This window comes from Pygocentrus nattereri, chromosome 13 (assembly GCF_015220715.1).
Source record: "Pygocentrus nattereri isolate fPygNat1 chromosome 13, fPygNat1.pri, whole genome shotgun sequence".
Classification (NCBI taxonomy): Eukaryota; Metazoa; Chordata; class Actinopteri; order Characiformes; family Serrasalmidae; genus Pygocentrus; species Pygocentrus nattereri.
The window spans coordinates 11904845-11976933 of NC_051223.1; the positions used below are offsets into that span (position 1 = coordinate 11904845).

Genomic DNA, 72089 nt, shown 5'->3' on the forward strand with positions numbered 1-72089 from the left:
ACAAGTAGCTCCGGAGGTGAACGTTGCAGAGCCCTGATTTAGACAAACCAGTGAGACTGGCTGGATATTGAATACGTATACAGTGGTGTCTTGGGGGGTCTAGGACTCCCTAATTAACCTCTTGAAACACCTTCCTGCACGAAGAGCTCATGGAGGAACGTTCATGTCTCTGCGCTCTTTCAGCCACAGCGCTTATTGAGAAATGACTAACGTTTTGCTCTTCACGTGTTTCACATTTCCCTTTCTGATTGAAGTGAAATGGAGCGTCGCTCCACAGCTCCCCCGAAGTTTAGCAAACTGCGGTCGGAATCCCCGACTATTATCCAAACAAGTGTAAATGGCGACCATTAGCGGTGGAAAAAGAGTTGCAGCCTCTCTGCCCCTCCACCTCCCTCCCCCTCCCTCCTCCTGGAAGAGCTGTCTTGTCTTTCTTTGCAAGGTATTCAAACTGCTTCTCGAACAAAGGAGGCAAGAAAGGAATCATTTTAGGCCCGAAAGGCATGAGTGTACAGCGGCAGACCAAACATTTCCATGACAATCGCTCAAAATACATGACTGGGCTCATTCATTCCCTGACAGGGTCGCTCATTTCCTCCTCGTGGAGATGACCATGCACACAAACAACGGTTACCAGGGCATTAAGTGAGGTGTTGTGTTTGAAAAAGAGGAGGCGATGAAATGTTGATCACCCTGGCAAAAAATTAGGTCCCGGCGTATTGACGAACGCTGTTCTGCCTCTCGTTTGGCTCTCTGCCTGGCCACGTTTAGGAGTGTTTGTTGCTCTTTCCTCAGAGAATAAACCACAGGTCAGTATCGAAGAGCACAGTTTAATCTCTTCAAAGCAACAAGGACTTTACGGCTAGATTTTACACACAGTTTCTCCAGACGTGCCTCAGTTGACCTGTGTTTATATTTATAGGGGAAATTAAGCGTGATAATTACAAGGCTGAGGTGTGGCTATATTCGACAAACGTTCCTCAATTAGCAAACAGTCCTCCTTTTCTCTTCACGTGGTCCTGCTGACCATAATTAAAGACTCCAGGCTCATTCTGACTTGTTTTTTAGCTTTTTGAATCTGTCTCCAAGCACCTCAAAGCCAACACAGGTCAGCAACACCGCATTGCTACAAATAGGTAAAAGAGCGGAAAGTTTTAGAACCGGTGTGGAGGGGTGGAGGATCTTTCTCTTCCCCTTTTTTTTCCACTGCACACTTGGAGACATATGTGAAGGTTCTGGAAAAACGAATAGCCTATTTTGAAAGTCATTTATGGGAATCCCCCTAATTGCTCCTAATAGGTCTGCCTGCAGTGTACCTGTCATTCCCTGGCACACCACCCTGCTTTTTTCTGTGAAATGGTACGAGCCAAGGCCTGTCTGAGCGCAGCATGTGTCTGTAGCAATTGTATCATTACAGCAATATGAGATTGGAGCAACATATAATTTAGTGCACTGTCAAAACGGATGATAGCCTTTGTTGAGACTAGACGGAAGCGCTATAGTACCGTGCACTTCTCTTTTACAGGTATAACGCGATATAATACATGCAATGTCAACGTAAACACCTCCACCTCTGCCTCACAGGTACACTTTATACTACACAGTCATGTTGAAGCTCCATGTTTTGTTATTGCTCTGAATGAAAATAAGTGAACATATCATCTATAGAGAACAGACTTTTGCACATTCAATGAAAATGCGCTGTTTATTTGCTGAATATAACAGCATCACAGGAAGTTTGTACATATTTTTGCTGCCTCAAACTGAACAACTGAGCAGAAAAATACCATAATTTAATATTGTTCCCTGTACACTGTAAAAAAATGGTAGTAACAAGTAAATTAACTAGTTTTATTCAACCTAAATAAATGCTTTTAATGAATGACTATTTCAATGTATTTTTGAGTTGAATAAAATAAAATAAAATCATTTGTACAAAGGTGGAAACTGAGTGAAAAACTAAACAAAATAGCATACTAATATATATATATATATATATATATATATATATATATATATATATATATATATATACCAACTCTGAATATACACAATATACACTAGTACTGCACTTTCCCAATGTACAGTTGTACAGTATTAAGTCATGAAATAAAACTATGAAATGTGATGCTGTTCACCTTCCATACAACTGTGCAGCAGCAGATGATCCTCTCTGCCTTTCCATCTACAAGGCAGACTGACAAGGTATGTCTAATAGAGTGGACAGGTGAGTGGACAGTGTTAAAAACTCCAGCAGCACTGCTGTGTCTGATCCACTCAGACCAGCACAACACACACTAACACACCACCACCACCAGGTCAGTGTTACTGCAGTGCTGAGAATCATCCACCACCCAAATAGTACCTGCTCTGTGAGAGTCCATGGGGGTCCTGACCCCTGAAGAACAGGGTGAAAGGGGAAAACAAAGTATCAGAGAAATAGATGGACTACAGTCTGTAACTGTAGAACTACAAAGTGCACCTATACAGTAAGTGGAGCTGATAAAATGAACAGTAAGCGTAAGAAACAAGGAGGTGGTCAGAATGTTACGCCTGACCGGTGTAGACTTTCAGATATGCTGATATAATCCAGCTTGATGCTCTGTTCTTTTCCTTCCACAGCATAGTTCTCTTTAAGATTTTGGACAATGTAAGGTCTATGTGCACTTTCGATACTTGACTCATGTTAAAAGCTGGTCCATGAATTGTGTATGAGTAACCGAGACTAAAACATGCAAAAAGCCCATAATTTAAATTTTTACATTCAGTGCTTTGCAGCAGGAAAATCAATCCCAAGCTGTGTCCACTGAACTGATATTTATGGATTTGAATTTCAGGGTTTGGCTCCACCGTCACTGATTCTTGGCACATTAATCTGATGTCTTCGAAAAAATCCAAGTTTTTAGTTTCATTATAACTACAGTCAGAGGCGAAGTCCTGTATGTTTCATGGTGCAGTGCTATGGCAGATATGCCTACTGTTCTAGAATAGCACTCAAGCACATAATGCCATGCAGTCACGGAACTTGTCAGAATGTTTTTAGCTCTGCAGTATAAACATCGGGCCTGATCACAAATGTGCTTTCATTTATGTTTTCTCCCCTCTTTATTATGCTGCATTCATGGAAAATATTGTTCAGCCGGACGAGAACATTCAGTAGAAACATCGCTCTGACGTCTGAGGCCGGCAACCAATACAGTGCAAACCTCAGCAATACTTTCATTGGCAAGGACCTCAAGTCTGCTGAATGCCACCACTGGAAATATTGGTTTCTGTGTCAATGTGGATTATTCGTCTTATTATAGTGAAACAAGTTCTTCTTGGTAGCTTTATCATCTCGAACATTACACTGGCTGACTTTGAGTTAGATTGGTGACCCTGGTATCTGCAGCCTGTGATAAATGAGAGCTTTCACAGGCTCTGTTTGTCCTGGCGCTGGTGCCAGTTGTGGCCAAGCAGAAACCGGCTTAATGTAGGACAGCTAATCAGTGCTACCAGGATAAGTAATGTACAGAAAGGTGGAAGAGTTAGGAGGGGTCCACCCATGTAGACCACCTGCATCCAGTGGGGAACCCTCATGTCCTTCTAGGTATTCGGAGAAGAATTAATAATTCACAGGATAATCATGTTCGTGGTATTTAAAATTAACATTTTTTAGGAATTCAAAACTATGGTTCTGCAGATCGATGGAGAATACATTTTATAAGGTTATCTATCACCAAAAAGGGTTCTGCTATTGTTATGAGGTCAAGCTTGGAACAGTAGAAAAACCCTTTTTGGTGCTATTTATAACCACATATAACGCCCACTCAATCAATCTGTAGAGCAATTTCACCAAACAAAGAGCTATTTAATGATGAAATGGTTCTATTTAGAACCCAAAATTCTAAATAGAACTGTTGCTTTTACTAAAGAGCCCTTGATGAACCATCTTTTTAAGTATGTAGCTTTAATACTTGTGTTTCTGGCTGATTCTTCACCAACAAGTTTCATGGAATGGGTGTGGAGTGATGGAGCTCCATTCAATACCTTTGGGATGAGTTGGAGTGACCCAGAACTGACCATCCAACATCTGACCTCACTAATGCTCAATGAAATCCTCACGGCAATATACAACATCTAGTTTAAAGCCTTCCCAGAAGAGTAACGGCTGTTACTGCAGCACATATTCACTACTGACACCTTCATTTCAGAAGAAACTCTGGATCAGCAGATATTGTTTTTTATGTATGGTGTACATTAAATTACAGAGTGTGTGTGTGTGTGTATATATATAAAGAACCCTGTAGAACCACCGTAAGAATCATTACTTTCCTTTACAGCCTAAATTCAGTTTAACAACAACATACTACATGCAAAAGACTCTACACACTTGAAAAAGAGGTTCTTTAAGGGTTGTTTAGTAAAGAAAAAGGTTCTATATAGAATCTTGAACATTCTAAGAACCCTTTTCATGATTAAGTGTTTCTTTGCATCATGAAACGGTTCCTCAGATTGATGGAGAATGTGTGTAGATGGTTCTAAATCAAACCTTTATGAAAAGAGTTCTATACAGCAACAAAAAGGGTTATTCTATACTGTTATGTTAGGCTTGTTAAAATAGAAGAACTCTATTTGGTGCTGTATAGAACCTTCTTCCAAAAGGTCTACAACACACTCTCCATCAATATGAAGAACTCTTTCATGATGGGCATGGGTCTATATAGAACCTTTTTCTTTACTAAAGAACCCTTGAAGAACCATCATTTTACATATTATATCTGGCAAAGTAATTACACAGCACTGTGGAGGTTGTACCCAGTTGATTTCTAGAACCTGTTGGTCACATTAGTGTAATTTATCTTGGAATTTACTCTCATGTTACCCAAAATAATTATCTAGTACTTTGGAGTTTGTACCTCACACTTACCTAGAACTAAGAGGACTGTGAAACATCATGTTGCCAATAATGTGTTCCACTGAGTGCTTCAAGTTAGACAGTTTCTTTGAAATCCCGCTGACCATAATCAGGGCACCTAGAACTTGTATGACAAACCACAGAATGCAGACTGCAGAACGTGTCGGTTCCCTTCCACCGTTCTGTGCCCACAAAATTAAGGCAATTTCCCCAGACGACACTCTTTTCAGGCAAGAGGAGGACCAGGAGGAAATGGATGGTGGTGTCCAGATGGAAGTATGAGGAACTGATTACAGGGAGTTCGCTGATCTGTCTGCTGTTACTGTTTTGGCTGCAGTCAGTTCTCTTTCTCCTTTCAGGCCTAATTTCAGTCCTCTGCCCATATTTGCTCTGGATACTGCTGTTACTAGGAGGAGTTGTGGAGGTGGGCATGCCAGGGAGGGTTGTGACTGCTGACAAATATAAAATAAATGCAGATGTTGTAAAACTCAGAGATCATCTTTCATTTATTATACAGGTTGTTCATTTCCAGGTAGTATATCTGAGGGGATTAGACATAAGATAATCCAGGGGGTGAAAAAGACTGAAAACCCCAGAGAAATTGGGCCTCCTAACAACCACCTGGAAGAGCTGGCCGATGCCAAAACTGCCCCCATCAGATAAACAGCATTGAAAGCTTTGATCTCTGAGAGAGAGGAGAAAATCAAGCTGCTTCAAATCTGAAAACATCCACAGGTGTTTCTGTCCATCCATCCACTGTGAGAAGACCACGCAGCGCTCTGGGTCTGAAAGGATGTGTAGCTGATCAAGAAGAACATCACTGAGAAAAGGAGACAGACACATCAAACAAAGAAGCTGAATCATGGACTGACCACCCCAGAGTCCAGACCTCAACACCACTGAATGGGTTTGATTACTTCAGAAAACCATCAATCAGCTTCTAAGACCAAGCTTTGGAGGCGTGTCTGCAGATTCTTTGAGGAGCTGAAAGTGAGGCTCCTGAGAAGAACGGAAGCTGGAATGAAGGTGAAGAGTGACTCACTGAACACTGACCCACACAGCGGAGAGTAAATTTAGATGTGGAGGCTTCGGTGGGGTTTTCTGTATATTTTTTTTTTTTCTGTTTTCTGTAGATATATTTTCTGCTTTTTTTCCCAGACACTTAAAAAAATAAGCATCTTGTTTGCCTTTTTTATGAGTATGTAAATAAAAATAGATGGTCTCTGACTGACAGTTTGCCAAAAAAGAAATCAATAAGTAAATAAAATTCATGCAATTTTCCCCTTAACTCCAAATGTAGTTGATCAGCAAAGCCCTGTTTGGTATCTGAAGTTTGCTTCTTTACTTTTGCGCTGGAGATGATAATAACTTATACCCCACCAATTTAGTATGGTGGTAACTCCATGCCTAAATCATCTCACAATCACCTCAAACCATGTGGAATCATTCAGTAATCTTTAACACCCTTGAGTATGTGGTTTCTGATACTGTATATCTATAAATAAAGACTAAAATATGGACAAAAATAGGCTCCTGCTGTTTAGCTACTGTTTTTAGCTATGAGATATTGTTACAGGATATGGAGCATCTGCTTATTACAGAAAAATGACGAATAAGAAGCTCAGAATGCTTTTAAAATCATTTTTAAAAATAAAGCCTACAGAATGGAATAGGCCTAAGAGAAGCAACAAAGGTCTGTGTGCTCTGGTTCCTCCTTTTTGTAGCAGCAAGAGAAGTATAGCTTCACCATTCAAGACGGTATTTCAAAGATGACTGTAGGCTGCAAATGACAAAGGATGGGGGGCTGTGAAGGTCAGGTTCACAGGGGCAGGACCCCCCAGCACACTGAGATCAGCCCATGACCTCAACGTCCTGTTCCTTTCCATTTCTTTCACACCGTCCCACATGTTTGACCCTTTGACCATCAAGAACTTTATAATGGTGCACATTTATCTCAACAAAGTGAGGCCATTTCAAATGGACGATTAATAAAAGAAGCCTTTTGTCCATTTTGCTGGACTTAGACCCTTTTCTGCAGTGGCCCATTTTTATATCTGTCGGAAGCTATGTTTGTGAACTGTGGGTGAAATGAAAGCAACTCCATTAGGAATTGAGTGGGATTCACGAAGACAACTTACTGTTCTTTGTTTGATTATTCCAACATTGTTTTTGTACCATTTTCATGGGTCACAGTCCTTTAAGCCTGACCCACAAAACTTTCCAGAACTGTAGAGCATACAAAGGAATAGTATTCTTGTGCTTTCCGATCATATGTATGTTTTTTAACCACCTGGGACACAAAGGCAACACCTTAGCAACCACCTGGGATACCATGACAATGGCTTATCAACACTTTAGCAACTGCCTGGGATTTCATAACAACAGTCTTGCAACATCTTAGCAACAAATTGGATTACCATAGCAATGCCCTGGCAACACCTTAGTGACCATTTCATAGCAACAATTTTGTTATGACAATGTAAAGTTCATTCAAAACCTTCTCTTTCTAGTTTATCATATCACTGATATTCTATCCCGTTTACCTGTGTGAAATCTCACAGTGTAGAATTTGCTCTTTTGCTCCAGGCAAATCTGGATGAATGACCCATCAAACTCCTACAGAACATCACCTGCCTGTTTTACCGGGGGGGGCTGGGGGGGGGGGCACTTTGAGGCCTGAGGTTGCTGAGTAGCCATTGCAATTACACCACAGTGAAATAATTGCTACCAGGACCAAAGCTGCTAAAACCACAAGCCCCTTGCACTCAGACATTGCTGCACAGCTTTTTAATGAAAATAAATTAGAAGTTTGATTCAAGACCCAGCGGGAAGAAGAAAAATGTGCACTTTTTTCCTTGCCAAGCCCATTTGCAGCTAATTAGAAAACATGTCACTGATTTGGGCTGGTGTAAACACCGACCCATCTGACTTTCATTACAATAAAGAAATCAAATAAACTCTGGGCCAGAGGAACAGTAGTAACTCCATGCTTCATTACAATGCGGAGCGGCTGTCCCTACATCATGAAGTACTTAGTACTGTTAATTACCTAGATGGACTCTTTGGGTTTCGCCACCACAAATATACAGATTGAAAAAATATTTCCTCTTGCGCCAACACAGGTCCACGCTATGGCGAAAAACCTGGTCCGCAAACTGTCCAGAGGAGCGCACAGACGCTCTGGATATGTTACAAGCACTCAGCGACCACAGACCATGCATCTATGAACATTTTGGTATGAAACGTCTTTGGCTTACAAACCCCAGAAAAATCAGTGGATACTTTATTTCGCAAGCGATTTGTCTGGTCTGAGAGCATAAAAGCCTCAATTACAATCCAACCATTACCTCATGCTAACAACTACACTTGGCACTCTACACAAGTACCATCAAGGCAGTGCTTATCTGCATAATTATCCACTACAAACTGTTTTTATTTACTGTTTACTTCAATGGAATGACTAACTAACAACCCTTAAGCGATCCTCAGGTGGATCTCAGCCTCAGCTGGCCAGCGCTGCCAGCCAATCAATAACATCTGCTCTAAAGTTCAGCTGTTTGGTGCCAAAAGATGCAGTTGGTTATAATTTTTGCCAACCAATTGCATCAAGGTTGGAACGCTGTGTTTCCAAAAGTACATAGACACCTTTCCTCTAGCGTTTCTTCTGGAATCGAAGGACTTAATGGTGAGATTGTCCACTTTTGCTGCAGGGCCAGCTAGTGCTGGTGCCAGGGCTGCAGCATCTCACAGGTGGGCTAAACTTTGATTTTCCCTTTGATGGTTAATACTATTACTTTGAGGTGTTGGGAAAATAGTTTCACCTATTTTTGTTTTTTTTTATTTCTGCATAAGTCTGTGAAATGGTTCACATGTAAACAGAGAGTTTCAGAGCAGTTTGCTGTGAAATGGTTCAGACGTCTTTACAGTGGTGGTGATAGGAACCAGGCATCTCTATGACTACAGCACAGATATTGGCATGTAAGGGGTATTTCAAGAGGCATTAAACCCTTTGTATGGTTCCTATCAGAAGGCTTAATAGAATAGAAATTATGTCAGTCACTGATTTTGGGAGAAAAAAAAACTCCTCAAATAGGAATATGGTCATATACTGTTACTCTCAAAACAAAACCCGACAAAAAACTATGGTTCACTTCAATGTAAAGTCATTCTGGACCGCCGCTGTTGGTCAATTTATTATGAAATCATACAATATTAAGAACAGCAGTTTTTTAAACAGAGTCATGAGGTTTTGCTATGTTTGCACACATGCTGTAATCTTCATTCACAATGCATATATTGAAAATGCAACCTGTACCAGTTACTCATTCCCACATGCTGCTGGCATATGTTTGTTTATCGGATGGAGCTGTAGCTGTTCTTGGTCTTCCTGATCTTGCATTTATTTCCACTGCGGACTCTTATCTATCACAGCTGTGGAAGCTACGCTGCTCCTGCTTTTCATGAATGGATAGTGGCAGCAGATTGTGTCGGCTCTACCTTCAGCAACCATCACCGAGTCTTTGTTCTCATACTAGTTTGATATTTGATCAGTTCATTGATATGAATGCCCTGGTTCCTGTTTCCTTCCACATAACAATATTTACTCCCATCTTGCATATTTTCTGACTTTGAGTGATTGTCAGAAATGTCTGTAACTTAAAGTAACATTATATATGATCTGGGGATTTGGGGCCCTCTCTGGTGGAAATGTGTAATTGCACACAACATGTGGAATTGTAAAATTAGTTGTTCTTCAGACCTCCACAATCAGAACTCGGAGAGAACTGAGTGTAAACATGGTGAAGGATGAATTATCTACTACTGTCATCACATCTTCATCAGTGTGATGTTGATTTTGAGATCACCTGAGGCGAAACATCAAGCCAGACCTTCTATTAGTGTCTGGGTGTGACGTTAATACGTAAAGACGTATGATGTTGTGTGAAAAACTCGACGCCTCTGACTTTTAAATGATGATTTCAGGCTTTACAGGTGATTCACAGCAGAACATGAACATATTTTAGCCAGTTTTTATTCTCCTCACTCAGGACTGAAGCTTTACTGTCTGTATAATTGCATTTGTTATCTTTATCCACAGCATCAGGGCAAACTCCTCATTATACTTCACACTAAGCACTTACTAATTATGTTTCATGTTGTTAATAGGTCATTTTATTGTACCATTTATTGATAAGTAGCTAAGTAACTGTTCAATAAACATTAATTTTTACTTTATTAGCAATTAAGCACTAGTTTAATTTGAAATTATTAGTGTAAGCATGTACTTATTCATTTATTTTTATGCTAAATCAATGTATGGAAAATGTAATAGGCATGCAATAAACAAGTTTATGCATATATATATATATATATATATATATATATATATATATATATATATATATATATATATGCATTTATTTATCTATTTATTTAGCAGTAGTATTGGGCCTCGAGGACCGAGAGAAGCTAAAGACTTTGCTGGGTGAAATTGTTCCTCACAGAACAACGTAAACTGTCTGACAATAAGATGTTTCTTCAAGGGTCCTTTAGTAAATATTATGGTTCTATATAGAACCATGAACACTCAAAGAGCCCTTTGCTTGATTATAGGGCTCTATGCATCATTGAACCTTTCAGGTTCTTCTATTGTTACAATGGCAAGCTTGTTACAATGGCACAACAATTTTTGGTGATATATAGAAACTTTTTTTCAAAAAGATTCTCTACAGAACCACATACAGTACATGCTCAATCAATCTGAAGAACACTTTCAGCTTGTAAACAAGTTAAGCATGGAATTGTTCTATATGTAGATTATGGTTCTAAGTAGAACTGTTCCCTTTAATTAGTACTTGATGTGTCCTTGAAAGTAAACTGAGGATATTTATGAGAAATTCTACTATATTATTATTTAAATATACTATATTAGACACATCAACTTAGGATGGACTCATGACTGTTGCTGTTTCAGTTTTAATGATGTTGAAATGTAAATTTCATATTTTAAACAATTCCATTCTGTTTTAATTAAAAGAGGGAAATATTTCCAAAATGTTACATCAGAAAAACTGCCAGCCCAAAAAACATCATGTTAATTGGAGAATTAGGACACCAATGATCTTGATTTCTAACCAGGCTGTAAGTCTGTTAGTCTATATGAGCTGCACCTCAATTAGTTTGATGTTAGAGGCATTTTTTTGTGGTATGTGAAAGGTTTTCAATGCTCATTCATGACTGAAGGTCCAGCGCAGCGAGTCAGTGCCAATGCTTAACCAGACTTGGCCAAGGCAACGCTGGTAAGTCATGAGCCGTCCCCGCAGGGAAAAACAAACCTGCATTTCCAGTGAGAGTAATGTGAAACAGACTGATTTCAGTTTTGTGAAACATAAATTTGATTCCCTGTCATTTGGTTTTAGGTTTTACAGCATGTCTAAGACCTGCATGGAGACGCGAGCCAGCTTCAGCCCAATTAGGTTTATTCTGAAAAGAAAAACTCACACTGGATTAAAAACGAGTAACGGGTGCAGAACATAAGGACCTTTATCAGAAGTGTTTTTAGATTTTACAACCTTTATTCACTTGTTTGTTCGGTAAACAGAAAGCACTACATCATTATTCAGTCATTACATGATGACAAACCACAACACTGTACTGTTCCACTGCAGTTGTTTTATGTTTAAGTTTCAATGCCCCTGGTAAAATTCTTACTGTGAAAGTGTGAATAAGTTAACATGTCCTTTACAGAGACTTAATACGCAATTACAGTTTATTTACTGAATTTAACATAGTAGAGAAAAAAATAAAATGAAAGTTTGTGTTTTATTTGTTTCCAGTATGATAAATTCAGCCAATGAAGGCACATTTGTTTCATCGTGCTCCCTGTGGATGAACATATTTGTAAATAAAAACTGAATTAAAATCAACAAAACGTGAAATTTGCTTCTGCGTAAGACTGTAAGCTCCTTTCATTGGACAAAAACACCCAATGCCATTTTTTTAACACCATTTTGCTTTACAAAACATCCCACTGACGGGGAAATCATTATGACATGTTGAAATGGTACCACTTTAAAATAAGACTACCCTTAAAAAGGGTTTATGAATGGTTTAAAATGACATTATGTTTCATAAACACTTCATTTATCATCAATAAGCAGCTATATCAGCAAAAGTGGGCTGTAATATCCCATGAATATGAACATGTGGTGAAGTTGACAGGTTTAATTTTGACTGATAACAAAGTAAACATTAAAAAATCTGAGTTTTAAGAGTATGAATGAATAAAGACTCACTATTAGGCAACCGATTTTTCAGTAAGTCCGCAAATATTAAATTATCCAAACAGGTTCGAAGTTGATGTTTGGTGTTACTCTTTTCAGGTCAGAGATGTGTCCTCTGAAACAGCTGACCACACCGACAGAGCGACTTAGGGATGATTTTGTAGACCAAAAGGATCCAAAAGAGAAAAGAATAGAGGGGAACTCTCAAAGGGTTCTAGCTATGATTGAAAAGTGAGGTCCTGATGAACATAAAGAAGTAAATTTCATTGTGGACATGATTTTGGACACCAGTCTTGCCACAAATCTTCTTTTGGTAATCAGTAACACCAATTTTCTTCATTTTGGGCTGAATAGTTTCAACACTTCCAACAAAAACCCATCTGTACAAATCATACAAAGGGTTTGAATAGCCTACATGTTCAGTCAGTAATGGTGCATATCTTCTCAGAACTTCTTTCTTGGGTAGTCATGGACATAACTAGATATTAGTGCTGTAGTTTACTGTAGATGGATTTTTAGCCTGTCCTGTCTCAAGTATAATCTAAGCTTATAGTCAATACATGTGTAAATATGCATTAGAAACAAAAATAACAAACTTTGGACACAACAGTGCCAGATTAGATTGACCCTCCACATAGAATCTTTGATTTAAGTTAAAGTTTAAACAGTTTGAGGCTATAGCGTAAAAGAAAACGCACTCACAAATGTACATAGATTCTTTGCATTCGTCTTAAACAGGACCCAGCAATCCTTGAGGAAAGAAACACACACAGACCTCCAGTCAGACCCGCGGCCTCAGCCTCGCCACTCAGAAGAAGGAGTATTGGTTGTTATTTTCAGCCGCCTGTCAGAGAAAGTCAAGGCATCAGTCTCTAGAACTGTCAGAGCTCTGTCACTCACAGGCTCTAAATTCAACAAACTCCCCCCGTTTAGAAAAATATGAGCCCCCCTACCCAGCCCCCATGCTTCCCATAATCTCGCATTCACAGTCAGGGAGCACATTCTGTTCCCAAACCCCGCCGGGGCTCTGATCGATACCGTTCCCCCGCCTTGGCCGCAACAAATGACCATAGTTAAGGGCTTACAGGTATTACGCTTGCTGGTATCAGATGCAGGTCACCTCATGTTGCTAGCAGGTTTTCACCATCACCTTCGCTTCTGACTGAAGGAACCATAGTCAGAAACCATCAGCATCAGAGAGCCGGCAACAGCTCCTCACAGCACATTCCCTACCTGTACGCTCTCTAAAAAGACAGTGAAATGGGTGAAATGGTTCCTCACAGAACTATATAAACTGTCTGACAGTCTGACAAAAAGATGGTTCTTCAAGGGTCCTTTAGTAAATATTACTAAATATATATTCTATATAGAATCATACACACTCAAAGAACCCTTTGCATGATTATAGGGCTCTATGAATTGTTGAAGCTTTCAGGTTGATTGAGCATGTGCTGTAGATGGTTCTATATAGAATCTTTTTGAAAAGGGTTCCATATAGCACCAAGAAGGTTCTTCTATTGTTACAATGTCAAGCTTGTTACAGTGTCACAATACTTCTTGGTGATATACAGAAACTTTTTTTTCAAAAAGGTTCTCTACATAACCATATACAACACATGCTCAATCAATCTGAAGAACACTTTTACCTTGTAAAGAGCCAGTTAAGCATGGAATAGTTCTATATGTAGATTATGGTTAAGTATAACCGTTCCCTTTAATAAGTACTTGCTGTGAAGATTTTTATGAGAAATTCTACTATATTATTAGTAACGTAATGCCTGCCTGAAGGAACCACAGTCAGAAACCATCAGCATTCAGAGAGCCGGCGATGGCTCCTCACAGCACATTCCCTACCTGTACACTCTCAAAACAGACAGTTCTCTGAGGCTTCTATATGAAAGACGATGTTTCTGTGTAGAACCATGAAGACAGAATGAACCATTTGCGTGATTTAAAGGTTCTTTGCATGCTGAAATGGTTCCTTGGATTGAAAAGGGTTCTATGCAGCACCAAAAAGAGTTCTTCTATTGTAATTGTGAATTCTTTGCATGGTGAAAGGGTTCTTCACATTGATGATTCCATATAGAAACTTTTTGAAAAAAGTTCTATATAGAACCACTTCTGATACCATAGCAACCTTCTGAGAACAGCCTAGCATCAATCAGGGACACCATAACAACCACCTAGCAACACCTGAGCAACCACCTGACAAAACCTTAGCAAGCTACTAGCAGCACCATAGCAAGCATCAGGACTACCATAGCAATCAACTGGCAACAGCATAGAAGCCATAGCAACCACATAGCAACACCTTAGTAGCCACCTGGGACACCATAGCAACCACTTAGCTGCACCTTAGCATGTAAAATATTATTGTAGCCACCATGCAACACCCTAGCAACCGTTTTCAAATTGCTTAAGCTGCACAATCACTCTGCACTTTCTCTAGGAAATACGTTATTCTACAAATATAAAAATTATGGTTCTTCTAGGGTTCTTTAGTAAGAAAATGGTTCTATATAGAACCATGAACACTCACAGAACACTCCATGATTTTTCTGCATTGTGAGATGGTTCTTCAGATTGATGGAGAATGTGCTGTCGATTGTTCTTCATAGCATCAAAAAGGGTTCTTCTGTTGTTATGAGGTTATGATAGAAGAACCATTTTGGGTGCTCTATAAAATCTTTTTGAAATTGGTTCTATATAGCACCAAAAATTATTGTTCTACCATTTACAGCACATGCTGAAGAACCCTTTCACAGTGCAAAGAACCCTTTAAATCATGGAAAAAATTCTATGAGAATTCATGGTACTATACAGAACTATTTTTTTACTAAAGAACCCTTGAAGAACCTTCATTTTTAAGTGTGTAGTTTAATCTGTTAAGTATCTTTATTACATTTTTTCGAGGAGGTAAATTCACACAATTTCATTACAGTCACATGATCTCCTGATGTCTCTGTCTTCAGTGACACACTCTGTGGAGCCGCCGGCTGGGTGGACAGACGGACCCCCGTTTCTCTCACTGACCTCTAACACGTTCTCATCCACACAATCACATTCGATTTACGGCACCAGGGTGGACAAGCGGGAGTGACAGCTCTAACAGAGGGGGAATGGGCTCTGCTGCCCATATTACATTAGAGAGACTGACCATAATAAATACCAGACCGGCTGAGCCGGAGGGAGGGGGGCACTGGAACACGACCACCATGCAGAGTGACATCACTGGTGGGCAAAGGCTGGAAAACAGTTATGAAGCCACTATTGAGAGAAGATTGGTTCTGAATATGTTCTCTGCATAATCCAGTGATTGTGATGTAAACAGAGATTCAGAGCTGTTTGGTGTGAAGTGGTTCAGGTGTCTTTACAGTGGTGGTGAAAGGAACCAGGTTTTACCATGACTACAACACAGATATAGACATTTTATTTACAATCTAGAACCACAAGAGAACCTACACGAGTCTTCTGGGTTTATATGGAATACTGATGATGGAAAATAGTGGAAAATCTTTCTTTGTCTCACAATGACTGGAATTTAAAAATAAAGACCCAAAGCATCTCCAAACTATGATGAAACTTTTTGAAGGTGGACATCTGGTTCCTATCACCACCACTGTGAACAGTTCTGACTTGTAGTTTTCTCTTGCACACAAGGTTTCACACCAAACTGCTCTGAACTGGAAATGTTTGGGTAATAAATGTGTATCATGCTGTAATTGTAAAACAAACAGGACAGATTATAATACAATTTATTACCTTACACTCCTGAAAAAGATGGTTCTTCATCCATCCATCCATTCATCCATCCATCCATTATCTTCCACTTGTCCAGGGTTCAGGTCGTGGGGGCAGCATCCTAAGCAATGAGGCCCAGACCTCCCTTTCCCCAGCCACTTCCACTAGCTCCATGGGGGAGATTCCGAGGCGCTCCCAGGCCAGCTGGGCAATACAGTCACGGGGTCTCCTCCCGGGTGGACTTGCCTGTGAAACCTCCCGGGGGAGGCATCCAGGAGGCATCCTAACCAGATGCCTAAACCACCTCAGCTGGCTCCTCTCGATGTGGAGTAGCAGCGGCTCTACTCTGAGTCCCTCCCGGATGACCGAACTTCTCACCCTATCTCTAAGGGAGAGTCCAGACACCCTGCGCAGAGGAAACTCATTTCAGCCGCTTGCATACGCAAGTGGGCTCTTCACCCTTTTCTACCTGAGAACCATGGCCTCGGATTTGGAGGTACTGATTCTCATCCCGGCCGCTTCACACTCGGCTGCAAACCGATCCAGCGAAAGCTGAAGTTCACGGCCTGATGTCTCCAGTAGGACCACATCATCTGCAAACAGCAGTGATGTGACCTTGAGGTCACCAAACTAGACACCCTCCATCCCCTGACTGCGCCTAGAAATTCTATCCATGAAAATTATGAATAGAAACGGTGACATAGGCCAACTCTCATTGGGAACGAATCTGACTTAGTGCCGGCCATGCGAACCAAACTCCTGCTTTGTTTGTACAGGGCCTGAATGGCTCGTAGCAAAGAGCCATGTACCCTGTACTCCCGAAGCACCTCCCACAGAATACTCCAGGGAACACAGTCAAATGCCTTCTCCAAATCCACAAAGCACATGTGGACTGGTTGGGCAAACTCCCATGAACCCTCCAGAATCCTGGAGAGGGTGAAGCCGCAGATCGCCTGGCCTGTCGATAGCTGCCAGCTGCCTCTGGTGTCCCACAGGCCAACCATGCCCAGTAGGACTCCTTCTTCAGCTTGACAGCGTCTCTCACCTAGGATGTCCACCACTGGGTTCGAGGACAGGCACCAACTACCTTATGGCCACAGCTACAGTCAGCCGCTTCAACAATGGAGGAGCGGAACATGCCCCATTCTGAGTCAATGTCCCTCACCTCCCCTGATATCTGGTCAAAGTTCTGACGGAGGTGTGAGTTGAAGATCAGTCTGACAGGTTTTTCTGCCAGACATTCCCAGCAAACCCTCACTATACATTTGGGTTTGCCTGGTCTGACCAGCATCTTCCCACACCACCTGATCCAACTCAGGTTCTTGATGGAGAATGTGCTGTACGTGGTTTTAGATAGAACCCAAAAGGGTTATTCTGTTGCAACAAGCTTGACATCATAAGAATAGATGATCCCATTTTAAAAAGGTTCTATGTAGAACCATTTATAGCACATACTGAAGAATCATTCATGATGCAAAGAAACCTTTAGTCATGCAAACACCTCTTTGAAAGCTCCTAAATGATTTTCTTGATTAATTGCCTGTGAAGAACCATCTTTTCTAAGAGTGTATAAATCATTCATCACACTTTGTTCTTTGCTTTCACAATCCTGGAGTAGTTTTTGTGTCTTTAAAATGTGTAAAATACAAGAACCGAGCGAGAGGAACATTACAGGAGCTCTCCTCCTGTTTACCTTCCCAATTTTCTCTCATTTGCCTGAATTACTGGGCCGACCTCCCGAGCACACGGCATGCCCACTGTCAAATTGCACCGAAATATGACTGATCGCCTTCATTTCGTCCATTCCAGGCCTTTGGCACTGGCCTCCGAATTGTGTATTCTTTCCACGGCGCCAAACCAGCCGCCCTACATTTAATTAATTTCCTTTTATTTACACTGCTGAGCTCTGACACACAAAGTGCTCCTATGCGGCAGAGACTGAGATTCTTATTTAATCATAATGTAATGTCGTCTAAAACTGTCTCATTCTGAGCATGTAGTTTTGTCGCAGAGTCCACGGCAAACTGGAGCTGGAAAGCTGCAAAACAAGCCCCGACTTCATTTACCCACATCTGATTTAACGCGTTAAATTGCCCTCATCAGGGACTGTTGGAGAGTAATGTTGGTGAAAGATTGCGGCGAAGGGCTAATGGACGAAAATTACTTTTATTCTAAAAGAGCTGCACGTCTCGCCCCTTAAACTCCCTCGCCGCTTCATTTTCACATAAAGCCCTCGTCACAATGAGCGGAGTGTTGAAAATGAGGGACCGGGTCACATTAGTGCTCCAAAGGAGGGCATTAAAGGGGCAATAGTGGCTAAACTATGCATAATGTTAAATGTATACATCTGTGTGGGTTTAATGGAATCTCTACATTATGGTACAAAGGTGGTACAGGATGGAGGTGCTCTTATCAATCAAGCTGTGATCTCAATATTGTCATGTGATGCTCACCCTTAACCCGCTACTGCATGAAGTATTGCTTAAACATGATAAAATGCTTTAAAGTGTTTTTGTTATTTGAAATTGTGTAAATAATGCACATTTTTGGAAAAATAAAATTCAAAAAAATTAAGTGGTAAATTTTTGCCGTTTGGCAAAAAGGCGCAGTCGCACCGTAGCACCATAAAATCTAAAAAACAGCACCATAAGTTTATATTTTTCTTTTATCTTTTTGTTGAAAACAAGAACAAACAAATCCAACTTATACTTAACCCAATGTTTACAAATATTGGAAATTAGTACAGTTTCAATTGGTATTTGGAATGCACAGTAATAACAACATCATGAGAAGAATTCCTGGTCATGTGATGTTATGCAGTGTTAGTCCTTTCAAAGTAAAAGACCCTTTTCCCACAATTTAATTAGAAAACACTGATTTTATATCACGGTTATATAATCCATTTATTTCACTTAATGCCCCCTTTGGTAACACTTTATAACACTTTATATGCCTTAATAAATAGACAATTAACCGGTGTCTAATAATTACTTCATGTGGCTTCATGTGGCCTTCAGATCAGCTGAAGAACAGCGTAGAGAGCTTCATGGAATGGGTTTCCATGGCCGAGCAGCTGAATCCAAGCCTTACATCACCAAGCACAATGCAAAGTGTGGAATGCAGTGGTGTAAAGTGCCACCACTAGATGCCAGACCAGTGGGGACGTGTTCTCTGGAGTGACCAATCACGTTTCTCCATCTGGAAATCAGATGGATGAGTCTGGGTGTGATGGTTGCCAGGAGAATGGTACTTATCTGACTGCATTGTGCCAAGTGTAAAATTTGGTGGAGAGTGGGTTGTGGTGTGGAGTTGTTTTTCAGGAGTTGGGCTTGGCTTAAAAGGAACTTTTAAATGCTTCAGCACCAAGACATTTTGGACAATTTCATGCTCCCAACTTTGTGGGAACAGTTCGGGGATGGCCCCTTCCTGTTCCAACATGGCTGCACATATTCTGCAAAAATTCCCATAAATACACTCCTAATCCTTGTGGAAACCCTATAGTTATATACACATCGCTGTTGTCTTATCAGAACCTTGCATCTCCAAAATGGTAACTTTGCAGGCGAAGGGAAAAACCTAATTTTCTTTTAATGTAAGTCAATGGATCCAGAGTTTTTTCCATGTCATTTTGGGTCGTTTCTTTTGCTCCATTCATCATAAAATTTACACACAATATAAAGAGTGACAGGTAATTTCAAATTATGTCAAAACTGAAAAACATCAAAAATGGATATACAAGGTTTTGTCCCGACAACAGCGATATATATATATATATATTATCTGAATACTTTGTATTTGTTAATACTGCTAATGTTTACTCCTTAAATGGTCAGTACTTTGTATTGAAGTATTTACTGAATAATAAGCCTTAGTGTGTAATAAGACTGGGATTTTAAAATGTTAATAAAAAAAATAGTTAATTAAAAACAAATATGATAAACTAGGTGGTGATCCCAGCAGCAATGATTGTAGCTGGTCTGTTTTACTCATGTCTACTTTCTTCTGTGCTGTGCTGAGTGTTTGTGTTGTAGTGACTGTGTACTGTACCGACAGCTTTATTGTGTAGTTTGCCTGTGTTCCTTGTTTATTGTCTGTGTTAAATGTAACACAGCGTCCTGTAGAAACTTGTCATCTGTGATGAGAAGAAATGGTACTAAAGCTGACTTTGACTTTGATTGAACATTCATTTTTAAACCAATTCTGACTCAAATTTGTGGGCCGAGATCTTTTATCCTGTCCGGGTCCCGAACACAGTCTGGTCTTTCTTTCTAGCAGAGGTGTAAAATTGGAAAATAACCCCTCACTCTCACTCTTCAACACAGGAGTCCGAACCTAGCGCTTGTTTACTCCAGACTGAGGCCTGTTCCACTCAGAGCTCCATCAATCCATCATCTCCAGGGTAGGTAAGTGGAACGGGCCTGTTTTTGTGACAGAGGTGGAGGAGGAGTGTGCGTGTTGGCTGAGCTCTCGTGTCCTGTCTGTGCATGACGGTAGGCAGACGCCACCTGGTCACCACATGCAGGCCGGTATCTGACCGAGGGAGCAGCTGGGCTTTCAGCGCCAGGTCTTATTCCAGCACTCAGCCCCCAAACACTTCATCTGTCACTCACATCGCTTACATCCTGCACTCTCAGAGGGGGCAGCGCTCGTTAAATACATGGAGGGCAAAAGTGTTTACACTGATCTTGTTTCGGTGGGTGATACGGTACAAAGTCGGTACAACATGTCTTATTATACAATCACAGTAATGAGAAACTCAATGATAAGTGATAAACAAATGATGGAAAAAATAATAATAAACAAATTATTAGTTACAGTAAGTAACTGTATTGGGACACCTCCACATTATACCTACAGGAGCTTTTATGAATCCCATTCTAAATCCATAGGCATTAATGTTTAGTTGATCCCCCTTTGCAGCTCTAACAGCTTCCACTCTTCTGGGAAGCTTCTACAAGATGTTGGAGAAAGTCTGTGGGAATTTATGTCTATTCATCCAGAAGAGCATTTGTGAGGTCAGAAGTTGATGTTGGACAAGAGTGTCTGACTCACAATCTCTGTTCTAGATCATCCCAAAGGTGTCGATGGGGTTGAGATCAAGGCTTTGTGAGGGCCAGTCAGGTTCTTCCACATCAAACTCACCCAGTCTGGCCTTTATGGAGTTGCTATAGTCACTGGGGCTCAGTCATGCTGGAACAAGAAGGGTTCTTCCCCAAACTGTTTCCACAAAGTTGGAAGTGAAGTCCAAGACCAACCCCTGAAAAACAACCCCACAACATTAGCATTATCCCTCCTCCACCAAACTTTACAGCTGATGCAGTGCAGTCAGGCAGGTAACATTCTCCTGGCATTCACCAAACCCAGACTCCAAAATGTTAGTTTTATTAGTTATTCTTCTGTAAAGTCTGTTCCTCACAGTAACTGAGATCTTTCTTGTCTCCTCTTCAGTCTTCAGTGTGAAAAATGAGGAACAGTCACTCTTCACTCCAAACTCAGGTTTTCAGATCTGCTGCAGCTCATTGTAAAGTTTTTCAGAGGAATCCAGGCAGAGTTATGGTTTCTAGGCTATGAAGGGCCAACTGGGTGAACCAGTCTGCTACAGCACCACCCTGAGGCAGAGCAGAGCTGCAGCTCTAGTTAGTTAAGACCACCAGAGAAAGAAGCTGATTGTGGGGGAAGTAGATAAGCAATCAGCTTCACTGAGTCTGGATTTGAGCATTTACTTCCACAAACAGCATAACATCATGCTTTATTTTCAGGGAACCCCAGAATTAAAATTTTTAGATATCCAGGGGGTCCAAGAGTTTAATTAGAGCAGCACTGATCCCCCAGGACCCCACATATTTCACACTTTGGACCAGTGGCTATTTAAATTCTTAGTGTGAGGTGTGATTCTGAGAGCTGTGGTGATTTTAGTGTGTGGTTTACATCAGACAGTCTGTGTACATCTATGTGTGTCAGTGTCTGAGACTGAAACTCACTGATATACAACAAAAACACCTGAGACCTCAAATTACATGATCAGCCACCGAAGAAATATCCAAAACACTACTTTTTAAATGTAGTCATGACACCAGTCCACTAGTAAAAATGAATAGCCATACAGTTCCTGGACTACCACAACAACATCTCCTTAATGTGCACATAGTTTTGCTAGTGTAGATGATTGGGCCATGCATGGGTGCATCACAGCCTGGTCTGGTCAGTGTTCCTGACCTCTGAAGGCTGACGGCGCGGATGTGGTAATGGTGGGCCTCCTGGAGCTCATGGTTTCGTAGAGGTCAATTAGAGTTATTGATGAGGGAGACCTGGAGCTATCGATCATGAAGAGCGCCCTTGTTTGCATGTCTAGTTTGGTGAAGAAGTAAAAATGCACTTGTGTTTCACCCACTCAGTGCTGCACAGAGATCCTTTACAAACCCCCCAATCGCTCACCACTTCTTCTCCGTCCCTTTTTTTGTATTTTCCTGCATGAATCTCACCGTTGGCTATAAATCTGCCCGTCGGAGTGAGGACAGTTTCATGACATCATTCAAGCTCAATTTCCAACCATGGCCTGGCTTTTGATTAGGGTTGTAAATCTCTCTCTGCCCGAGTTGGATGCTGACATTTCCCTCATTCTTTCTGTCCAGTTGTGCTTTACCATGGTGAAGCACTGCTGCACTGCAACCTTCTTAGATGGAACAATGACCTTCTTTCTTGTCCCTGATCTCTCCTGTCTTACTATTGTCTGCATTAAAAGTCCATTAGACTTTAACTTCATCCCTCCCTTCACTACATGCCCCACCAAGAAAATGCCTCCAAATGCTCCTCTTACATTTCAGTTTATTATTTTTGACTTGTAGCACTTTGAAGCAAGTGGAGAAATTATAGGGAAAGCGCAGATTCTAAAGTTCCAATAGGAGATGAGATATTTTATTGTAATTTCATGAGAAGTTATTTCATACAGTTTTACACTTTATTTAAATTAGAATATTTCCCCATTCACACTGTTCTAGAATTCTTGTCCCAGTACCCAGTGTTCTAGACTGTATTCTTCCCATTCACATTGTTCTAGAATTCTTATTCCAGTTCACATTTTTCTAGACTGTATTTCTTCTCATTCGCACTATTCTAGAATTCTTGTTCCAGTTCACATTGTTCTAGACTGTATTTCTTCTCACTCACACTATTCCACAATTCTTGTTCCAGTTCACATTGTGCTAGACTGTATTTTTTCCTCACTCACATTGTTCTAGATATCTTGTTCCAGTTCACATTGTTCTAGACTGTATTTCTTCTCATTCACACTGTTCTAGAATGTATTTCCACTTCATTCATTCTGCTGTAGAATGTTTTTCTCCCCTTCACCTTATTGTAGACTGTTTCTCATTCACTCACACTGTTCTAGAATGTCCTCTGCCTAATTCACATTGTTCTTGAAAATTCTCCCCAGTCTAGGAAATGTTCTCCCTTTTATTGTATTCTAAACTTTCATTCACACTGTTTTAGAATGCATTTTTTTTTCAAGAGTGTTCTAGAATGTTCTCCAAATTCGTACTGTTCTGGAATGCCCCCTCCCAATTTGATAATACTTTAGAATATTTCCCATTCACATTGTACCAGAGTGCTTTCATCATTTACACAGTTCTAGAATGTTCTCCCATTCACTCACAGTATTCTAGAATGCCCCCCCCCTCCCAACACTGCTCTGGAATGTTATGGCCCTCACAGTATGAAGTGTTAATGCAGTCATTTGTTTTTAAAAAACATAATTTATATTGTTGCCATATTTTTTTACATTTTTACATCAAAACAAATGAAAAAATAAAATGAATAAAAAATGTTAATTGATAGCAATATGCCTTACATTTATGTTAATATTATTATGTTATTTCAATTATGTATTATGCTCAGTAGAATTGGTAGACTGGAAATGGTGTGTAATATGGGTTTGTAGCAGGTTATGCAATTGCAGGAAGCATGAAGGGTTAAGAGGAACAGTGTCTGTATATGGAGTGAAAGGAAGTTCTTCTCACATTCTTTAAGGCTGAGTTGATTGAATGCACTGATTTCAGGGTGATGTCCCAGGGGAATTCCCAAGCCGCTCCTCTGCAGGGCTGACAAACCAGGATAACTCCAGCTTAATGGCTTTGTGTCTGTGTTATATGTAATGTATATTTAACCTCAGTGAACACATTTCAACCCTTAAAGTTGCAACACGCAGAATGTGATATTACAAATGACACCAAAAGGCTAAATATAAAGAGCATAATATTGGCAAATTGTTTACACCATGAAAAACAAAAGACATGCAGACCATCCATGAGAAGGTCCTTTCCTTCTCATGAAATTGGTAAACTGTCACATTCCCCAGGATGCTTTACACTTTGGAAAGCATCGAGATTCTGCTCCTCATTCAGGCTCTTTCGCTATCAGCTTTGATCTCCATATCTCAGTCTGAGCTGATTTTGGAGATTCATACCAGAAGAAGCACAAAGCAAACAAACTGAATGTCTTCAAGTGATAATAAGATCCTTCACTCCACACAAAACGGACAATCTGTGACGCTGAGCAACTGTCTGTTTTGGAAAAAGTGAAAGCAACATGAGGCGCATCATCACTTCATTCAGTAGCAGAAACACTGAGTGATTCCATACAGGCTTTAATTCAAACGTTCACAGATCAGTTTAAGCTCCACTTGAGTTGCTTTTAGAGACTCTCATCAAGCCAATGGCAGAGACAACCATGATTGGTCAGTGAGATCATGACAGCAGTAAGAGTTCATGAACATTTAACAGAGAGTGAAAAAATGCTGTTGCATGAAAAATCATGTTTGGTGTCAAATTGGTGTTATTAAGTGCTCAAATTAATTTATTGGGCCACACTTTATTTGGGCGGATACTTAAATCATTAACTAACTTTCTGGTGATGCTCAGTTGATTATCAACACTGTTATGGTCAGGATTAGGATTAGTGGTAGGTGTAGGTTTTGTCTTGGGGTTAGGGTTAGGATTAGGTTTAGTGTTAGGGATATATTCGATAAAATCTTTCACAATGAACTCATTTTTAGTTGAATAAAGTTACTTATAGTTACTTAAGGATATACTAAGCCTTTACAGTGGACCATCCAAATAAAGTCTTCCCATTTACTGTCATCTGAATAAATCATGTTTGGCGTGCAATGGCTTTAAGACACCCAAAGTTATTACTCTTTACTGTACTGTTTTAATCCAGCTGTTTAAACGTATGTAATTAATTATTTTAGCTTTACATTCTGTATCAGTGCAAATCAACCATTTTGTAAATTAAGTGTCATTTTTCATCAAATTTCATCAACACTACATACGCTACATACACTACTAATTCCCAGGATTGGCTCTTTTCAGCCATAGTTGCTAACAGGTGAATAAAATCAACAAGAACGTGAGTAGAGACAACAGTAGAAAAGTAGAAGCAAAGCAGTGATGTAAAGCACACCATCATTGAACTCTGCATCAATGGAAACTTTCTCTGGAGCGACAAGTCACACTTCACCATCAGGCATCATCTGACAGATGAATCTGGGTTGGGTGAATGCCAACCAAACACATCTAGACAGCCAACTGTAAAGTTTGGTGGAGGGGGAATAATGAGATAGGGTTGGTTTGGCCTTATATGTGAAGGGAAATCTTAACCCTTTAAATATCTACAGCCCACTGGTGGGCCCAAATGTTTATTACACACCCCTATAACCTAAGAATAGCTCAGCCAGTTTACACTGACGTCCCTGTAGTTACTGAATAATAGGCCTTAGTATGTAATAAGCCTGAGGGGTTTGATGCTAATTTAAGAGATCCTTTATTGTTTTAGTAGACCAAAGCTGCCATGCACTAAAAGCCCCCAAATTGTGGAATAATATCCCTGTTAATGTTCGGGAATCTGACACAGTCTCAACCTTTAAGTCTCGACTGAAAACATATTTGTTTAGTTTAGCTTTTGATAATTATCCTTACAGGCAGGAGATCCAGGGGTTCATGGGCATAGAGGCTTATGGTAAACTGAGATGTTGGTGCTGTTGACCCACCACTTCACGCAATCACACAAGTTTGTTGATGGTGGAGTGGGGGGATCCCAGTGTCTCAGGGTACTCTCATATCTATGTTACTTTCTGGTTCTCTCCTTTTACTTTATGCTGTTATAGTTGGATCTGCCGGAGTCACCAGTCACACTCTAGGGGAAATCATTTTTATTACAGTCATACTCCTGACCAGAACTAATTTTGTCTCTTTACTCTTCGTGAGATAATGACTGCCCTCCCATCCTGCTGAAGACTGACTATCAGGGCCTCCTCCTCACCATCACCAACCCGCTCTCCTGTTCATTTGTGCCAACTGCAACACCCTCAATTACCTCACTGTGCCATCGACATGTACCAGCATTGAGATAGGATGGGACTGTTTCAGCTCACTTCATCTTTACATAAAGACTCAGTCAGAGTCAGAGACTGCCTCTACCAGTGCAGTTTCTAAAGCTTTACCATCCAGTGTTCAAATAGAGATCCTCTTAGCTTCTGTTTGGTATTTAGCTTATTAAATTGTAAACACTGTTTGAACAGAGGAGGATGGGTCTCCTCTTGTGAGTTTTGGTTCCTCCCAAGGTTTATTCCTCCAGCCTGAGTGAAATTTTTCCTTGCCACCATCGCCTCTGGCTTGCTCACTGGGGAATGTGTTATAACTGTATGTTTTCAAACTTCTGTAAAGCTGCTTTGTGACAACATTGTTGTTAAAAGCGCTATACAAATAAACTTGAATTGAACTAAATGAGCTCCATGAAGGAATGTTTTGGTGAATTTGGTGTGGAAGAAATTGACCAGAATTGTGCAGAGCCTTGACCTCTTCATCCAATACCTCTGGGATGAGTTGGAGTGGAGTTTCTGATCCAGAACTGACCATCCAACATCCTGTCCTCACTAATAAAGGCATCAGATCTTCAGATGTTCCAACATCTAGAGTAAAGCCTTCCCAGAAGAGTAGAGGCTGTTACTGCAGCACAAACTCATTATTAACAGCCTGGACTTTGGAATAACATGTTCAACAACTAGCTATGAATGTGATATTGTGTGTTTTGTTATTGTTAGCAATAAACTGTAACACCCACACCAAATTTACCGATATTTCACCAAAACTGTATGTTTTCATTTCAACAGCATGGCAGCAATGAACATTTTTGCCAGGATTTTTTCTTGAATCTTGTGCCGAATCCCAGTTTTGCTTGCCTGTGGTGATCATCCTCACTGCTGAAGTATAAACACTTCTGAGAACAGGTGTCTGGAGGAGTTTTGGCTTCTGCTTGCTGCCATTTGCTAGCAATTAAGTGTAATACTGTTGTCAGTGGCACAGCACAGCATTTCTCCATATTTTGAGTTTAATGTTTGCTTTAGAGATTCATGCTCGCAGATGGTCTGACTGAGGGCAAACAGAGGAAAGAAGTCATTAGAGCGACAGTTTTATATAGAGCAGTGAAATCAGTCCTTTGTTTATGGCATCAAGAAGAAGAGATGCTGCTGCTGCACAGACTCAAACTCTTTCTAGAGTCAAAGCCATTGCTTCACCTGCGTTTCCTGGTTTCTGTATTTTAATATTTTATACTATTATTAAAATCGTATTCTCTGCTCATTTGTCATGCAGAGGAGTCTTGGTTCCTCTTCTGAGTCTTGGTTCCTCTCCTTGCTCTCAGGGAGTTTTTCCTTGCCATTCATGGGGACTTGGAGTTGGATTTTTCTGTAAAGCTGCTTTGTGAAAACACCTGCTGTAAAAATATAAATAAATAATATTAATACTATTATAAATAAACTTTGACTTGACTTCAGTGGACTGTCATTATGATGCTCTTATTAAACCTTAACAAGCCAGCAGTTGCTAACAAATTTTATTATGACATTATTAAGCATTAACTAGGATGAATTAGGATGTTTTCTGCATCATTGGTAAGGGCATAATAATGTATCCCTAAAATGTTAAAGAAGTTGTATAATATACCAACAAACATGCTCTGAAAAAAAACTTTGTTTATCCTCATTACTAAAGTAAAGTATTAAAGTTAAAGTATTAACACTTACCCTGTTGTCTTGCTAATGTATATAATATTGACAAACATGTCATGGTAGATATCATAATGTCTGATTATAATAGCTTCTATCTAAATGTCATCTGTCATGACAATTACTGGTAATGGCACCCCGACAGCAAATGACATGTTTATGGCATGTTTATGTCATTGTTATGTAGCAGGGTGAAGTGACACCCCAAAGTGTTACAAAAACCAAAAATACTAATTATCAGTGGTTATTTCTATATTTTCACCAACACCAATTAAACCATGGGTCATCAGTATCGTCCAGTATTATCAGCCAAACGATATATCAATCAGGTCTTAGGCACAATACCAACTAGCTGTCCATATGTGACTAATATTAGCTGGATAATAAGTATAAGGGAAACACACTAATATAATATGTGATATATTTGAAATCCATATACTGCCATATGTCAGACTTCTCGCTGTAAGGCTCACCGTAAAAGTATCTTATCAGGATGGAATGGAAGCTCAGCTGAGCTCATATGGAACACATCACCCCTCTAACAGATGCAAGACATCTTCTGTGTTGACATCAGCGAACGGCAGGATGAGCACAAACCTGCTCCTTATCACGACCCATCGCTCAGAGCAGCAGCTCAGAGCCACATGCAGTAAAACCCGACGTCATCCGTTTTCACGTGCAGAGTAATCAATGGCCAAACTGACTTATCACAGCCACCGCCAGCATGACAACCACAGCACAAGAAGATTGTTGTGACGTGGACCGTGGTAGCCGAGCTTCAGCGCGGTTTAATGCATTTCCACGTTTGGTTCAAGGGCGTCTCATAATGCCGTTCCCTCACAGCATATAAACCTTGCCAGCATGTTTAGTTTATGACAGCAATAACATTCTCCAAATGGAAATTCAGGTTCCGTTATTGAAAGCAGAGAGCGTGCTGCCACTGGGACACCCAGCCTGAATGTAGTGAGGTGATGACAACCTGCGTACAGATAGAAAGCAGTCTTCATCTTGCTCTCCGACAGCAGGAGACCTACTGCTCTCCAGGAGGAAGCTAGATTTTGACAAGCCCACTAGCAGCATGGTTACACAACACAGAGCAACTACTGATGTGTTTGACCGTAAATAGAGGACGCTTGGAGCCAAAACGTGGCCACGTTTGTGCAGAAACATGTGCAGAAGATGTGGTTGTAGTCTCCGGGGATGATGTGGTTCTTGGCCAGCTACAACTCTCGGAAACCTTGAGGGCTTGCTGCCCGTAACATGCTAACACACTGTGGCTTCATGCAGGTATTTTGCAGAGGTGGACCATCTGCACCATTTATGCACCACTTTACATCTCAAACGCCGTCTACTCATCATTTTCAGTCGTTCACCCACCTTTTCTTTAGAACAGTGGTTCCCATACTCTGGCACAAGCATGTAGATGCACCCTCAGTACAGTAATGGTCATATCTGTACACTCTTTAGAAAAATGCTTAAAGAGCCCTTTGCCTGATGTAAGGGGCCTCTGCATGGTGAAAGTATTATTCGGACTGATGGAGGATGTGCTGTAGATGGTCTTCTGTTGTTTTTTGTTCCTTTCTTTGCTGAGGTGATCAACTGCCCATCCTGTGCATCTGATGCTGCTGCCTCTTCTGCCTTGATCAGGTGCCACTGCTCTCCAGCCTTCTGGACCGGCGTGACCACCTGTTTATCCCGCTTTGTACTATAATACTTTATACTAACAATGTTTGCCATCCTGTGTCATCCAGAGGAGGACAGGTTCTCCTTCTGAGTCTTGGTTCCTCTCAAGCTTTCTTCCTCTCACTCTTAGGGAGCTTTTCCCTGCCACTTTTGCCACTTGCGACGCTCATGGGGCTCAGACCCGGATTTTCTCTCTGTAAAGCTGCTCCAAAATGGTCTTCTTTTGGGTGCTATTCAGAACCCTTTTCAAAAAGGTTCCATATAAAGCCATCTACAGCACGTTAATGCACATTTTCCATCAACCTGAAGAACCATTTCACAAAGAAGCCTCTACTCTTTGAGTTTTCATGGTTCATTTTCTTTATTAAGGAACCCTTGAAGAACCATGTTTTTTTTTAAAGTGTATCTTGTTTCAAATGTGGAATAATGGAAATAATTCTTATTGTTGGATTCAGGCCATGATAATATTGTTTATGTATAATTCTGCTCATCATTTGTCCAAACGGATAATTTTATTGAACATAATGGATATATCAATCATGGCTGATGTGTGGTTGTTAATAATTTACATTTATTGCAGAAGATGCTGGACTTTGGACTTGACAAGGTACCTCCAGCACTACTGGCACAAAAAAAACTACTGGCATCAGTCCACTGTAGTACTAAAAATAAATCACAAAAACATTGTCTCAGTCTTTTTTGCTAATGCTTTCCATGGCAGCACAGGAGTGCCTAACTCTTCCTCAGTAAAACCTTTTGATTTAAATAAAAGTAATAAATGAATGTCCACGGAGCTGCGACTGTCAGTCCATGTAGAACACATTCAGCTAAGCCCATAAGCGAGATGAACTCGTAGGCCTCTGTCTTGGTTCCTAAAGGAGAGGCATGCTGTGTATCTGCACTGATCAACGGTGTTCTCCATAAGCTAGCTGACAGGAGATCAGAGGGAGATATCTGGTGGAGACAGCGCAGGCCTTCATTCCTAATGACTCCCCAGTGAGGTATTCTGCAGTATGGAAGGAAATGTCAGGAGCAGGCAATTAGGGTGCACAGTCCACACATCTTCTCCAGAACATCACAGCCAGTAAGTCTTTGATGACCATTCCACACATCTACAGGCCTTTATGGGTAGCAGGTGCTGAAAACTTAATAGAAGATTCAAACAAAGTCAACCTCAAATGAAAAGGTGCATATTTTAGCCTAGTTCGTTGAAACCTATACAACCAAACATCTAGCAGGAGATGCATTGTGAGAATTCCGTGATGGCTCCTTAATCTTCTTTAAATCTCCTGCGAAGGGAAATGCAACGTATGTATGTGCATGCTGGCAAGAGTGAATTGTCTTGTCTGTCTATATTCTGTTTAAAACTGACCGATGGACACTCAGGAGATCACTAAGGACTGACTGTCATGCCAGAAATCCTTAATTCTTCATTCCGTCCACATCGGAGACTCATGTGAAACGGCATCAGAGAGTTTACAGCTGCTGAAGCTGCTGCAGCGGGTTTCGAAAGTAGCGATGAAGATAACAGAGTGTTTAGATATGAAACATATGAGGATCATGTTCTATGAAGAACCTTTAAAGGAGAGTTTAAAAAGAGAGGAACATATCGAGAACAGAGAGTCCTCAGAGCCCAGTGGGTTAAACGGTTCTTTGCAGGGTGAAATGGTCGTTCTATGCAACACCAAAATGGGTCCTACTATGGTTAGGATGTCAAGCTTGTAACAATAGAACCCTTTTTGGTGCTGTATAGATCCATGTACAACACATTGTCCATCAATTTGAAGAGCTATTTCACCGTGCAGAAAACCATTTAACCCTCTGGTTCTGTCTTTACTAAAGAACCCTTGATGAATCATCTTTTTTAAGAGTGTAGTTTGTAATACTACGTAATATCTGTAAAATTTTGCCTTTGTCAAATCGCTTTCTTTACACATCAAATAAGGGCAATAGCCATGTGATTATTACACATTAGTTAGATGGCAGAAATAGCCATCAATCTTAAAGGCAGACATACTAAATTCAACAAGTACCGTCTGCAAAATGTTAAGACTTTAGCCTCCGCCTGGATGTTTCATTACATCTCTGAGCACAAACAGGCAGAGAAAGGTATGAACCATTAACATCAGGTTTTACCTTCACTTCTCACTATCTTTTGTACTGTGTGCAAAAAAGTAGGCCTGGCTACATTCATTACGCATCAGACCTGCATGTTCAATTAGTGCACTGTTTCCTACATGTAGAACAAGTAAAAAGAGCACTACAGCAGCCTAAACCATCAAGCAGTGTGGTCTCCTAAAGCTGCAGGGAGTGCCATCTTAATCCTGTCACTCTGAGAATCTAATCTCAGTCTTCCTCCCTCCAGCACTGCTCTCAGCTCACTTTACTGTCTGTCTCTCTCTCTCTCTTTCTCTCTCTCTCTCTCTCTCTGTGAGGGTCTATTCACTCATCCAAGCCCCCCTACTTGCCATCATCGTGTTTGGTCAAGCATGTTATTTTCAAAAGAAAATAATAAACATCTGTGTTTACATGTCTGAGGTCTGTTTGTTTCGACAACAACAATCAAGGAAAGTCCCGTTACACACAGGAGCTGGTCCTCATTACCTTTCATATGGAATTTGTTTAATTAGTTTGATACTCTGCTTGTTAAAGCTATAGTTTGCAGAATGGACAGAATTCAGGCTACAGGATGGTTGCTATTGTTTTTGTCTACACTATTGTCCTTTTATCAGTGTTGATAGATAACAGTAAGTCACACAGGGTCCATTAGAAATTACGGAAAACCTCCATATGGTTAGAGACACTGAGAGATGGTTTATTTTCATTGCTGCCCTGAAATTTTGCAGGATCTTACAGTTCATACATGAATAGAGTAGCTGCGTTTTTGAGACTGATCACATGTGCAGTTTTCAGTGTTCAAACCGATTTTTATAGCAATGGCCCAGCAACCACCAGGGATAACACAGCAACAGCTTTGCAACCACTTGGGGTGAAATAGAAATGGCCTATCAACACATTGGGACACCACCACTGTGACAACATCTGAGCACCCACATGTGATACCATAGCATAGCTTATCAACACCTTAACAAGCACCTGGGACACCATAGCATATCCTAGCAACACCTTAGCAACCACCTGGGATAAAAAAGAAATGGCATATCAACACCTTTGTAACCGTTTAGGATACCACCAGAGCAACAGCATAGTCACATCTTAGCACCCACTTGTGATACCATAGCAACAGCCTGGCAGCACCTATCCCAATCACCTGGGATAACATAGAAATAGCCTAGCAACTACTTAGCCCTAGCAACACCTTACCAACCACCTGGGATACCACAGCCTGGCCTACCATCACCTTTGGAACCCCTTGGGATAATAGTTATTGCCCTAGCAACACCTTAGCAACTACCTGTGATCCCATAATAATGCTTTGCAACACCTTTGCAAACTTTTGGAATAGCATTGCAATGGCTGTAGCAAAACCTGAGCATCCACTTGGCATACCACCAGAGCAACAGCCTAGCAACACCTTAGCAACCATAGCAATGGTGTACAAACATCTTAGCAACCACCCAGGATCCCATAATAATGCTTTACCACCACCTTTGCAACCCCTTGGGATAATAGTAATTGCCCTAGCAAAACCTTAGCAACCACCTGGAATAATTTAGCAGTAGTGTACAAACACCTTAACCACCTGGAATAATGTAGCAATAGTGTACAAACACCTTTGCAACAACCTGGGATGCCACAGCATGGCCTAGTAACAGCAATACCTTTGCAACCCACTGGGATACCAGCAATGGCCCTAGGAATACATTAGCAACCACCTGGGGTATACAGTGACAGCATAGTCACATCTTAGCACTTACCTGCGCTGCCATAGCAACACCTCAGCAACCACCTGATACAAAACAGAAATGATCTGTCAACACCTTAGCAACCATCTGAGACAAAACAAAAATGGTCTGTCAACACCTTAGCAACCACCTGGGATAATGTAGCAAGGGTGTACAAACACCTTTGCAACAACCTGGGATGCCACAGCATGGCCTAGTAACACCAACACCTTCGCAACACATTGGGATACCAGCAATGGCCCTAGCAACACCTTAGCAACCACCTGGCTATTCATAGGAATGAATTTATCAAGCTAACTTAAATGTCCATTACTTGTTATCTACATTATCCTTGTAGCTCCAAGGCAAATATTAAAGAAGCAAACTTCACATGCCAAACATTCTTGACTGATCGATTATGTTTGAGATAAGTGAGATGGGAGTAAGTAGTACTAATGTTTTGCATGCAAACCAGGAGAAATACCCCTTTTTTAACTTCTTGTAGATGAGCTTATCCAGACCGCTGCTACATTGTCATCAGAGACAGCGGCCCTCTCAAATTAAAGGATAATCATTACACTCCACTCCACCAATTGGACTCTGGTGGGACTCTAGTGCGGAAAGAAAAGATCTTCAGTAATAACAACAGAATGTGCAGCAGACAGACAGGCAAAAAAAGAGAAAAGAAAACAAGACAAGAGTGCAATTAAGGAGCGATCTGGTCCGCATGCTATCTTTTATCTGCGTGTGCGGCGTGCGCTGGTACAGCCCCTATTACAGGCTTTTCGTATGGAAGGCTGGACTTTGTCAACGCGGAGAAAAAGCCGGACGCGGCTGATAAATTGTCTGTCTCGGATCAGGTTGCCACTTTCTCCCCTCTCTAACTGCTGCCACATGTTTAATATCACTCCCAACACCTCGCAACCACAGATTGTTGTTATTGTTGGGCCCACTGTTTCAGAAGTGTGGCTAATGAGCACAGGGGTAAGTGTTGGAGTCTTTACGGTGTATGCTGTCCCGAAAATTAATGGTGCCATATTAATCATGTGGGTTTGCCTTAAGGGACTGATGGGCCTGTCAGAAAGGTAGGTGTAGTGAATAACTCTCGCAACGGAGCATTGATAAATGAGGTCGGTGCCAGGAGCAGGCTAAACATACCAAAATGTTTCTCCTTGTTTTGGTGAGCCTGAAATTAAGATGTTACTCGGAGTTGGATTGCTGTTAATTCCGTGTGGGAATGTTTAACCGGATCGTCTTACTATTCAACAAGTCATTATGCTGCATGGCATTTGGAGAAATTTAAACAAGTGTTTGTACATTTTCTACAAATATGACAGAATCAGACTAGCCTGAGTCTGACCAGAGGAATTAGAGTGAATGAATCACTCTTGCTGAGCGTCTGCAGTAGATTTACAACAAAACTTGATGTAGAAACCCTCCCATAGCCTCAGGATATGGATCTATGGAACTGGTTCAGAGTCAGAGTCAGAGCTGAAACACATTTGGGACTTATTACTGATCTTGGATGTTAGACTGAGATCTTTTTCTTTGAATGTCTATATTTAATTATGTTTGTTTAATAAACTCCACCCACACTTTCGGTGACAATTGTAGCTCATTTTGAGCTCAAAAACTCAGAAAATCATATTTTTTTATTAAAACAATTAAAACATTAAAATGTTACTTAAATGCAAAGCATACGTGTTTCAGCAGTGACAAATCTTAACGTTCCACACATTTTCAGACTTTGGAAGCAATTATACAAGCTTCAGGTATTAGGTATTATAAGAAATAACATGCATTGTTATTGTTATTAATTGCAAATGCATTAATAAAGCATTACAAGTACATAGTGTTGCTCTATTTTCTTATAGACAGATGTTATAATGCATTATGAAACCTGACTTTATGAAGTTCCTTACTTTCGGAACAAAATAATAAATAAAAAATGTATACAGGCTCATGCCAGACATGATAAAGTGTTATGTATGCCATATAACTCATTACAAATGCATTTCTAATGCATTATGACTACTGGATTCACAAGAACACAATAGTTTGTCTCCTTAATGACCTTATAGACAGCAGCCACCCAGCACACAGCCTGTTCACCATCCTGCCGTCAGGCAGGAGATTCAGCATCCAGGCTGGAACAACCCGGCTAATGAACAGTTTCTACCCACAGGCTGTCAGGCTTCTGAGTAAGCTGTGAAGCTGTGGGTCCATCCTCAACTATCATTTTCACTCAGTCACTTTGTCAATTTGTCAGCATTATTATTGTATGTACCATGGACCATAACAGCTTAACACTATGTCACTGTGTATATTTAATATATATATATATATATATATATATATATATATATATATATATATATATATATTTAGTCACGATTGGCCCCTCCCAGTCTTGCTTATGTGTGCTTTTGTTTGTTTTTCTTGTCCGGCCCCCTCGTTTCGTGTCTCCGTCCCATGATTGTCTCCACCTGTTTTCCACCTGTCTCCCGTTAACCCTTTCTTATTTAAGCCCTGTGTTTGCCCTTAGTGTTTGCTGGTCTTTGTATCGGTCTTTGTTTGATGTGTTGCTCATCATGTCTGCACCCCGTTCTGTACGTATTGGCTCTCTCTCTCTGGACCATTATGACCCTGATTCTGGATTTGCCCTCAATAAAAGTCGCTTACCTCCGCACATGCGTCCGCTACCTCGCTCCACGTTACATAAAGACCAGCCACCACAAGACGCAGCAGGAAGGCGACATACTGGTTTGTGGGACGAAACTCCAGCTGTTTCCACCCAGCCAAAGTTACCCGCGTCCCAACACTGCCCTGCCAGTGAGAGCGAATCCCCTGGCGCTGAGGGAACACGAGGGTCTCGTCGGTCCTGTAAGAAGGCGAATGACCCTATGTCTGGACGGCGAGCGCTCAGGTAAGCGCCTTGGGTCTGCGTGTCTTGAGCAACCCCGAGGCACTCCTTATCCCGTGGCACACCCTGCGGCACTCCTGATCCCGTGGCTGCACTGCCGCGCATCCGGACCTGCCGCCACTCGCCACACCTCCAGACCCGCCGCCAGTCGCCATGCCTCCGGACCCGCTGCTAGTCGCTGCGCCTCTGGACCCACCGGCAGTCTCGTTGGACGTCGTAGCAGGCCCGCCTGCCCCCATGGACATTGTAGCAGGCCCGCCTGCCCCCGTGAACATTACATCCCATTTGTTCCCGCCCATCCCGCCCTCGCCTGTCTCTGTTCCCTGTGGGCCTCCCGTTCCTCCTGTCTCTGTTCCCCGTGGTCCTTCTGTGCCTCCCGTTTCTCCTGTCTTTGTTTCCCATGGTCCTTCTGTGCCTCCCATGTCTGCTGTTTCTGTTCCTTTGTTTTTGCCTTCTGCTGTCCCTGGTCTTGTCCTGTTCCCTACTGTTGTGTCTGTGTCCGTTCCCGTTCCTGTTGTTGTTCCTGTTCCTGTTTCTCCTTTCGTTTCTGTTCCTGTTTCTGTCTGTGTGCCTGTTTCTGTGCCTGTGTCTTGTTTCCTTCGTCCTGTTTCTCCTGTCGTCCCTCGTTCGGCATTGTTTTGTGTTGTGCCTCCTCATCCTTCCTCCGTTTTCCTTCCTTCCGTTTTTTGTCCTCGTTCTGTTTCGTCTGTTACTGTGTCTGTGCCTCCCCTTTCTGTGCCCGTTTCTGCCTCTGTGCCCGTTTCTGCCTCTGTGCCTGTTTCTGCCTCTGCTCGTGTGTCTGTGCCCGTGGTTTCTGTTCCGTGTTCTCCTGCTCCTGTTTTGGCTTCTGTGTCTGTGCCTGTCCCTGTCTAGTTTGATTCGGTTTTGGTCTCTTGTGTCTATTTTTGTTTTGTTATTTTTTGTTTGGCACGCCTCGGTGTGTGCGCCTTTGGGGGGTGGGTACTGTCACGATTGGCCCCTCCCCGTCTTGTCCATGTGTGTTTTTGTTTGTTTTTCTTGTCCAGCCCCCTTGTTTTGTGTCTCGCATGATTGTCTCCACCTGTTTTCCACCTGTCCCTCGTTAACCCTTTCTTATTTAAGCCCTGTGTTTGCCCTTAGTGTTTGCTGGTCTTTGTATTGGTCTTTTTTGATGTATTGGCTCTTTGACCCGTTATGACCCTGATTCTGGATTTGCCCTCAATAAAAGTCGCCTTCCTCCGCACATGCATTCGCTCCCTAGCTCCACGTTACATATATATATATATATATATATATACATATTTACTTTCTGTAGAGTGATTATCTGAGCCTCACCACAAGCATTTCAACAGAATGGTGAATTTCACAAACATTGTTCATTTCTCCCATCAAACTGAGTCACTCTGTATAGGAGCGCCTGCCATAGTATAAATGTAAATGTAAATGAGTCTTCAGTTCACGTCCTGGAGAGCAGGTGTCCAGCTGAATCTGTAGATGTAGGTTCTCTAATACACCAACCTGTGCCAGACACTGAGTTACCGAGAGGCTATTTCCCAGGGTTACATGGCATTCCCTACTGTAGCACCATGGGAAAAAATTGACATAAAGTGGAATTAAAATCTAAGCACAGAGAGATTAAGTGCCTAACCATTACCAACTTTAGTTTATTTGAAAATGAGGGCTATATTTCATATTTGCAATGGATTTTAACATAGTTTTACTCAACTTTACAAACAGAAATCTTTCTGAAGTAAAGTCAGTAAATGCATGTAGCATGGTCTCAGACTGCTGGTTATTGGGTAATCACTGCTGCCCAGACAACACAGCCATACACCAGTGACCACGTTACTGTCAGGCATGCCCACAGATGCACATGCTTGAAACCTAAAACTTGCCTTTGTGAGCAAAACAAGCTCACCACCAGCTCTGAACAACAGCTGAGTTGCCCAAAAAATACAACGATGTGAGCCCCCATGCATTTGTACACAGCTGGTTGGCCTTGATTTCAGCCATGGATAAAGAGGGCTTTATCGGGGTCAGGAGGGGCTCTGAAGGGGGGGCAGTGCAGTCGCTGTTTTGGCCTTTCACTGTGGCCTTGACTCCGGGTCACTTGAATGGCCATAGAGGCCGAACGCCCGCGCAGCTGGGCTGGAGCATAGGAGGAGGACAATGCCGAGGAGCTCAAGAAGAGTGCGTCTTTGTTGGGCACAGGTGGAGCTTTGTGTGGTCTGGCTCATTATGCATGCATCATGGCCACTTAAGTCATCGGCTTCCTGTCCGAACCCTGACAAACGATGAAGATGCGGCCAGACGTCTGCGGGCCATGCAGAGCCAAGAGTGTGAGACCAGAGGGAATAATGGGCAGATTGGTCTGGATTCCACATCACTGAACTGAGAGCATTAGAGCTTGGTCTTTAGTTTGGGCCAAAAATGTCACCATTTGGTCAAAAACGTCACTATGATAATGTTCATTTCGTTAATGTTAATAAATTAATGGTTTTTGTCCATTCGAGATTAACCATGGACAATTGAAGCCTGAAAGCTTGGTGTGTGTATCAGTTTTACAGTGACTTTTTCATTAAAGAGTTCTGGCTTCAAGCTGCCGCTGCTGTTTTCCATTCCTAATGACTAACTGGAATCTGACTACGACTTGTATTCACAGTCTGTGATGTATCTATGGCATTATGTTCCCTGACTAAAGGGACTGAGATGGACCCTTAAGGGTTCCCCCCAAGTAACAAGAGGGGCACTGCCCCAGTGACAGTTTACTACCTTTACTTCTGAGAGTGTAGAACATAAGACACTGTAAAAGAAAGCATTTACCCAATCAAGTACCAGCTCCATTGATGAGCACCCATGCTGGTCCATGCCACTCCAGACCAATGGTAGATGTACTGTGCTAAAAAATGTGCCAAGCCTATCATATAATGGTTCAGACTGGTGTTTTTTTTGTTGTCAAAGTCCAGATTTAAACCCTGAAGAAAATATTTGGTTTCATATTAAACACAAACCAGCTCAGCAGAGTTTTTCAGCTGTTTGAAGTCATCAGTGCTGAGGGGATCAATACTGACTCATCTTTCTGTAAAAGTCTGTCAGCACATTTACACACTGAACTCCAACATTTACAGAAATCAAAGAGAAAAACTCCACACTGATTTACTTCGGCTGATTGTTTCCTTCTGGCTAATTTACTGACTAATGGTTTGTTGTTAGGACCATTAAAAGCATTACATTTTACTATTTTGGGGTTTTAGCTTTTTTTTTTGTATAGTTTTAGTAAAATGGGCTCCAAGTCTTCAAACAATTGTTTAAAGTTTGAGATAATATTGAGAATTTGAGAAAATTAAGCCCTTAAAATCACTAGTTTTCTAAGGCGTATTATTCTGTAACAAATTATATCAATATATACAATACTACAAAAAAATAATACAAAAAGCCAGCAAAAAATGCCATGCAGCTGAGTTTATTGCAAAATATGCCCCATTATTCATACATACAGGTCATACAAAAAAACAAAAAATAAAACACCCCGCTATTCATAGTGAAATTACAAGGAATAAAAACTTTCATGGCCCAACATTGTTTGTCATTTCAGTAGTTAACTACACTAAAATGTTTCAAAATAGGAATTTGACCCCCTTAAAATTCCAGGTTTATTGCACAATAAGGCTTATTATTCACCAACTACAGGGACTTCAATACAAACTCACTGAACTGTTCGTAGATTGTAGAAGAGTGGGCCTGCTGGTAGGCATTGACCATTTGAGGGGCTAGAAGGTACAAAAGGAAATGAAGAACAAATATATTTTTCATTCTATTTCATTCTGCTTCTTTCTGCTTCTCAAGCTTTTTAATCAGTTCATTATATAGGTATTTTTTTTTGCATGTGCTGAATTTTACAGCACACTTATTTCTCAATGGTCTCATTCATAGTTTTCTCTGCAGTTCTACTCTTCTATCTTTGATGCACACTTAGATTTACACCCCCCCCCCCCCCCCACATGCCCACCCCCCTTCTCCACCTCACTCTCAGCCCACATTTGGGTACATCAAGTTTTGGCAAGCCACGAAAGCTGCAGAATCTCTCCTGTGACAGTTTAAATTTCAAAAGAATACCTTCAGCTAGGTATCAGACCATCCCACCGCCAGACCACCAGACCTCCTCTGTGGAGGCAATTTGTTTGCTCTGGGTGGGAAAAGGGAGATGTTCTGTGGGCTAGCGCAGCTACGTTCTAATTACTCATGAAGTAAATATAAATAGGAGCAGAACCGAAATAACAAATTCCTGAACGGATAAGGAGATTTTAGCTTTAGCTAAAGTGAAAAACCAAGACCAGAGCCAGGAGACGAGAAAACGACCTGGACGTTAAAGGATTGGTCAATAGTTTGTTGAGTCGAGCTCCTAGGTGGCCTGATGATGATGTCAAAGTGGTCAGTTGGGTTTGTTGACCCAAGCTTGCATGGGTTTTGACAGGGGTTGGGGGGGAGAGTCACAGCAAAATGGCTATTTAGCGTAAGAAATTCAGGTGGTCTCTGCATGGTCAGGAGCCAAGCTGACCGAGGTGCCACATTTCTCAACTGCAGTTTGATATAAATATAAATCGGCCTTCTCAAATCTCTATTTATGTAACATGCAAATCTGTCCTCTGTGGCATCTCCAAACTCGCCCCACTAGGCGACCCTGTTGCCCCTTAGATTCTCAACAAAGTGGATGTTCTTTCTGCCCAGGTGGAGGATCTTTGGCAGTCCTGTGTGTTGGGAATGGAGCAGTTCATACATCTACACCTTCCCTCCAGCCAGCGTGAGTCATGGACTATTGGGCCTGGATATTAATGAGCAGCAGTAGGGCACTGAGACACTGACCGCCGAGCGACAGAGGTGAGCAAGTGCACCAAATTATGAGGGTTTCCAGCACAGAGGCCAGTTGAGATCAGAGCTGTAGTGGAAAGAGAGGCCACGGAGCTACCAGTTCAATGTTCCAGTCAGGAGATCAGCATCTCTGAAGACACAGGAGATGCCCACTCACCACTCGGCCACATGATACTTGACCATCCTTTTTGTAGCGTCCTGACATGTTCTCAAACATTGCTTATCTGTTATATACACTATTCACTGACAACACTTTCTTCACAGGCATTAACCAGGTAAGTGTGAGAAACTACAAAGTACTAGATAACTATTTTGGTAAGTTCCAAGACAGTCTACATGACACTAAAATGCCCAACATGTTCTAGACATTAACTCAGTGTTATGTACAAACTCCAGTAGTAGATGACTTTTGGTAACACAACAACACAATGACAATTTTCAAGACAGTCTAACTAAATTGCTCTAAAATGCCAAACAGACTTTGTTTAACATGATAAGTTCAAATGCATTTTAACTAAATTACACGGAAATGCCATATGGGTTCTAGATAGTATTAGTAACTTTGAGGTAAAGCCAAAATAACTAGATAACTAGTTTAACTAAATCACGCTGAAATACCCTATTAGTTCTAGACTTTAATTGTGTGTAAGATACTAAACAGTTGTTTCCAAGACATTATTTAGTTTAAATTGCCCTAAAATGCCAAATAGGTTCTGAATGTTAGTTGAGTAAGGATGACGTACACACTCCAATGTACTACATAATTATTTGGGGTAACACAATGAATTCTAAGACAGTTTAAATAAGACTAAAGAGCCTAGCAGGATTTACATATTGCTTGAGTAAATGTGAGGTGACAACTCCAAGGTACTAGATCATTTTGCTTAGCAAGTTCCAAGTCAGTGTAGCTAAATGAAACTGATGGAATATAAACAATATATGTTTAGGACGCTTTATCCAAGTTTTGCGAGTACTATCTATAGATGGTCATTACTGTAAACAAACATTAGAGTGTAATGGTGTAGAATGGTGGAATTCCACATTAGAGTGGAATGGTGTAAATTACAGTCGTTCTTCAGTTTTTGAGATCAATTGAAAATGCCTGTTACCCTTTACATCTACAACAGGTGACACCAACACGGTGCCCGCGGGCGCCAGGTCGCCCGCAAGGACTATATGAGTCGCCTGCAGATCTGTTCTAAAAATAGCACAACTCACTAGTGAGCTGCATCTAAAATTATATATATATCTTAAAATATCTTAAAATTATGTTCGTTATACATGAAGTTTAGATAAGTTGAGGTTAACTCTTAGTTTTTGTCTAGAGTAGTTCAAAGGTCAGTATTCTGCGCATGACAAAACCAGTAATCGCGGAGAGTAAACTAGCGGGCTAGCAGGCACAGCAAGCAGTCTCTTACCCCAGAAACATGGCAGAAAAAAGAAACAAAACATATCACTTTCACAACGAATGGGAGGTAGAGTACTTCTTTACGACTGTTAAAGAAACTTGCGTGTGTCTCATTTGCAGGGAGGCTGTGGTGATACCACAGCGGCACAATGTCGAGAGACACTTCACTACCTGCCACAAAAGCTCCAATGCTAACTATCCACCTGGAAGCGCACTAAGGGCAGAAAAAGTCTGTGAGCTAAAGGCAGCTTTGGTTACACAACAAACTTTTTTCACAAGGCTGAACAAAAAATCACAAAAAGCAACCGAAGCCTCGTTCAGAGCTACACATTTTCTGATCAAGAAGAAGAAGACGGCATTTTCAGATGGAGTTGTCAAAGAAGCAATGTTAATAATTGCTAACTGAAACATGAGAAAAATGGAACCGATCTAATCTCCAACTGGGGGCATCTATGATGGCTAGACGAGTGTCAGCTATGTCTGGTAACTTGGTCGATCAGTTGGACCAGGATCTGGTGAAGTGCAGGTGGTTTAGCATCCAGTGCGACGAGTCCGTGGACAGCAGCAGTACAGTGCAGCTGTTGGTTTTTATCTGGATGGTGTTTGAAGACTTCTCCACAAGAGAAGAACTCCTGACACTATTGCCCTTAAAGACAACTACGAGAGGAGTTGACACTTATAACACGGTGAAGCAGTTTTTCGTGCAGAAAAAGGTACCATTGGGAAAGCTGGTAGCCATGACTACAGATGGGGCTCCTGCTATGATCGGCCAACATACAGGTTTCATCGCTCACTGTAAAGTTGACCCAGACTTCCCAAAATTTCTGCATTACCACTGCATCATTCACCAGCAGGCGTTATGTGTGAAAGTGATCGGCTTTGGACACGTGATGACTCCCGTTGTGAAAATCATTAACAACATTTGCTCCAAAGCAAAACAGCACAGGATTTTCAAGGTGTTATTGGAGGAGATATCAGCTGAATATGGTGACCTGCTGCTACACACAGAAATCCGATGGCCCAGTAGTTTTATTTCATTTTTTGTCACTTTTGGGTGAAATCAAAGAGTTCATGCAGTCCAAAGGCGAATACGTCTCACTGCTAGAGGACACAGAGTGGACACTTGACCTTGCATTTTTAACGGACATTACTGGGAAACTAAACCACTTCAATGGCGAGCTGCAAGGCAAAGGCAAATTGTCAATATGATAAGTGCTGTAAATGCATTTAAAGCCAAAATGAACACTTTCTCAGCAGATTTACAAAGAAAAAGGGTTCTGCACTTTCACTTTCTGCAGTCGGTGCTGAAAGACAATGCTTCTGCATCTGAGACATTTGACAAAGTTGCAGAAAAGTACTATGAAGTCATAAACAGACTTGGGCAAGAGTTTGAGAATAGTTTTGTGATCTTAATCAGCTTGAGTGATGTGTGTCATTAATTTCCAATCCTTTCATGGATGGGGACACAACATGCTTTGCTGAGCAACTAAGTGCTACGTTCAAGTTGGATGCTGGACAGGTGGAAATGGAAATCATAACATTGCAAAATGACCTTCACCTCAAAGCCTACCAGGCTGCACCAAACTTTTGGTGCCTTGTTGACACAGAGAAGTACAGTGGTGTATGCACAGCAGCTATGAAGGTTGCCAGCCTGTTTGGTTCAACCTAACTCTGTGAATCAGCTTTTTCTGACATGAACTTCATCAAGAACAAACACAGAACACGCCTCACTGATGCACATCTGAAAGACTCACTCACAGTTGCAGTGTGCACACAGTGCAGTTACACACCAGATTACAATACACTGGTGAACAGTATGCAATGCCAGTCTTCCCACTAACAAAGAAACAGATAAAAAATGTTGTCAATGGCAATGATGAATTAAAATATTGAAGAATTGTGTTCAATTTAAACGTGCATTCATGATATATAACAGTTATATCTTTGCTTTAAATATTTGATCTTTAGTTCCAAATGTGAGAAGATTTATTTCAAAATATGCCAGTTGATTTTTCTTTAACATTACATAATTGATAACTTTTTGAAACATGCTGCAACACAGTTCATGATTTGTTAAAAGGATATATCAGTGGCTAGTGAAAATGGAACATTTTTGCTATGACATGTAGTGATGTAAGTGATCATCAGAAAATGTAAAAATTGCTGAGATTAATAGAGATAAAGTGCTGAATATTGATATGTTTTCCACCTTGTTGACATTGTTGATAATTATTGTGAGAACTCATTAATTAATCTGATCAGTCTTCACATAGATGATTATCATTAATCAGTATTAATAATATATAACTAAAGGCAAACTGAGCAAATTTTTTTAAGAAGAGCACATCAAACTGGTAGCCCTTCGTATAACTTGGGAACCATAAAGTAGCTCTCAGTTTCAAAAAGGTTGGTGACCCCTGATCTACAATAATGCAAATTTCAGCTAGCGTTGCAGTGTTACAGTGGCGTACATTCACTTTTGGGTTTTTGACTATAGAGCTCAAGTGTAAACACTGACTTTTGGAGCTTGTATATCCTTTATTTGGGATATTTTTACTTTGAATATTGTATTTTTAAAGTGAATATAGCTTTTTATAGCTGAACTGCAACTGTTATTAGAGGAGCCTGTTAGTCTGTTAGATTATGAAAGAACAGTTTTTGAATAATACATTTTGAGAAAACTTATTATATATATAATATATATATATAAAACCTTGTATCTCCAAAATAGTAACTTTACAGGAGAAGGAAAAAACCTACTCTACTTTAAATGTAAGTCATTCTGGGCCCTTTCTTTTGGGCCATTCATCATGAAATTTACACATGATGTAAAAAATAACAGGCATTTTCAAATTATATCAAAAACTGAAAAATGTCAAAATGGAGATATGAGGTTTTGTTCAGACAACAATGATATAATATTCTGTGAAGAGGATATTTTAGATTACAATAATGTACTGCTGTTGTTATGCATGTTACAGAACACATACAGTATAATACATAGTATTTGATTAATGTCATGCTTGAGGAGACTCAAAGTTGAAGGTCAAATTACAGATTTTCAAAAACATGTTTGAAATCATTGATAAAATCTGACAAGAATTTGGCTCAATAAAATACCAAAATCCATTGTGTGTAAATTTCAAGCCTAATGATCCAAAGAAAATGATTATATTTCCATCCCAAATTACTTGGGAAAAATGTCTAGTTACATTGACTTACATTTTGTTTGTAAATTTACATTTTTCATTCCCCAGTAAAGTTATCATTTTGGAGATACAAAATTTAGTTCCAACAGCAGCAAAATACTGATTACAGTACCTACCTGGAAACCAGTTGCAAATTTTTTCCAATAGGCTTCTGCAAATTTACAAAGTCCTTTTTTACACTGTAAAATCTGCCAATAAACCATAATTCTTGATTCATCTTCAGCAAAGAGACAACAGTCTGTGATATGGCTGCTGTCCACTAGAGGCTAGCTTCTGACCATCACATATGCCAGTCTCTCCACCAACTACAGCTGACCACAACCACATGATGGAAACTAAAGGAACACTGATTGGATAAGAGTAAACAAAGCTAGTGAAGACCCCCAGTGACTGAAACCTTGTTGAATGATAACCAAGCCCTGCTAAGGTGGCTTTATAATTGACATTATAATGAAGTGCTGCTTAACGTGCTTCTGTACAAGTGAAGAGATAGAATCTCTCACAGTGCCTCGTCCTGTTTTGAACAGTGGTCATGACGTCAGTGATGAGGTGATAGCTGAGGTCAGCAGGCTGGGCTTTGATGTGCCCCTGGGAATTGTGGGTGATTATGAAGTTGTTAGCAGCAGCTACTGAATCATACTGACCACAAGCACAGCATCTTCATAACAGTCTGTCAGAGTTAGTCACCAGAGAACTCTGAGGACATTTACAACACGACACATACACATCTATATGACTGTGCAGAAGTCAGAGCTCCCCCCAAACGGCCGTTAGGCAACAAGCTGTTCATTTTTCAGGAGATGTTTGTGAGGACATTAGACATAAAATAATCCAGCCTTCCAAAATTGGTCAAAAATTTAAAATAGGACTCCTAACAACCACCTGAAGAGCTGGTCGACCCCAAAACTGCCCCATAAAGCAGCACTTAAAAGTTTGATCTTTTTTTTGTTTTGAAAGTTTTGAGAGAGGAGAAAATCAAGCTGCTTCAGATCTGAAAACATCCACAGGTGTTTCTGTCCATCTTTCCACTGTGAGAAGACCACTCAGCATCTGAAAAGAATGGAAGCTGGAATGAAGGTGAACACACTGACCCACACAGCAGAGAGTAGATTTAGATGTTGAGTATTCCGCTTTCAAGAAGCCATTACACAAAAAATGCACACCTACACAGACATAGAATAAAAAGAGTTTGGTTATGAGGTTGTTGTTTGGTTAGATGGTTAATTGGGTGTTGCTATGGTATCTAAGGTGGTCACTAATGTAAGTGGAGTGCACAAACTTTTGCCTACATAGTTCTACTCTTTCATTCCTATGGGACAAAATAATCACAATTTTCACGATCATTGCATAAAAACTGTGCCCAGTCAGTAAACACCAATCAGACCGAATATTTCAGGGTCGATGTGTCAAAAACATTGGGACAATTTCTCAGACAGAAATCAGGCCAAAAAATAAGAAATAACAAAATTTGATAATGATAATGATAATAATAATAATAAGAAGAATATAAGTCAGATAACAATAGAGTTGTGCATTGTTTTACAATGTGCAATCACAAATAATAAAAACTTACCTTAGTTGTATTTGTGTTTATTTGATCATCGGTTAAGCTCTGTGTAGATTATTGACTTGGCAGATTATAAGGCACTATGCAAGCTGGGATTGAGTGTCTTTACAGTCACAATAAAACACATTATGAAAACAAATTTTAGACCCACCTAATGGATTTATCAGACTGCAACAGGGTCCTCAAGTCACAAATAAGGCTTTATTTCTGGTAAACAACATGTGGGACAATTTAAGTAATGGAAAATGACAGATCGGAAAGTTAGACACGCTAAAATGACCAATGATGTGGCGTTAAAATCTTTTTGCCATGGATCTTGATAAGAAATGGTAGAAAGCCATAAATGACATGAAACCATCAGCCACAAAAAGCCACTTGCCTCCTGAGCTTCTGTTCTGGGCTGAGTCAGCCTCAGGAGGACGGCCGGAGCTCCACACAATCAGGAACGGCTCATAATGCCGTATCTGTGCTGCTGCTTCCAAGCTGAACGTGTCCTCATGAGGTAAGTGGTGTACAATGACCAGCCTGTGGTGGCCTACGTGTTGGACACGTGTAGCTCTAACTGATCTCCAAAGCCACCTAACACCAGCATCCTCAGGGAGTGTGTTTTTTGAGTATGGCCATTAGAAGCCACGAGCACAAAGAATCCTACTTTCTAGTTCAGATGGGAGGTTTGATGGGGAGGCATGAGGAGAGCTTTCCTCACTCCACCCAACAGTTAATCTACTTTAGGAGAAATGGGTAGCATAAACATATAAAGCTTAAAAAATTGTATACATACACACTGGGTCAGTTGGATGGTTCTTCAAGGGTTCTTTAGTAAATGCTGTTGGGACCATGGACCATGAACACTAAAAGAACCCTTTGCAAGATTAAATAGTTGGGCTTGGCCCCTTAGTTTCAGTGAAAGGAACCAAGAGATTTTGGACAATTTCCTGCTTCCAGCTTTGTGGGAACAGTTTGGGGACGGCCCCTTCCTGTTCCAACATGACTGCACACCAGTGCACAAAGCAAGGTCCATAAAGACATGGATGAGCCAGTTTGGTGTGGAAGAACTTGACTGGCATGCACAAAGTTCTGACCTCAACTTGATAGAAAACCTTTGGGATGAATTAGAGTGTGAGCCAGGTCTTCTCGCCCAAAATCAGTGTCTGACCTCATAAATGCACTTCTGGAAGAACGGTCAAAAATTCCCATAAACACACTCCTAGCCCTTGTGGAAACCCTTCCCAGAAGAGTTGAAGCTGTTATAGCTGCAAAGGGTGGGCTGACATCATATTAAACCCTATAGATGAAGATTGGGATGTTACTAAAGTTAATTTGTATGTGAAGCCAGACGAGCGAGGACATTTGGCAATATATATATATTATCTGTACATACTCTGCAAAAGTCTTATGCAGTCTGGAAAACTGTAGTTAGTATGTTTCTGCCTATATAACATTCGAATAAATGTTATTACACAGGATGTTCCTGTGATAGATTAGTGACCTATCAAGGGTGTTTCTTGCCTTCTGCCCATTGTCTGCTGGGATAGGCTCCATCTCACCCCATGACCCAGAAGGATAAGTGGCTTAGAAAATGTATGTAAACTGTAAAGTATGTATATACTCTCACCGGCCACTTTATTAGGTACTGATCTGCAGGGATTTTCATGCACAACCAGGGTGTGCAGAGGGTTTCTCTAGGGTTTACAGAGAATGGTCTGAAAAAGAGAAAGTATCCAGTGAGCAGCAGTTGTACAGATGAAAATGCCTTGTTGATGTGAGACGGAGGACAGAGGGGAATGGGCAGACTGGTTCGAGATGATAGAAAAGCAACAGTAACTCAAATAAACAAACAAAATTTCTGAGGAATGTTTCCACCACCTTGTTGAAAGTATGCCACAAAGAATTAAGGCAGTTCTGAAGGCAAAAGGGGGTCCAACCTTTCACTAGCAACCTAATAAAGTGGCCGGTTAGTGTATGTATGTATGTATGTATGTATGTATGTATATATATATATATATATATACAATTTCATGATCTTGAAACTGATCTGTAATATTTTAGCATGAAACTCTTTATATATACCAGTTACGATATGTAAAATATTTAAAACCAAACTAAACACAGAATAAACAGTGGACTCTATTAATAAAACTCAGCAGGCTGTATCTGACCTCCAGTGTCCTCAGGGAGGGTCTCTAATGCTTGGACTCGGAGATCATTCAAAGCCACTGAAACAAACAGTCTGACTGTTTAATCAGACCTGGAATCTTTAAGGGCAGCGGCCGGAAAACAGGGGCCATTTTCTACATGTAATCTACATGCGTGATCTGCAGCGGTCAGTAGCGTCTTACGCTCACATGGGCGTCGAGTGCGTCGATTTTCGAGCCCCCTTGGCTCTGGATCCCGCGGCCTGCGTCTGTGGGCGAGGCAATTATGAAGCAGACCTGGCAGCCATCCAGCTCAGGACATTTGACCTTGTGGGTTTTTTTCCTTCACTTTTTTCTGTGCGTGTTCACTCTTTTCCCTCAGCAGAGGCTAAAAGGCTCAAAAGGGTGGAAAGCTAAATATTTTCTTAAGGCTCCTGGACGCCAGGTTGCATAAAAGGTTCCACAGCCGTTTGCATCAAACCTCAACCGTCAAAACCACAAATTCTGTTTTTGCAGCCATAAAACTGCCCCCACCAAGGAGGGGTGGGGGGTGGGGTGGGGGGAGATTTCCATTCGCTTGATTCTTATAAATTTAAATGAACTGAAAAAATCTGGTTTACTCCCCAAAGGAAAACGCAGAGTTAAACATATATGCTGTGGTGAGGGGTGAGGCTGTGCTTACCAGCCATAGACAAGAGTGCTTATCTGTGCATGATGGGTTTCAGTAACAATCAACTCATCACAGAACACAGAACAACACGGTCAGTGTAGAGGAGCATTATAATGCCACCTTAATGCTCTTGTTAGGCCTCTAGCTGCTAATTAACCGCTGCTTTGAGTGACAGTAGGCCGAATTTTCCAGAGAGCATTGGATTGTCAGTAATATTTCTAACCATGATCGTTTACAAGACATCAATTACTTCGTACTTCATAATTGACTGATCATGAACTAATCAGATAACATTAGAAAAGATATCCATCATTAATTAATATATTTGCATGTATGTATAAGATTATGGTGTATAAAGCACAATAAAGAGCACTGGGAAATGCCGCATTCACCCCAGTTACAGTACAATAAAGTTCTAACAAGCAATAATGATTGAGTTACTTGATCAAGGCATAAAAATGGAAACCCAAAACATCATGTAAATTTGGAATACAATAACTCTGGAAATACTTAATTCAACATATTACTTATTAATAAAGTAGTAATAAGCATACCATTTATTGTCAGCTATTAGCTTGATAAGGCTTAATAAAGGCATTATAATAGATACTGGAAGACTCATGTAAAAGATTATCATGCATAACAGTTAAAAAGTACTCTTTAGTTACTGCTTAATCATCAAATGATCAGTGAATGCTCAGTGAATGATCAGTAAATGATTAGTAAATGATCAGTGAATGATCAGCAAATGATCAGTAAATGATTAGTAAATGATCAGTGAATGCTCAGTGAATGATCAGCAAATGATCAGTAAATGATTAGTAAATGATCAGTGAATGATCAGTGAATGCTCAGTGAATGAGCAGTGAATGATCAGTAAATTATCAGTAAATGATCAGTAAATGATCAATTATTGATCAGCGAATGATCAGTAGATGATTGATAAATGATCAGTGAATGATCAATGAATGATCAGTGAATGAGCAGTAAATGATCAGTGAATGATCAATGAATGATCAGTGAATGATCAGTAAATTATCAGTAAATGATCAGTGAATGATCAATGAATGATCAGTGAATGATCAGTAAATTATCAGTAAATGATCAGTGAATGCTCAGTGAATGATCAGTAAATTATCAGTAAATGATCAGTGAATGATCAGTGAATGATCAGGGAATCTGACAACATCAAATCAATTCCCTTAAACATAGTGTCATTCATGTATCACTAGTTTCAGTGTGTAAAGGGAGGTGATGCCGGTTGTGGCTCCTCTGAGAACCGTGATGAACATCTGTACACACTTCAGAGGGTTTATCTTCAGCCAGCACTGTGATCACTTCTTCTACGGGGTGACCTCAGAGTGAAATGTCACCCACAGGGGGTCAGGGTCGCTTGTAGCTGCAGGTTGTCTCCGCCCCCTCTCGTCCTGTGTCTCTGTGAGCTCAGGCTGATAGAGTAGGTCGGGTCAGAGAGAGAGAAAGAGAGAGAGAGACAGAGAGAGAGTCTTGTGAGTGGATAAACAGATGGTTTACGGACTCGAACAGACATTGCTGGTGCCTTTCATGTCCACTCTGGGGTCATATGGCAGCTTTGAGTTAATTTAAAAACAATCAGTTTTGTTGGACAGAAACATAAGGGTCTGACTGATGTTAACATTTACAGACTAATGCTAATTCTAAAAAGCAAAAAGTTCTGTTCATCAATAGTTAATAATTTATTACATATATGTATATTACATATAAAATTAAACAGGTGTTTCTAATAAAGTGGGCATTGAGTGGAAGCACAAGGGGGGCATTTCTAATAAAGTGGCCAGTGAAAGCACAAGGTGGGAGTTTCTAATAAAGTGGCCAGTTAGTGGAAGAACAAGGTAGAACTTTCTAATGAAGTAAATTATGTGTGAATTATGTGCAAATCCCATTAAGCACGTCCCTGAGAAAAAGGTCTAATAACCCATGTGACTGCCCAGCTATTGATCTCTTGCACCACATAAAATATTTAATATCTTGTGTTCCAGGCTGGCTAAGCCCCACTGAAAACCTGGCTGTGTGAGCATAAAGAGTGTATTTAACCCACACGCCTGGAGGACATATTGGAGATAGCTCCCTCATTACCTCAGACTGACCCAGCTGAAGCCGCCATCTTCTCCCAGAAAGATCTCTGCAGCTGCCAAAGGCTAATGATTTAGCTAGGTTGGCTTTTTGTGGCCTGGCTGATTTATCAGTTTGGGTTTTTTGCTATGGGATCATTGAAACCTTCTGTCCATCTGACAAAAGGTCGGTTCTCAAACTGCAGAGGAGCAGCAGAGCAGAGATCTTCATGGCCGTGGTTGATCCATGTTATTTGGAGGCTCTGATACAGCTCCTTGTCGAACCCTCCAAATCGCAGGCTGCTCTGCCGAAGCGTATCGCGGCGCTGACGGACGACATGGCAACAGATGTTTTCTTTTTGACGATTATTGTTTCCCAAATGTAGCAGGCTGACCAATGGGCCACATCGTACGGCCTCGGCCGGACTGAGCCGAGCCTGGACCGCTCATATAATCCACCAACCGTCCACCGCTGAAATGTTTACAGAGGGACCACACGCACACAGCCAAGCTGATGAAACGGCTGGCTTACGAGTGTCAACACATGTTATGGAGACGAAACCACGGCGTCCGCTCCCGATCTGGTTTTGCTTTCCCTCACCTGACCGCACCACGCCGGCACATTCAATCTTGTTTGTCAACACAAACTATTTCCAGCTAACATTTCGCTTTCCCCCTTAGAGCCTTCCTCAGAGATTTATGCCTTCCTCCGAACTGTAAAACAGATTTATAAAACGTCACCTGGCCTAATGGGCTGCAGCTAAAAATACCAGCTTTAGAGTTGAGTTCAGCTCTAATACCTGACTAGCTGGAATACCTGGAAACACTTTCTATGTAGCCTATATTATAGACCATTAAATAGTATGGTTCTTCTTTAGAAAAGAAAATGGCTCCGTATAGAACCATGAACACACAAAGAACCCACTAGTGTTCTTTGTATCATGATAGGGTTCTTCAGATTGATGGAGAATGTGCTTCAATGGTTCTATATAGCATCAAAGTGTTCTGCTATTGTGACAGTGTCAACAGAAGAACACTTTTTGGTGCTACATAGAACCCTTTTTTGAGAGGTTCTAAATAGAATTGTATACGACACATTCTCCATCAATCTGAAGAATGCAGAGAACCCTCTAAGCATGAAAAAAACTCTTTGAGTGTCCATGCTGGCTCTCTATAGCACCTAAAAGGGTTCTTCTATTGTTACAAGCTTGACCTCTAAGACCCCTTTGCAAGAGTACAGGGCTCTTTCCATCATCAAAAGGGTTCTTCAGATCAATGAAGAATGTGCATGAATGTGTTATAAAAGGTTACAAACTTTTTGAAAAGGGTCAAATAGCACCCAAAAGGATTCTTCTATTGCTACAAGCTTGACACTGCATGCTCTTGGGTGCTATATAAAGCCATCTCCAAAAGGTTCCATGTAGTACCATCTACAACATATTGTCCATAATACAAAAAACCATTGCATAGAACCACTGTCTTTACTAAAGAACCATTGAAGAACCAGAATGTAGCTAAAAGCAGATTCTCCCAGTTCATTAAACATATTTTACTCTTATGTCATATGTCTTACATCTTATGTAATATGTCATATGTCTTATGTCATATGTTTTATGTCATATTGCAGTGCTTTTTGAATATTCTGGTCAAAGCTTATGAACATATTTAGAAGTCTGTAGCCTTTAGATAAAGTATGTGATCATGATGTTTCTCCCAACCACAGCCTGCTTTTAGTACCCTTAATTGGACAGGGTCCCCCGGTGGGCCCAAAGATTTAGTAGACACTTCTATAGTCTAAGAGTAGCTCAGCCAGTTTGCAGTGAAGTCCTGGTAGTTACTGAATAATAAGCCTTAGTATGTAATAAGACTGATCGGAAAGAAAATATGTACATATGTATTTTTATACATTAGAAATACATGTCAAACTCACTGCAGTCGAGGCTGAAATACACCCCAAACACTAAAATGCATTTCAGAACATTTCGCCACATTTAACCTGATATATTTTAAAACACATTTATTGTCAACTGTGTGGATGTGTTTATAAATCCATCTGAAAGTGTAGGAACATCTCCAGAACCCTGTCTGATGCTCTTCACTGTCTGATTCCTTTAGAAATGACTTTGTGTTCCAGTCTCTTCAGTTTAATCTGATCTAATGGTCCTTTAACAGGACAGAAGCGAGGGCTGTAGGTATTGATACTCTGTGAAATGCAGGTCTGATCTGATATCGTGTTTATGTGACATACATTGGGTGTGAGAGTCTGATTGCAGACATACGCGGTTAATGTAAAGTACGTTTAGCTACATCTGGAACCTTCATTACACTCAACACAGATAATCACTCAAACTGATAAACGCAATTTAAAGATATATTTAACAAATACCTTTTGGCAATGTTCATACATTGCAAAAATATATTTCATAAATACTTTTGGAATGTGTTTTATTCCATATGGGACTACACTGCACACTGTTTGGAGCTGTTGAAGGCAATGTAGAACATTCTTGAAGATTAAACTGTAGATGTGTCAGACTAGGCACCCTAATTTGCCACTCAACAGCCAAGGAGCTCTAACTCATTAAGCTTTCTGTCACTGAGATCTTTTTAATCAGGCTGCACTGATGGCAAACCTTACAATCAGACCCGGTAATTAAGTGTGCTGAAAGTCGCAGGGCTGTTTGCAGCTGAACGAGAATCTGCATCAGGCGTGACCCCCGCGACCCCTCGAGATGTAATAAAGCCTCTCCTGACTGCATTTTTCTGTCAACACTTGGCTTCACGTGACCTCTGAGAATGAGCAGAGAGAGGTTACGGGCAGAGGTGAGTTTAGATGTGCAGGTGATGACATGAAGCAGGCCTACATCACCAATCTGCCAGACTTCATCGTACAGCCTACAACACCAACCTGCCAGGCTTTATCGTACAGCCTACACCACCAACCTGCCAGACTTTATCATACAGCCTACACCACCAACCTGCCAGGCTTTATCATGCAGCCTACACCACCAACCTGCCAGGCTTTATCGTACAGCCTACACCACCAACCTGCCAGGCTTTATCGTCCAGCCTATACCACCAACCTGCCAGGCTTTATCATGCAGCCTACACCACCAACCTGCCAGGCTTTATCGTACAGCCTACACCACCAACCTGCCAGGCTTTATCGTACAGCCTACACCACCAACCTGGCAAGCTTTATGGTACAGCCTACACCACCAACCTGCCAGACTTTATCGTCCAGCCTACACCACCAACCTGCCAGACTTTATCGTACAGCCTACACCACCAGCCTGCCAGACTTTATCGTACAGCCTACACCACCAACCTGCCAGGCTTTATTGTATAGTCTACACCACCAACCTGCAAGGCTTTATCATACAGCCTACACTATCAACCTGCCAGGCTTTATTGTGTAGTCTACACCACCAACCTGCAAGGCTTTATCATACAGCCTACACCACCAACCTGTCAGGCTTTATTGTGTAGTCTACACCACCAACCTGCAAGGCTTTATCATACAGCCTACACCACCAACCTGTCAGGCTTTATTGTATAGTGTACACCACCAGCCTGTCAGGCTTTTCTTTTTATAAACTGAGATTTCCCGCTGTTATACTAGCGCTCATTCCAAATCGTACATAAGCTCACTGAGTAGTGTGTAAAAATAATAATATAATAAATGCACTTATTAGTGCAGTACGTGAAGTACAGATGTGTGTCTCCTGTGCTGCTCATTAGCTGCTCATTATACACCTCCAAGAGCAAGTTTGAGGTGCTTTGTTGTTAAGGAGCTTTTACTGAGGTAAGTCAATACATCTAATGAGGTCAATTATTGCATTTATTAAGATAAGCTGATGTTACTTCATATCCGCAAACTTTCATAGTTTATTCTCCGTTTTAAGCACCTCAGTGTAACTGCAGCTCCATTTAAGGTGTAATGGAAAATTGAAATGAGACATGGTGAATAAGAAGCTTCAGCTTTATATCTGTGTATGAGTTTATTATTTAAGAGCTCTGGCAGTCTTATAACTTTTTATAAAGTATCACACACTGAAATGTTCTGCGGTTCTGGGCGACCCTGATCACTGAGGTTGGTGACACGGGGACAGTGGATGATGGATCAGAGAACAGAGAACCAAGAGACAGGCCTGTCAAGCTCCAGATTGATCTGAAAGCTGTGTCTTTGTCCAGCTCCTCTCAGTGCCCCCAGCAGCCCACAGCACTTCCTACAATCAAAGGCTGACCACTCAGCCTAATTAGCCTGTGAGACGTGTCACAGTCTTTGATTTAAAAGGGGTTGGGGAGCGGGGGATATTTTCCATATTTTCTGTCTGTCCCCCCACCCCCCCTCAAATCTCTCTCTCTCTCTCTCTCTCTCTCTCTCTCTCTCTCTCTGTCTGTTTTGCTCTTTTACACACAAAGTGTTTTACCTACACTGTAAAAAATGGCTCATCAAATCAAACAAAAAATTACTTCATGTGGTGACGAGTAAATTAACTAGACATTGGCCCAAATTCATGAAGCTCCTCAGAGTAGAAGCATGATATGTTTCTGTCAGTAACAACCTAGTAAATAAGACAGGAATCACCACCACTGTGAACTCTGACTCGGTAAGTTTCTCTAGATCAGAGGGTTTCACACCAAACCACTCTGAACCACCCTGTTTACATCTTAACCATTTAATTATGCAGGCATGTTTGAGTTTGATTCGTGTGGTAGTTTCTCAGAAGGTTGATTGTGAAGCTTCTCCACCGTAGCGTTTGTGGGCGAAGCCTGGAAAGGTTAAATCAAAACAAGCAGGAAAAAGTTTTAATGATGATCAAAGCTGTCATGCTAAACACTTAGAAGAGCAACAAAGCGTGAACCCAAACTCTTAGCCTGAGATGCCACTTGAGAGGGCAGGAGAGCTACTGACCCATAACCTGGGTGAAACCTGGACTGGTTCCTCTACCGCACAGCTTGTTCTCTTGATGCAGATATACTTGAAACCTGTTGCTTATGAAACCACATCTGGACTGACAGCTGGAAAATCAATAATCTCAGGAGGAGGCGAGAGTGCCGGCTGTTCACTCAAAGCTGCTGGGGTTGAGGAATGATGGTCAGCAATCCCTGAAACTGCGCTGGAAGCCCGTGCCTTCCAGACAAGGGAAAAAAAGGAACAGGAACATGATGAAAGCATCCAAATGGACACAATGAATGGGTGAATGAGGGTTCTGCTCAAATTGAAGCCTCAGCCTCACCGCATTGCTGAGCGAGACTATTACAGAGTGGCTGAAAGACTGAAGAGCGATTCTGGCTTTTGGGGTAGCATCGAGCATGGCTTCAGTACAACTCTGATGGGTATTTTAGTAAGGGGAATGGTTCTATTTACAACCATGGAGGTATTTCATGCTTCAGTGGTTCTCAGCATGGTAAAATAATTCTTTGGATGGATAGAGAATGTGTTGCACATGGTTCTGCTATTATTATGATGCTAAACTTATAATACTAGAATCATTTTTAGTGAACCTTTTTAAAACTAAATACAGCATATTCTCCATCGATCTGAAGAACTACTTCACAATGCAGAGTCCCCATTAAGCATGAAATGACTCCATTAAGAACTCATGGTTCTAAATAGAACCATTCCCTCTACTAAAGAACCCTTTTGAAAAATGTACTGAACAGGGTCAGAGTCAGAGCTACGATTCATTTGGGACTTTTAACTAATCTTTGACTTTAGACTAAAATCCTTTTTGCTCTGAGTGACTCTAAACCTTAAATATGATTATTGTATTAATACTAATGATTGAACATTCCAAACGATCATAACTCCACCCAAACTGTACTAAATGTGTCAGTTATTATATACACTAATTATTATTATAACACTAAATGTGTTAGAAAATATGGTGATTCTTAATGTTCCTCATTGACTTTCAGACTTCGGGACACATTTACTCAAAAACAATGGGATCTAACTGCTCACCATGTGGCCATGAGGGACGGGGATGCAGCCTCACTTTCTGCTCTGAAATACAGAGACGGGGCTTTTACTTGTAAAACAAGAATTGAGAGAAAAATGTAAAAAAGAAAAATGTAAGTATTATTTTGCCACGTGTAAATAGGTATTAGGGTTTGGGGCAGACTATCAGTAGAAAGTACCCAATTCATGGTGATTGTGTGCATATTTTGCTTATTAAGTTAAGTCAAAGTTTATTTATGTGGCACTTTTTACACAAAGCAGCTTTACAGATCAATCCATGTCTGAGCGCCCATGAGCGTCGCCAGTGGTGACAGTAGCAAGGAAAACTTCCCTAAGAGCAAGAGGAAGAAACCTTGAGAGGAACCAAGACTCAGAAGGGGAACCCATCCTCCTCTAGACGACACCAGACAGCAAACAGTGTATATAAAATATTATAATACAGAAACGGGAAAAACAGACGGAGCAACGGTTAATTAGATAGTTTGAGTTTATGCAGCAGAAGCATCAACTATGTCTGCTAATGTCTTGGGTTTAAATAGATCAAACATGATCCCTCTGTATAACTAAGGTCTGAATACTTGATTTTTTTAAATAGTCTTTTTACTGCAGGACCACAGTTTGAACTATTTCAGTAGACTATTTGTATAATAATAGTGTTTTAACCCCTTAAATGGTCAGCGTCCACCAATGGGCCCAAAGTTTTATTGCACAATTCTATGACCTAAGAACAGCTCAGCCAGTTTACACTGAAGTCCCTGTAGTTACTGAACAATAAGCCTAAATATGTAATAAGCCTGTTCAAAATCTATTTAGTGAGTTGATCCGTTCACATTCACAAGCAGAGTCATATAATTCTTATTACATCAATAACTTTTATGTGATTACAAGAATTTATAATGTAATGCATTATACTTACAGTAAAAAATAATCACATTGCAGTAATTCCTTACTTTGCGCTGTGTTACCTCAAACACTGTTCTTGTGTTGGTGCTCTGCCATGGTGAGAACGCTCTCATATCAGCTCAGGCTGCTTGTAAGAGACTCCTAACACTACATTTCACCTCTCCTAAAAGTGCTCACCATGTAGAGGTGGACAAATGACAGAATGCAATATAACAATACTTCAGGAAGTTATTTTACTATGCATGTCAAAGTTCTTTCATGATTTTTATTTTTTATATTTTATTTATTTATTGATTGACATCTGACAAGATAGAACAGACAAAGTAGCACCACATTTTAAAAACACCATCAAAAACTACGAATCCAACATTTGACACGTGAATGACATGTGTTGAATGTTTGACATGTGATCCAGTGCAAATCCAATTAAACAGGAGCCATAAAGCTGTTTTTAAATCAAACATATAATAACTGGGGAGTGTTTTGCTCAGAAAAGCATATTGTGACATATTGTAATTGAATTTATCTTGTTAACGATATATATTATCATACTGCCCAGCTATAACACCATATGCAGTAAATTAAAATCAATTTAATTCAGGTTGCTCTTTTGTTCCTTTGCTCTCAAAATATCTGGGCCTGGTGGTTTTAGCTGTGTGGCAGCATATGTGCTAGAACTCCAGGTTCTGTTGTTGATTTAAATCCCACAAAACAAGAGAACACTCCTTTCTCGCCTTTGGTTTTCAGCAGGTCGCTTCACTAATGTCTACACTAATGCAGAGTTTTCTAACAGCGTTTGCCCAAATCAACACCTATTACATTTCAAATGAGCTGCACAATGTGCTGGATTCACACCAACAGCCAAACGCTAACCAGTGCTAAACACGAGCGACCACTACCTCTAATCGCCACAAACATACAGAGGTCCAAATGACGCGTTCGCCTCCAAGGCAAAGCCTTTCGCCCCCCCCCTCACCTCACAATCTCCACACTGTCTGAGGCATTTATGAAAATAAACTTCGCAGCAACCTAATATTTGGCGGCGGCAAGCTCTGGCTAACATCGCGGCCCGGCCAGCGAGCTCTGGCCTGCTATTAAACAGCTGGAAAATACTAGCGCCTTTCTCTTTTCACCTACTGCCATTACCATAACACATCCTCCATAACCCCCACCCTCAAAAGCGCCCGCCCAAAAAAAGAGGACAATTACACATCATTTAGGACTTAAGCAATTAGAAGGCCATTACTGGAAATAACCCCAGTGGATCTGGAGCTGGTCTTCTTCCATGTTGGAAGAGGAGGAGGGAGGTTATGGTCTGACAGGTTTTGGTCCTGGCACTAGTTAGGGGTCCTGGGGGAGGCATGACATATGTTACATTTTGGTGGACCTAATACTGGCCTATGTACAGGGTCAAATGGGGTCGGAGCAGCAGATTGCCAGAGAAGAGATTAGGGATAAAATAAGAGTCCTCAGCACGGAGCCGTATGGCAATTACCGCTGAATAAACACAGTATCTGAGCACATGTACAAAATAAACCCACTCAGCCATCAAGACCCCTCCACCAGTCATGGAGGTCTTACACAAAAGAAGGCCCACCTTAGCTGCTATGAAGTAGAAGCTTCGAAACCAAGGATCCACAGCCAGCTTTGGTGCAGGTTTTAACATCTGAAGTAATTAACCATGCTCAGGATTTCTTGCTTAGCTAGTTAATTCCATGCTTGGTTCAAATTAACCCTGGATCCTCTAACTCAAAATGGTGGAACACCATGGCAATTTACTCCAGAGCAGGTTAAATTTGGACCAATTAGAGTCTTCTGACTAAAATTGAATTAGAGAGCATCCTTCATTTACTTCATTTCCAGTGAAAATTACTTGCAGGATAGTTCATTCACGTAAAGAGAAAGTCAAAGAAAAAACAGGGACTCATTTTCCAAAATGGGTCTCCTAATAACCACCTGGAAGAGCTGGTCGACCTCAAAACTGCCCCATCAGATAAACAGCACTTAGAACTTTGATCTTTGAGAGAGAGGAGAAAATCAAGCTGCTTCAGATCTGAAAACATCCACAGGTGTTTCTGTCCATCCTTCCACTGTGAGAAGACCACTCAGTGCTGTGGGTCTGAAAGGACGTGTAGCTGATCAAGAAGAACCTCACTGAGAAAAGGAGATGGACACATCAAACAAAGAAGCTGAACGATGGACTGACCACCGCAGAGTCCAGACCTTAACACCACTGAATGGGTTTGATTACTTCAGAAAATCATCAACCACCTTCTAACACTGAGCTTTGGAGATGTGCCTGCAGATTCTTTCACAAACGAAAGCAAGTTTCCCTAAAAGAATGTAAGCCGTAATAAAGGCTGAGGTGTTTCTGGAGTTGATGGAAGATGTGCAAGAAGCTCAAACAACCTCTGCTGTAGAGAAGAACCCATTAGGAACCAACGGAAGGAAGAGAAATGGGTTAGACCTGAAGTAATGGTGGATTACATCATTGTGCAAAGTCATGATGCCAAAAAAAGACAATCAAGTCAGAGCTGAGTTTATGGGCGTGGAAATGGGAGAAACATGTATTTCAGATTAGGCTGATTGTAGGCCGTGGGCCGTGACGGAGGAAATCTGAAGATTTGCTGCAAAGCTGCGAACTAGTGACCAGGAGAACCACTGGCTGTTTCTGTGCTCGAGATAAACCAACCACAACCACTGTTTGTGAACTCTGCGCTCGACCACATGTGAGATCACTGCTAATTACACCTTCTCCCATCCAGGTAGATGAGGAGGTGAGTAAGCTCTTCACTGCTGTGCCCCAGATTCAGGATCCAACTATGTGGGCGACTGGCTGTGGTGTAATAACCCGCCTCCACGTTGTGTGGGGTGGTCACCATTAGTAGGGGTAGTCACTAAATTGCACGTCTTTGGGGCTGCCACTGGAGAAGAACCAGATGACCCTCTCAGCCCCCAGAACCCCCACAGGCTTTGCCATGAGCTCCTGTGCACGAGGCTGGAAGGCAAACACAGCAGGCCCCACATCTGTCAGAGAGACGCAGGGGTGTAATCTGTCACCACGCCAGGACCACACCGCTCAGTGAGCAGGGCTCAAAGCATAAACCAGAGAGTGCCAGGTATATTTTGGGTGGGCATATGTGTACACATCATTTCTGTGGTCACCATGCAGTTATGACCAAACACAGAGCACTTTGTTGAAAAGATATCCTGATTGCTCAGTTTTTGTTACAACCGATTCTTTCTTGGCTGCTGTACATGTCCAAACATCATTAGGATGCCCACTCGCAGCTGACAGGACAGCATCTTTTTGGTCATTCATTGACAAAAATACTATGACCGGGTATTTATGAGCATCAACATTGGTCAAGATTTGTACAGGATTTGAGACAGAACTGGCTAAGCAAAGCCTCCAAGGTTGGGATGACAGTCATTGACCAGCTGATGAATTAAATAGGCAATCCATTACTTTTCAAAACATTCACAGCAGTGGTGACATTAAAACTGTGCAAGTTGTCAGTGTGTCCACTCTTTCCCTTCATTCCAGCTCCCACTCTTTTCAGGAGCCTCACTTTCAGCTACTCAAAGAATCTGCAGACACGACTTCAAAGCTCAGTCTTAGAAGCTGATTGATGATTTTCTGAACTAATCTACAGAGGTGGACGAAGTACACAAATCATGTACTTGAGTTAGAGATACCCAAGGTAAAATATTACTCCAGTAAAAGTAGAAGTCCTTACTCTAGACCTCAACTTGAGTAGAAGTACAAAAGTATTTGGCTTCAAATGTACTTAAGTATCGAAAGTAAAAGTACTAAAAGATTAATTATGGCTCTAATGTCCTGTTATCATTTTTGCAACAAGACTTGCTTCTCGAACTCATTTCAGGTGAAAATCCTCCAGTGTCTCTCTTGGTAAACTGGTCTTTTAATAGAACGTCATTAATTAGTGACGCTGACATCTATTAAAATGATCATAAGAACAAAACACTGAAGGTAAACAGTTTCCATCGGGGAGAACCGGGTGGCTCTGAAATCACTTTTTACACACAAGCAAAGTTTCAGTTTAAGATTACTTTATAAATTAGTTACAAGTTGGATAAAAACTTTCTTTAAACTCAGGATCACAAAGTTTTCCTTTACTGTATTGATCTGTAGGTCTCTGTTCATAAACTAACTGAAACTGATTTACTATAAAATGAAAGAGTTTGTATGAATTCAGAAAACAAGAAACACGCCAGTCACGACTGCATATGTGGACACATTTCTATATTATGCTCTATTTACAAGTTAGGTTAGTTCCATCATTGGTGTTCTTGCTTTGCGCTTCTTTTGTTTTGACATGTTACATTTTTATACACACAAAAAAACAAAAGGAATGACAGATTTCTCAGAATGTGTTGGAGTAAAAAGTAAGATATCTGACTTTGAAGTGTAGTGGAGTGAAATAAAAAGTCACCAAAAATGGAAATACTTAAGTAAAGTACAGATACAGAAAAAAACTACTTAAGTACAGTAGCGAATTACATTTACTTAGTTACTGTCCACCACTGCTACTCAAACCCATTCAGTGGTGTTGAGGTCTGGACTCGGGGGTGGTCAGTCCATTGTTCAGCTTCTTTGTTTGATGTGTTCATCTCCTTTTCTCAGTGAGGTTCTTCTTGATCAGCTACACATCCTTTCAGACCCACAGCGCTGAGTGCTATTCTCAAAGTGGAAGGATGGACAGACCTAAAGCAGCTTGATTTTCTCCTCTCTCTCAGAGATTAAAGCTTTCAGTGCTGTTTTTCTGATGCGGGCAGTTTTAGGGTTGACCAGCTCTTCCAGGTGATTGTTAGGAGCCACATTTTGTCTGTAGCTTTTAATCCGCTTTTAATAAACTCTTGTTTATTTACTCATTTTCCTTAGATTTTCTCCTTCCTTATATAAGTTGATTGTCTCATATCTAATCTCATCAAAAATATCTCCTGAAAAATTATGAATGTCCTCACTGAAAAAAAGGGTATCTTGTCAATTTTAATGACCTTAAATCTCAATAAATCTAACATTTCCCATTTTGAGATGGTTGTGCATCTATTACAAGATTATCAAGCTTATTTCTAGATATTTTCTGTTTGTTTTTAGTAATTTTATTCAGTAAAATTATCTCACTGTACTGACAGATGGTTGCGAGCACATTTCTTAAAACAAGCAAAATTATCTTCCAATATAGTGAAATAATTTTACTTAATAAAATGACTGAAAGCAAGTTAAAAATATCTAGGAATAAGGTAAATAATCTCAACAGGAAAAATATTAGATTCATTTTGTATATTTAAGATCATTTTACTTTGCAAGATATCACTTTTTCTTCTTAATAGTTGTTTAAACAGGCAATTAAATGAATGAATGGCGGTCTCTTATTTTTGCACAGTTGTGTATGACTTACTTCCATGTCCAGCTGGCAGCTTCATTCTAAAAGTGGAGGCCAGAAGGTTCTTCTAAACTAAGTCACCTGGATCAACACATGATGTTAGCCCAGAGGCAACAACCCAGCAGAGCACCAACAAAGAGCCTAAAATTAGGCCTGCAAATCCCACACCTCTGCAGTTAACCCCTGACACCTCCAGGCCTGAGGAGGTTTACCACCAAACACTCTCTGATTATACCATGCAACCTGCTCCTAAGTCCATTTTTATGATGGAGCGATGAGTTGGATATGTTTAGTGGCCAGTGAGCAAGCGCTGTGGATGTGGAGAGGAAATGACATTGCTAATGATAAGCATGACTTGTTTTGCCTTTCATCTGTGTAAGGGCCTATTCATTCTTAGATATTCATTTTTTTTATCTATTTAGACATTTTATTCCAGTGCAGTCATTGTCCGTTCCATAAGTGCCATAATTTTCCTAATATGGTTGAATAAACACCTGTTCTGTCTTGTCAGTGATGATCAAACTTCTTTGACTCATTTAACTCCTTAAACTGCACATGTATTCTTCACTGACTGCTATGAAATATTCAGTATTTATGAAAGTAATGAGTTTGTAAGACTCAATCAGTTGGAAGACTTTTTGTTTCTGTTAGTGAGGCACTATAATCTATAATAAAGCAATTATTAGTGCATGTGACCATATCTGGCCATTCTAGCTTAACCTTCTGTGGTCTGAGGTCATTCTCTCAATCTATCCATCTCTCCTTAAATCCTCCTTTAAAGGCTCTTCATAGAACATGATCTTCATATGTTTCATATCTATACGGTCTGTTATCTTCATCACTACTTTCTAAACCCGTTGCAGCAGCTTCAGCAGCTGTAAACTCTCTGACACCATTTCACACATGTCTCTGATGTGGACTGAATGAAGAATGAAGGGTTTCCGGCGTAATAGTCAGTCTTTAGTGATCTCCTGGGTGTCCGTCGGTCAGTTTCACACAGAATGTAGACGGACACACGAATCCACCAGCTCCACACAGTGACATGCAGATGACATGTATCTCAGCCCCTCTTCATAGGCTCATAACTCAGGATGTGAGTCTCATGTGATCTCGTAAAGAGATGTAATGGAAAGGGTGGCTCTATGGATTCAGAAAGGGTTTGAACTGGATTTCTGAGCAGGATTTGACACGTGGGTGAGTTTGTGGCCTCAAGGGTCAAACGTAGACATCTGAAGCTTGCACGTTTGTTTTTTCTGAAGCTTGCAACTGAAGTTTTCTACAGTGACTGTGCACAGAAAGTACATATAAATGTAATGTAGCTCCAGCTAACTGAACTGTTACTGTAGTTCAGAGCGATACTCAGTTAAATGTGATTAATTTCGGACACAGCAGGAGGTTCAACACATTAGAGTTGAGAAATAATTAGAACAGGGATTTAACAGCTCTGCCAACACCTCACTCGTAGTAACTTCACTCACATTCAGCAGGAATGATAATATCTTCAAAATAAGAGCCCCATATAATTCTACTCAGAAATGTAATTTCACTTGATTTACTTAAACATGGCCTGGAGGTTAGGGAACCAGCCCTGTGACCAGAAGGTCACCAGTTCGATCCCTTCGGCTGATGTTCCATGACTGAAGTGCCCTTGAGCAAGGCACCTAACCCCCAATTGCTCCCTGGGTGCCATGGATGGGGCTGCCCACCGCTCTGGGCAAGTGTGCTCACTGCCCCCTAGTGTGTTTGTTCACTAGTGTGCATGTATGTGGGTGTTTCACTGCACAGATGGGTTAAATGCAGAGCTCTAATTTCACAGTGACAAATGGTTGTAAATTCTATTCTATTTATTACATAGGTATGTACTTTATATAATATTTACTGCTTCAAAATATTTTGTTATTAAAATATTACACCATGGTTATTATTCTTACTAGTATTAGAAGTAGTACTAATTACTATTATTATTATTATCATTGCTATTATTCTTATTAGTAGTGATTGTAGCACTAGTCGCAGTTTGTGGTGACAGCAGAAAAAAAATTAGTTTGTGTGCAAATGTGATGTAATTGAAATTCATACCTGATCATTTCATGAAAAACATAACGTTTTTAAACATTTGTGGCATTAATATAGAATCTAGTAAGGTCTATATGTTGTTGAATGTTCATCAAATTCTAGAACCAGAACTATTTGAACTACAAAGCTCAGTTTAATCTAACATAGAAAGGATGTTTCTCCTGCTGTCTATTTTGTAGGCTTAGGAGGCACATAAGCATCTGTGTGATCATTCTCAGTGATCATCCAAAAATCTGAACAGCTCTGAGCACGTCACCTTCACGGCTCAGTTCCAGGAACACATATGGTTTATGACCCTCAGAGGAGACCCAGTACAGCACAACAGTCTGAAGAGTCAGACTCTCTCACTGTGCAACTGTTAAATCAAATAATCAGTAAGAAGCTCTAAAACTTAAAGAAGTTCAAAGAAAGTTCATATTAATATTGAATCATAATAAAATGGAAATACAGAGCGACGTTCTAATAAAAGTAAAATCACATTGAAATAAAAAATGTGAATATACAAAATAAAGTTCTAATAAAATGAACAGCCTGAAGCTTGTAAAAGCTCCTCCAAGTCTGAGTCCATGGTCTTAGCCCAGAAAATGATGGCATGCCCACTCCAGATAAGGGGAGAGGAGCTGCCCCAGGTGGAGGAGTTTAAGTATCTTTGGGCCTTTTGACGTGTGATGGGAAGAAGGATTGTGAGATCGGCCACAGGCTGGGACACGCGGCAGCAGTAATGCAGTCACTGTACCGGACTGTAGTGGTGAAGAGGGAGCTGAGCCATAAGGTGAAGCTCTCTGTTTACCAGTCGTTCTACATCCCGACCCTCAGCTGTGGTCATGAGCTGTGGGTAATGACCGAAAGAACAAGATCGGGAGCCTCTTCGCAGGGTGGCAGCTTCACTCTACTGACAGGGTGAGGAGCTTGGTCATCCGAGAGGAGCTCAGAGTAGAGCTACTACTCCTCCACATTGTGAGGAGCCAGCTGAGGTGATTCAGGCATCAGGATGCCCCGGGCCACCTCCCGGTTGGGGTGTTCCTAGGCACGGCCTACCGGGATAAGACCCTGAATACTTTGCCATTTATCAATCTTCGAAGGTGCTGTAAAGAAACAATATGTTCTAGGTAAGAAATTCATGTTAAATGTTAAAGAGGAATAACAAAGAAAGCAGTGGAAACTAGACCCAGCTGCCTGTGGTCTGAATCCTCCTGGACTTCACTCCTCTCTCCGTCTCCCTCCATCACTGCCTCTGTCGCCAGGGGGCGTGGCCATAGGCCGGCGACATTACCAGCACTCCCACATCACTGGGCTGTGGTTGGTTAATGACACAGTGGGCCGAGTCCTGAGGCTTGGAGCTCGGGAGCCAAACAGCTGCAGGGGAACGCTGGAGGCCCGGCTTTACTCCCAGCAGCTGTTCTGCACAAACCCCAGCACCATCCCAGCCCATCCAAACACAACCCACACCGCCACGTTCCCACCGCAACCGAGAAAACATACGCGCCAAACGGCCCCGAGAGCCAGGCCAAGACGAACTGCTCTCAGAGACATGCTAAGCCCAGCCCAGATCTGAGAGAGCTCCAGTACAACTACCAGAATGTCTAGGAATCTAAGAGTAAACTGGGATGAAGTTTCTTGTTTTAAGCAGTGAAAGAAGCCATTTCAATTCAATTCAATTCAATTCAATTCAAGTTTATTTGTATAGCGCTTTTTACAACAATGTTGTCACAAAGCAGCTTTACAGAAGTTTGAAAACATGCAGTTATAGCAGCAGTGGTGGGCAGTAACTAAGTAAATGTAATTCGTTACTGTACTTAAGTAGTTTTTTGTGTATCTGTACTTTACTTAAGTATTTCCATTTTGGGCGACTTTTTACTTTCACTCCACTACATTTCAAAGTCAAATATCTTACTTTTTACTCCACTACATTTTGAGAAATCTGTCGTTCCTTTTGGTTTTTGTGTGTATAAAAATGTAACATGTTAAAACATAAGAAGCGCAAAGCAAAATACCAATGATGGAACTAACTTGACTTTGTGTAAATAGACCACAATATAGAAATATGTACACATATGCAGTTGTGACTGGCATGTTTCTTTTTTTCTGAATTCATACAAAAACTTTCATTTTATAGTAAATTAGTTTTGGTTAGTTTAGGTTTATGAACAGAGATCTACAGATCAATATAATAAAGGAAACTAATTTGTGAACCTGTGTTTAAAGCAAGTTTTTATTCAACTTGTAACTAATTTACAAAGTAATCTTAAACTTAAACTTTGCTTGTTTGTAAAAGTGATTTCAGAGCCACTCGGTTCTACATGATTGGAACTGTTTGCCTTTAGTGTTTTGTGCTTATGATCATGTTAATAGACGTCAGTGTCATTAATTAATGACATTCTATTAAAAGACTGATTTACCAAGAGAGACACTGGAGTATTTTCACCTAAAATGAGTTCATGAAGCAGGTCTTGTTACAAAAATGATAACAGAACATTAGAGTCATAAGTAATCTTTTAGTACTTTTACTTTCGATACCTAAGTACGTTTGAAGCCGAATACATTTGTACTTCTACTCAAGTTGAGGTCTAGAGCAAGGACTTCTACATTTACTGGAGTAATATTTTACCTTAACTTAAGTACATGATTTGTGTACTTAGTCCACCTCTGTATAACATATATCCCCCAGTGAGCAAGCCAGAGGTGACGGTGGCAAGGAAAAACTCCCTCAGACTGGAGGAAGAAACCTTGGGAGGAACCAAGACTCACAAGGTGAGACCCATCCTCCTCTGGTCAAACAGTATTTACAATTTAATAAGCTAAATACCAAATAAAAGCTAAGAGGATCTCTGTTTGAAGTCTGATCTCTGTTTGATGTCTGCAGTCTGTGGCACCCCTGAGCCACAAGGGCCTGTATTTGTTCCCATGTTTATATATACAGTGCCTAAGACAGTCATTATAAGTGCAAATTATTCATTTAACCCTCTATGGTCCACAGATTCCTCATCTTCTTAAGCCTTGGAACCCTAGAATTTTTTTTTGTTTTGTTTTGTTTTTGGTATTTTGGTGAATTACAATTACAATTATAAAGTATTTACATGTGACAGTCACACCTGCCATATGTTATTTTCAGTAGACCCTGGGCTGCTCAGATACGCCATTGTTTGACACATAAATACTAACAGAAATTTTATATCTTTATGAATTCTGGTCATTTTTTCTTAAAAATGTACCTAGTGCTGGCTAAATTTAGGATTTTTTTCTGTGAAAACAGATACCTCAGATACCTTTTCAGAAACCGTTAGTCTGGACTGTCTCTAAGCTGAAAGTGCAGTAATTTTGATAGTGATTCATTCTGTTGGTTATTAAGAGTAAAAAGAAACAATAAGCATAAGATGGACATGTTTTATTGATCTTTTGTCCTGTTGGATTTGGGCTCAGTGCTAACACTCTGATACACAGCAAGACAGGCTTTAGTTTTAATTACAAAGTAAGTTTTTTAAATACAAAATCAATGTAAATGAAGACAGAGCTAAATACGATTCATTTAATAATAATATTTGTCATATTTATTATCATTTATCTGTTAAAATGTGTTTTAGGGCCTGATTGTGTGATTTTGAGGGAAAGAGGGACACTACTCAGTGTAGCGGATTGGGACACTGCCATTTGCCATCTTTGTCATGAGTTCGTGGACCCCAGAGGATTAAACTTCTGAAGCTTGTAAAATTCATTCCATGTTTTATGTGAAGCTTGTAACAGACTTCATCATATATCTGAGTTTGTATGCATCAGTTTTACAGTGACAGTGCATAGTGAGCGCACATGGCTGTAATGTAGCTACAGTTAACTCAGCTATCACTGTAATTCAGAGTGATAGCTGCTTAAATCTGCCTTTGTGGATTCATTCAGGATTCAGTATGGGATACAGCCTGTTAGAGCCAACACTTCGTGGAATTATGTATTCTAAAAATCCCAGTCATCCTTTAGAGAAACTGTAGCACAAATCAAACTTAAAATTTCTACATAATTAACTGGTTAAGATGTAAACAGAGCAGTTCAAAGTGGTTTGGTGTGAAACGCTCTGTTCTGGAGAATCTTACCGAATCTGTTCACAGTGGTGGTGATAGAAACCAGACATCGCCCTCTAAAAGCTCCCTCACAGAAAGTTCTTACATGAAATGGTTTTGAATTCACTGGCTGATTTCTTCTTAATTTTGCATTCTGCTGCTGTCAGAACAAAACTTCATATCTCCCAAACGAGAACTATACAGGAGAATGAACAACATACTCTACTTTTTCCAAGTAATTTTGGCTCATTTCTTTTGGCCCAGTCATCGTGAAATTCACACACAGTGTAAAGGGCAATAAACATTTTCAAATATTGTGAAAAACTGGAAAACGACAAAAATGGAGGTTTGGGGTTTTGTTCCGACAGCAGTGACATAACATGATACCCATGTTTCATATCAAAATTGGAGTAAAAGGAGAGAAACAGATATAGATATTCTTTCATTTAAAAAAAAAACACTGGTAATCTTTTGGGCTCACTGTGTTATAGATTACAGTAAAATGAGCTACAAGAGTTTTGCATGGAAGAGAAAGTTTTATAAATTATTCTAGAAGTTTTCCACAGCACTGTACAAATTTTAGAGTTTCTGTTCTTTTTCATTACAGGAGGCAGAAGAAGACCTCTGTTTACAGATAATCACATGAAATGACTGGAAATAAGCAATAAGCCATTGCGTTGTGATGGTTTTGGCCAGCCGGACACGCTGATGGTGCCCAGTACTAACTACAGCCAGTGATATATTTTCACAATTTCAATGTAACTTCACACTTGCATATTAAGTGAATAATATTAAGCCGTTTGGTAAGTGTAGCCATGTGGAATGGAGAGAGAGAGAGAGAGAGAGAGAGAGAGAGAGAGAGAGAGACGGAGAGAGAGAGAGAGGAAGAAGGAGAGAGAGAGAGCAGTCTGGCAGCAGGAGAGTGCCAATCTCTCCCAGCCAGAAGAAAAGAAGTGCAATATATTGTACTGTATGGAAACAATTACCTCTTGGCAAGAGAAGCTGCTGAGCCAGACTGCCAGACTGCGAGAGTGGGTGTTCACAGAAGAGAATATGTTATGGCGAGAAATTATAGTATCCATATCACTTTTTGGGGGGAATAAAGGTACAGTATTAGTGTTTAAGTCAAGTATTATTTATGTCTCATAATAATCACGTTCTTTAGTGGTGCTTACCATCTGTACATGAAAAGTTTGTGCAGAGTTATGAACCACGAAAAGTTGGGGCAGCTGAAATCATCGCATGCCACTTAAAATTAAAATGAAATGTCATAAACTTGCATTAATGATGAAACTATTTCTTTCTTCTATAGTTTAAAAAGAAAG

The 72089-nt window shown here is 40.7% G+C and overlaps 1 long non-coding RNA gene across 2 annotated transcripts; it reads right to left on the reverse strand.

Moving 5' to 3' along the window:
* Positions 1 to 19612: 19612 nt before the first annotated feature.
* On the reverse strand, positions 19613 to 46161 carry LOC119265024. Of its 2 annotated transcripts, none has more exons than XR_005131343.1 (3): positions 46012 to 46161; positions 23937 to 24056; positions 19613 to 21175 (listed from the first exon to the last, which is right to left on the reverse strand). It is a non-coding gene; the product is annotated as an uncharacterized LOC119265024 (long non-coding RNA). The 2 variants fall into 2 exon arrangements; XR_005131344.1 differs by having other exon boundaries at positions 19614 to 21175; positions 23937 to 24017.
* Positions 46162 to 72089: the final 25928 nt, after the last annotated feature.